The 72089-nt window shown below is 37.8% G+C and overlaps 1 pseudogene; it reads left to right on the top strand.

Annotated features, from left to right (window-relative positions):
• The first annotated feature begins 42325 nt into the window (after positions 1-42325).
• Positions 42326-43584, top strand: LOC118662767 (annotated as a pseudogene).
• Positions 43585-72089: the final 28505 nt, after the last annotated feature.

Below are 72089 nucleotides of genomic sequence, written 5' to 3'. Positions count from 1 at the left end.
TGTAAGGCAGATTCATCAATCAATGCATCCAACACATCAACAAACTAGAATAAAAATCAATCAACACAGAAAAAAACATGCAACAAAATCCAGCATCTAGAATGAGAAAAAGTACAAAACCTCTCGGCACACTAGGGATAGAGGGAAATTTTCTCAACTTAATGAAGATAATGAGAAACTGAATGTAATCCCCCTAATAACAGGAATAGGATAAGAATCTCTTCTCCGACCTCTCCCATCCAACATGGTGCTAGAATACTCCTAAAAGCCCATAAACCCATATAACCATGAGGCGGGAAATCTTAATTGAGGCATATTCTAAAATATATCTGAATAGCACTCAAGACTCTCAAGATCATAAAAAAAAAAGAATGCCTAAGAAATTAACGCCAAGAGTATCCTAAGGTGACATGACTACTTAATTCAATGTGGGATCCTAGATGGGGTCCTGGAACAAGAACAGGTCATTAAATAGAATCTAAGCAAATCTGAATGGAGTCTGGACTTCAGTTATAATGATGTATCTTTGTTGATTTATTTAATTGTAACAAATGTTCTATACTAATATAAGGTGTTAATGATAGGGGAGAATGGGTGGGAGAATAAAGGAAATCTGTATTATCTTGACAAATTTTCTGTTAATCCAACATCATTATAAAACTAAATATATATATTTTAAAAATGAAATAAGAATAAGTATCTATAAATGTACACTTATATGTATATGATTCTTTCATGATAAGAACTTTCTAATGTGATATATTTTCTATATTCTTTCCACCCTCTTACCCTTACCCCCTCCCTCATTCTGTTTTAATCTTTTGACTTCCACTGTATCTGAAATTCAAAACTTCTTGGGATCTTTGCCTCATTCTCTTCTCTTGCCCGTAGAATAAAACAAAAACATGTCTAATGTCATGACTTTCTCTCACCACTAATAACACTGCTTATGTATCTCCTTATCTTAGAGCCCTTCTATGAAATAAATTAAATCACACCTATCACTTTAATTCCCCTTTTCCTTGTATTTGTAGAGTAAGAAATTAGAAGTTAGTAATATACATATAATCTTTTTTTTTTTTTTAGTTACTTCCAGTAAAATATTATGACTCATCAGCTTTAGAAGTTGGAAAGAATAAGTTGTCAATTCTTACCCCAGATTGCTGGCACAAGTAACTAACTGAATGAGTAAGTGATGAAATGTTAGATGGCAAACCTGGAAATTAGTAGTTTCGATTATGGAGAAATCATGAGTATATTTTAAATAAATTCATTTAGATATTTAAAGTGGACATGTCAAATAAATACTTGAGCATGCAGCTATAGAGATACAAAATATCATATTTGAAGCCACAGTGATAGAATGAGATGATCTGTGGTTGGAGAGTAGTTTAAGTTTTAAAGAAAATGAAAGACCTAAGATCAAACTTCAGTAGAACAAATGATGAAATGTCCTATAGAGGAGGAGACACCAAAAATAACTGAGATGTAGGAGGTGAAAATTAATTTTTCCAGGAGGCTGTGATTATCTTTGTTGATATATCAGAGAAGTTAAAATAAAAAGAAAAGAGATCTGTCCAGCTGGTATGGTTCAGTGGTTGAGCCTCAACCCATGAACCAGGCGGTCATGGTTGGATTCCCTGTCAGGGCACACGCCAGAGTTTTGGGTTCAATCCCCAGTAGGGGGGATGCAGGAGAGAGCTGATCAATAATTCTCTCTCATCATTGACATTTTTATCTCTCTCCCTCTCCTTTCCTCTCTCTGAAATCAGTACCAAAAAAATAAATAAATAAATAAATAAACAATAGACAGAAAATAAAAGAGATCTGAAAAGTGCCACTGACAATGGGAACTTTCATGTGATCTTACAAGAATAGCTTGATGCATGGAATAGTGGAGGCTACACTCCCACAAACTGATAAGTGGAGTTACAAGTGATTAGGGGGAAAAAGCCAATATGTAGAGCAAATTACTTTGTAAAACTTGGCTATTTAAAGCTTTAATTGAGAGCAATGGAATCCAGAGGGAATATATTTATTTTTGAAATGCAAGAATCAAGAGTATGTTCTCCATGTTGATTGGGGAGATCTAACAAAGAGGAAGAAGTCTAGAAACAGGAAAGGAGGAATTTTGGAGAAAGTACTAAGTGTGAACATGAGTGGCTTGAAACTTTCTTATTCATTCACATCTTCAAATCTGCAACCTTGAGTGGAGTGTTTTCCTCCACTTCCTCATTCTCAGTGTTCAGATTCAGTTCTTCCCTCTTAAGAAAATGTGAGATGCTCTTTTTCCCTAGCTATACCTTTGGGTCTCAGGATATTTAAAGGAGAGATTCTGGGTATGCAATCTATTTTCAGATCCAGTCTCTCCCGAGACCAGGTTTGTATAGGTGCTAATCCTAGGAGAGGAAATAGGAAAGCAAATTGTGGCCACTTTTAATTTGTGTTTTTCAGTATGACTTTCTCATTAATAGAAGCTACTTTCTATTCTGCCATTGCAATTCCTACATCCTGCATCTCAATTGTTTCAGAACTTGAATTGCACTTCCAGGCAGCAGTGATTAATCAACTTAAAACCACACGTCAGATTGTCCCTTCCTTACATCTGTTTATTGTCTACCAGATGAGAATACTAGTCTGGGAAATGATGAGTAAGATGGTCTCTAAAATAGTTCTAGCTATAACATTGCATGATTATTAATTTCAGCCATACAGTGTTTATGACTTGCATCTCTATTCAAAGTATAAAATACTTTGGCATAATCATATGTATAAATAAAACTAAAGAGTAAAGTGGAGTATTTATGTTCAGATCAAACTCTAATTAACTACTATTGACTGTTTTCTTTTATTATTATTTTTTTGATGTAGTGACCACAAATTTAAGCAAAGACATTTATTAGTGAGAGTTGGCTCAATAATATGTTTGTTCCTCTATCTTCATTCTCCAGTCTTCTGTACTGTGGTCCTTGTCCAGGAGCCTAATGAATACAGACTGTGTCCATGGGCTCCTTTGCCTTCTGTCTTCTATTTGGGTTCAGCCAATGATCAGCACAAGCAGGAACTAGAGGGAAGGAGGAGAGTGTGGTTGGGGTACACAAAATTATTTCTTTGGTTCATTTCTGTTGGGTTGCCTTCACTTTTGCCAGATATCTTTCTCTACTACTCTTCTTAGTTCTAGTAAGTGACTCCTTCCCTCAGACCTCACATCTGTTTACTCACCTGCTATTGCAACTACTTGCAGGATGGTATACTATTCGTTGTGTGTTTCTTGTACTTGGTCACCAGGCTCACACCTGACATAAAAGTTCTTTTTAAATACTGTCTTCAAACTACTCAATTTGATGGTTGCCATATGGCTGGGCAAAAGTAGCTTTACAGTTGTGACTATGTGAAACACAGTTTATTCTTGTATTATTATTTATTAACTAGAGGCCCGGTGCACAAAAAATTGTGCACTCGGGGGTGGGGGGAGGGGGGTCCCTCAGCCGGGCCTGTGCCTTCTCGCAGTCTGGGACCCCTTGGGAGATAATGACCTGCTGGCTTAGGCCTGCTCCCGGGTGGCAGAGGGCAGGCCCAATCCCTAGGTGCAGCCACTGGTCGGGCTCAAAGCAGGGCCGATTGGGGAGTTGGGGCGCCGCCCCATGTCATACACAGAACAGGGCGATCAGGAGGTTGTGATGCCACCCTCAGTCACGCTCAGGGTAGGGCCGATTGGGGGGTTGGGGCACCGCCCCCTGTCACACTCAAGGCAGGGTCGATGGGGAGTTGAGGCGCCACCCCCTGTCACGCACAGAGCAGGGCCAATCAGGGGGTTGGGGCACTTCCCCCTGTCACTCACAGAGCAGGGCCCATCAGGGGGGTTGGGGCTCTGTACCCTGTCACGCACAGAGCAGGGCCCATCAGGGGGTTGGGGCACTTCCCCCTGTCACTCACAGAGCAGGGCCCATCAGGGGGGTTGGGGCTCTGTACCCTGTCACGAACAGAGCAGGGCCCATCAGGGGGTTGGGGCACAGCCCTCTATCACCCACAGAGCAGGGCCATCAGGGGTTGGGGAGCCGCCACTCTCACACTTAGGGCAGGGCCGATGGGGAGGTTATGGCTCTACCCCGTCACACACAGAGCAGGGCCGATCAGGGGGTTGGGGCGCCGCACCCTGTCACACACAGAGCTGCAGGGCGATCAGGGGGTTGGGGAGCTCCCCCCTATCAGGCACAGAGCAGGGCTGATCAGGGGGTTGGGGCGCCTTCCCTTGTCACGAACAGAGCAGGGTGGATAGGGAGCTTGTGGCCCCGCCCCCTGTCACACTGATCCCAGTGCCGGGAGGCATATTACCCTTTTACTATATAGGGTAGAGGCCTGGTGCACGGGTGGGTGCCGGCTGGTTTGCCCTGAAGGGTGTCCTGGATCAGGGTGGGGGTCCCCACTGGGGTGCCTGGCCAGCCTGGGTGAGGGGATGATGGCTGTTTGCAGCTGGTCACACACCCTTCAAGGTGGGGGTCCCCACTGGGGTGCCTGGCCAGTCTGGGTGAGGGGCTGAGGGCTGTTTTCAGGCTGGGGGTGACTGAAGCTCCCAACCGCTCCTTTTTTTCTTTCTTTTTCTTTTTTTATTCTGGGCCAGCTTTAGCTCTGAGGCTTGGCTCCAGCTCTTAGGTCTCCACTGCTAAAAGTAGGTTTCTGGCCTTTGCTTACAATGTTGCAATCCTGCTGGCTGAAGCCCGGCACGTTTCTGGGGTTTTGTTTAGCTTCTATATTTGTTACATAGTTGCTTAGAGTTGCAGCTCAGAGGCCTGCAGCGGCAGGCGGGGAACGTTGGTTTCCTCCATCACTGAAGCAAGCAAGCCTCATGTTAGTTTCAAGCTGCCTGGCTGCCGGCCGCCATCTTGGCTGGCAGTTAATTTGCATATCGCCCTGATTAGCCAATGGGAAGGGTAGCTGTCGTACGCCAATTACCATGTTTCTCTTTTATTAGATAGGATTATTGTATTATTTTTTATATGAGCAACTGTAAACCTACTTTTGCCCAGCTCTGTATTAGTAAATCATAACATAAAGTTAAGGGCTTGATTTTAGAAAATTTCAGGAAATTTATAGATCATCTTAGTAAACTCTGATTCTTGCTTGTTCGTTTAGTAAGCATTTATGACTATATGTCAAGAATTTTTCAGGGTGTGAGGCATATATACATCATTGAACAAAAAGATTATGGGATATTTGCCCTCATGGAGCTTCTGCTCTAGCCTGTAGTAATACTTGGCCCAGAAACTTTTGTTTTAGTTTTAAATAATGTTACTCTCTTTATATATAAAATGAAAAACATACTGAATTTATTTTTTGTTTTATGTATAATCAGTTCTAAATCTTTACCCAGCCTTTACCATTGAAACACTTTCTCAAATAGCTGTGTTTTTATTCACACACTTCTCTTCTAAGGTTTACTACTTAATACCATGAACAAGTTAGTATATAGCTGCTAGAGCAAGTAGTTCCAAAATGACGTAACATCTAAAATATAATAGAAGTTTACTTTTCCGCCTGCGGCAGCACTGTGAGGTCAACACAACAACAGGCCATGTAATTCATCTTCCACTCAGGGCTTCCAAGTTTACTCTAGAAGTTGTTTTCAATTCAGCCAACCAGAAAGGCAAAGGAGCCCAGAGGAAGTTTCTATCGACCATTCCTGAATATGGCATGTAACACTTCAGCTCATATGTCAATGACAGGCAAGCACTCAGTCACAGGGCCACTGCAAACCCCAAGGGAAATGCGAAAGGATAGCCTAGCTGAGTGTCCAGGAAAAGGAAAGAATTAGAATGTCCACGATCTAGCAGTCTCTATCATGTGGCATATGACATAGAGCAAACGCATACATTTGTGTGATATATTTACATATACTCATCAAACATATATGTATGGAATATTGATTTGGAGTAATTCTCATTAAGTATACTATGACTGATATAACTTAGAAAAATGAATATACTTTAATATCTCTTATGATTATCTATTTATGAAGCTTGTGCTGTGGAATGTCATTATTAATCAAACTACGTGAAGCTAGAAGTAATATACTAAGTACATGGTGCATATAGATCTCAGGACTTTGGGAAAGTTGACTGACCTTTTTGACACCTACTTTGAGTGGAGCTAGGAGCATAAGAACAATAATGCCATGTTCCTTGAGCTTCCTTATTTAAACAAATTTTCTTGATTTTGATATCAACTTTATGTTCTGGGTGACCTATATTATGGTCAGGCTCACATGACCTGATTGCAAAGACATAAATTCCCTAACACATAGGAATTCATTGTGATAAGGTACCAGAGAAATGAACTAGCACTTGAAACAGCCTTGTAATCAAGCTGAGACCTCCAAGGTCTTTGCAAATATGACAGCAGGACTCTGCTTTGTTCTCAGGGGCAGACTTTCATAGCACTTCATTCTGCAGGGATGAAATTGAAATATTTAAGCACCAGTAAGACACAGCTGTAATCAATCGGGCTAAAAGCTCCAGGATGTTACACTTTGGTTCCTGGATAAATAGGAGAGTAGGCAGGGCGGCTGGTGGCAAGAGATAGATGCACAGGTGCCTCAGAGAAGCAGCTATTTACCACCCAGCTCATTGCAGTATTTAAATGGCAACACAGCCCTGCCAGTGGGTGTCCGCTGAGTAGCAGCCCTGCATTAGACACTGGACCACTCCTGTGATGTGGCTATTTTCAGTTTCTCTTCCCTGTCTATCTGAAAACACTTCCAGGGTTTCTCCTGACTGAGCTTTCCCCCCCTCAGCACATTTTGTGCGCACAGCTTCTAGAACCTCCGCTCCCATGGTTTTTCTCTATGCCTATTATATATGCCTTTGTGTGCTTTTTGTCCAAGCTTCCTACAGAACATCAAATTGATCTAAGTAGTCACAATCAAAATAGGGCATGTTGCCTTGGCTGGTATTGCTCAGAGGTTAGATGCTGGCCTTCACACTGAAGGTCTCATGTTTGATTCCCAGTTTGATTCCCAGTTTCAGGTTCACTCCCCACCCCCGGTGTGGGCACGTGTGGGAGGCAACCAATCAATGTGTCTCTCTTACACCAATGTCTGTCTGCCTGTCTCTCTCTCTCTCTCTCTGAAAAGCAATGGAAAAAATACTCTCAGGTGAGGATTAACAACAACAACAACAAAAATGGGGCCTCTCTTTGGTAAGAGTTCCATATCACTTTATTTAGGCTAATGACAACTGCCCTTTGTTTATCATAGTCCACTGCGGCCCAAGCCTACTGGTCCCATGATTGAAAAAGAAAATGCATAACCCATGGATGCAGACAATAGTGTGGTGAAGACCCGGGGGTGGAGTAGGGGTAGAGTAAAGGGGGTCAATGGGGGGAAAAGGGGAATATTTGAAATACTTTCCACAATAAAGATAAATGTAAAAAAAAGAAAAACAAAAACCCACTTATGCAGAACAGAAAAATGGTGGCAGAGTAGGAGGATGCTGCATGGTCATGCTCCCAGGAACAAGCTGGAATTACAACTGAAATACGAGAAGGCTTCCTGAATAATCAACGGAAAACTCACAGGAGAGAACCCTGATACCCAAAGACCGAAGGTGGAGCCGGCATAGAGACTGGTAGGAGGGGCAGAGACATGACCCACAGAGGGGAACTGAAGTCCCAGAGAGATATCTCAGCCGGTGGTGGAGAGGGGGGAGGTGCCACTGAGAATTCTGGGATCTAATCCCAGAGCTGGGCTCCCCAGCAGAGAGCACCAAACTGAGGAAGGTATCCACATAACATCAAGCTGTGGAAAGCAGTGGGGTGCTGTCGGCCAGGGAGTGGCAGCTGGGAGTTCAGGCACCCTCTTAAAGGGCCAAGGCACAAACATTTGAAAGGGCGAGGGCTACGCCTTCCATCTTGCCCCGAATCCTCCATTTTGGGCAGCAGCCATGTGCTCAGCAAGGAGCTTCTTTCCGGAAGCCCAAACCTCTGCTAGCCACACCTAGGATTTCTTTAAACTAACCAATGATAATCAAGGGAAGTGCATGCCATAGATATGACCACATCCCGTGTAATAAGACACCGACTTATGCCTGGCCAATCGGCAGGGCCCACAGTCCTCTCTCCTCCCCTTACTACAACCCCCCTATAAAACCCCTCTCCCCACAAAGCTCGGTCTCTCTCTCTCTCGTCTTGCCACTGCGGCAGTAAGGAGGCTGGGTGAGCCAAGCCCGGGACACGGCTGGCTCCCTGGTGCGGTTTCTTGGGGATCCTGAAATCTGGGCATAACACGTTCCCTGTGGAGCCCAGGTGAAGTGGACTGGAACTGTGAGAGCAGAAGCCAGCACTGGGGACACGGGGGACAGAGCTCAGAAGGCAGATACCCCAAGTCTCCTTGGCTCAGTCATTCCCTCACACAGCCACATAGACATCTGCCTTGCCTGGGGGGAAGACAGTTGACACACCCTATTGGAGAACACCTTGCCCTGAGGCTGCTTAAGAGATTAAAAGTAACAATTCCAAGGAGTAGCAGCTGCTTGTGTAGCCCTCCCCCATCCAAGGAACAGCAGCCTACTGATCACCACACCCTCTGTCTGAGGAACAGCAGTTGTGTGTGAAGCCTCCCCACACCAGCCAGAGGAGCCACCACAGCAGTGAACAGCACCCACCACAGGAGATGCTACCAACTGAAGAGCCCGGCCCACCTCTTCACTCAGCCCGCAGGCTCACTGTAGCGTGCTATGGTTAAATACTCGTGGGTTGATTGATTACTCGCGGGGTGTGATTAAGTAATTAAGCTGAGGAGCCACTCGGAGCCGCCAGGTGCCCACCCTTGAGGTTTTAGCAGAACCAGCTGGGCCAGAGCCTCTGCTCCTCCCCAGGGATGAAGCTGGCAGTGTGGGCTCCTCACAGTCCTCCCAAGGCCCGGTCCTCCCCACTTTGTGCCGCCAGGCTGCTGTGGCTTCCATGACCCGGGCAGTTCAGCAAAAAGCATTTTATCAAGTGTCCTCTAATTCCTTTCCTTAAATTATTAACATAGACAGAAATGACTTTGGAAAGAGATGGGGGGAAAAATCAAAAACAAAGCAAGAACATCACCTTCCGATGATCAGTATGAAACTGCTAACATGTTAATGATTCACTTGGGAACCAACTGAAAAAAATTTAAATTTACTGTGAATATGACCAGTCTTCACTGCTTTTCATTCAGTGAAGATAAATTCATCTTTGTCTACAATGTCCAACATTTCTGGAAAGCTAACAGAAGAAGAGACATTAAGACAAACCCCACAGGATCAGTGAAATGAATTTATCCTTGATGGCTTTATGCCTACATCTTCAGACTGTCACTAATGGGACAATTACACTCTAATGACCTTCCACTTAGTGGGAGCCAAAAATATGATTCAGTTTTGTATAAATTAAAACAAATGAAATGGCTTTCAATTTAGCACTGTTGACATCTCTCTTCATAAAACCATTTTCAGAGAAAAAATTTGAGGATTCTGTAGGGAAAAAAGTATATTCAAACTTAATGTATCATCTGTTGAATTGCAAAAGTCATAAGTTCCAAGGAGAAAAATCCGTGCAAGACTCACTTTAGAAAAATGTTAATTATATCATAAAGAGGAGGATTATACGATTACTTTTCTGTTACTAATTGGTAGTTTATATTGGAAGACAGACTTATTTAATTACAAATATTTTCTCTTTTAAAAAATAAAATACCTTTATGTTTGTATTTTGACCTTAAGTGGTAAATATTTATGTTAGGTTTTTACAACCTAGACACCTAGATATTACTAGTAACATATTTTTTAAAAAATATGTTTTTTATTGATTTCAGAGAGAGGATGGGAGAGGGAGAGATAGGAACATCAATCATCTGTCTCCTGCATGCCCCCCCTACAGGGGATCCAACCCGCAACCTGCTGGTGCATGGGAGCATGCTCAACCACTGAGCACACTGGCCAGACAACCGTAATCTTATAATCTTAATAAGAAATGACATTTTGAAGAATTCCAGAAAGAGATTATCATTTTGATGAAACTTCCAGGAAGAGAAAAGCCTCTCAGTGATTCATAAGTAACATGAGGAAAAGCTTTCAATATTTACTGAGTTTCTACTATTCAATTTACATATGAGGTGATGAGACTTTCATTCTTTGCTGAATGCTGACCCTATTTATTTAAGCATTCATAATGATTTTTTTTTTTAGTATTTGCTAACGAGGAGGTTCCCCCACCCTCTTTTCATGAAGTTATCATTTGGTTTCTTACATTTGAGGCTCGTCTCTCTTTTCACAGCTTCTCAACAGCCCTCTTTTTTCCCCCTGGACTTGTCCTTCTCTGAGTGCTGTTCACAGCTCACATTGCCTTAGAGTCTCAGATTTTTGTTTCACATTCTTGTGTCAAGAGAATTGTAGACATAGAAGAGAAATTTACCAACAATTTGTCTGGATATCTGCCTAAGACTATACAGACTATACCAGCCGTGGGCAAACTACGGCCCGTGGGCCGGATCCAGCCCGTTTGAAATGAATAAAACTAAAAAAAAAAAAAAAAGACCGTACCCTTTTATGTAATGATGTTTACTTTGAATTTATATTAGTTCTCACAAACATTCCATCCATGCTTTTGTTCCAGCCCTCCTGTCCAGTTTAAGAACCCATTGTGGCCCTCAAGTCAAAAAGTTTGCCCACCCCTGGACTATACTATACTATACTATACTATACTATACTATACTGTACTATACTACTGTCTCTCTGTTAAGCTTAATTATGGAATGGACACACTTTCAGTAAAAATGTTTAGCTTTACAATAAAGCCTTTTTTCTGCTAATAAATGTAGTTTTTAAAAAAAGACAGAATGCAAGTTGCTCAGTAAAAATGTCACCAACTTTTAAACAATTAATATGTTCTCTATGTTTTTGTTCACACATGTAGGATACAAAGCCAAGTCATCATCATCTTTAGCCTTTAGATTAAAGAAAGATAGATAATATCAATAGATATTCTGGAGTATAATCGTGTTGAATACATTTTTTCAAAATTCCACATCAATCATATAATTTCATTGTGTTGTTTTTCCTTTAGTTACCTATGTATGTGTTATTTCAAATAGATATAAAAGAGTTGAACATGATGTCACCCTATGAAATTATTCTGATAAGTAGGACTAACAGCAGTAGTTATTACAATTTCTAGTTAACATAAAGTAACAGCAGTTGACATGCTTTTCTCATAAGTAATTTGATTTTCAGAAAGTGTAGTTATACAAAAGCAACAATGTGTAAGTATTTACTTAATTTTTATTGACTTTTAAAAATTATATGAAAACCAAAACTAAAATAGGAAATACAAAAAATATGTATATTAATAAGCTAAGGAATATATGCAACATTAAAACTTAAAGAGATTTTAAAAATATAATTATTTAAAGAAATTACTAATAACATTGAAATAATAGTATCTAACAAAAAATTACATAATTGATTTCAGAATTAAATTATTTTATGAATCAAATTGAATTATGCCATACTTACTATCATTCAGTAAATAGATATTAATCTTATGATGGTTGTTATACACATATTTCCATATATTTAGAAATACCATTTCTGTATAACTTTAGTGAACAATATACAACATGCTGTCTTTACCTGGAGAAAAATGGTTACTATTTGTGCAATTATTTTTTCTGATTTCTAAATAATTTTCAAAACTACTAGTAAAGCCTTGATTTCAAATTATTTTGTATGTATCATCTTCCTATAAAAATATATTTACATAAAAGTGCATGTGAATATATACTAAGAGATTTTCTGAAGTAAAGTATACTGGTAGGCAATATCAAATTAACTCTATTTGGGAAATCATTACACTATTTAAATAAGAAATTTTGATGTTTGAAAATTTTAGATATAAGACTTTATGATAAATTTTATTATGTGAATTTAAATATATATGATATTTAATTAACTGTATTCTGAGTTTGAGATCAGCGTTCACAAGAATGAAAGTAGAGAGGAAGATTCAGAAAATTATTGAATTAAAAACTGATTTTTTTCCCTTTCTGTTAGACCTTATTCTTTTACTAAGTAACATAATCAAGAATTAACTTATACTTTATTTTATATACTCTACACTTTACCTAATCAAAATAAAAGTCCAATCCTGGCTGATGTGGCTCAGTTGGTTGGGTATCGTTCCTTGCACTGAAAGGTTGCTGGTTCCATCCCTGGTCAGGGCACATGCCTATGTTTCAGGCTTGATTTCCTGTAGGGGACATGCAAGAGGCAGCTGATTGATGTTTACTCTTACATTGATCTTTCTCTTTCCCTCTCTCCCTTCCTCTCTCTCTCTAAAAAAATTTTTTTAAAAAATCAAAATTTTTTTTAAAAGTCCAGGAAATACATGACATAGGCTTTATACTGACATGATATATGAATTTGGTAAGGAGGGATTCTAACCTTGAGATGATTACACTGAAAAAAATCTTTCTGAAAGATGTTATTTGCATCTTGTATTGATGCTTCTAAGACTTAAATGGAAGGGTATTCTAGCACATTGTCTACTAAATGGAGAGAGTTTAACCAAAAGCTAATGCAATGTCATTTTCATTGCAAAATAATGAAGGTTTGAATACTAACTCCTGAGTTCACTGAAAGTGTTAACAGAAATTAAGATTTTTTAAAATCAACATATTTTAAATCAATATTATGTGGTAAAATAGGTATTTAAAATCTATGTAGATCTGTTTTTAATAATACTTGAAACTGAGATGAGTTTCTGGAGGGCTATTTTATTATTGAGAGCATACTTAATAACCTCTATTAGAAAAGCCTGCTGCCTGGGAGGCATTATCACTGTCTCATTTACTGCTATCTGTTTTAATTATAATTTGGAGAAACCTAATCAAGCGTTTGCCTAACAAAACAAACCACTTAGACCAGACTCCATTTCTCCCTCTGAACAATTCGCTGTCCTTCCAGAAGCTGCAAATAGATCTTTAATCCTTAAATAGAGTTTATGCAGGAAGGTCAATCTTTATCGACCTAGCCTGATCCTTCAGCCAGTCCTCTTATTTACCAAATAGTCTCCCTAAATTAGTCGAGATGGGGCTTAAACATTCTTTGAACTATCCGTAGTCAGTGTTTTTAAGTGAAATAAAGTCTGGGTAGTATGTTACAGGGAAAAATCAATTTGGTTTAATTGTATTTTACTTTCCTTACATTAATTGGATCTAATCAAGAATTTTTGTTTTGCAGACATTTTTCAGACCATAGTCAATAAGAATCCAACTACCTTGGACTTAAATACAAAATCTGTATGATTTTTTTTTCCCCCCAGAGTGAGATTATGGTCAAAATCAATCTAAAAAGTCTATTTTTTATTATCACCTTTTTTTTTTTTCTCTGAATACAGTTTTGTTCCCTTTAGGCCCAATTTCAACTAGTATTTAGTTTGGGAATTGGCTTTCTTACATGTCTAGGTTGGTTTTGCTGTAATGAATACAGGAATGAAGCTTTAGAAACAATATTTGACTTATGCCATTACATTAAGATGTGTTGAAGAGGACCCTTTGTGGATTTCATGATAATTTCTCATTCTGCCATTACTGCTGGAACTCACTGTGACCCATGGGTCAAACATAAATGCTCGGTGTACTCTATTGTTAGTGTTCAGCAGCTTACTTAAGGGAATACTTTTTATTTCTCAAATTGTATCCCAGGACAGAAAGCCCATAGCCGGTCCTGGATACGGAGATTTCAGTAAGCTCTAGGGTTACTGTCTGATGTGGAGCCTCACCTCTGTGTGTCTAATCAAAGAATGACTCACAGCGACAGCCTGGAAGTTGCAGAGGTCACTTCGTTTGGGAAATGATGAAATATTCCACCCTGACTCATTTGGGTCATAATAGAATTCTCCTTTTCCGTGTAATTGGAGAGCTTCATAATGGCCCAAGGGGTCCATTGCATCTACAGAGCACAAAACTATTTTATACCTGAGGATCTTGCCCCCAGTACTGCAGTGGTATTTGGGATTCCCACGACACAGAAAACACTGGAAACAAGTTGTTCATGAGTAAACCTTTGACCATGTTGATGAAAGTGTGGCCAGAGTTTTAGCCTCCTGTGGGATGAAATGTTTCCTCCATCTTGCAGTTCTGGCAATTGCAAATAATTTATATCACACCACTTAGAGGAAACAGACAATAAATTCTGAGGCTAAGTCAGGAGATGGAGATATTTGGGAGTACTTGGAGCAGAAAATGAAAATTGGAAAAGGAATGATGAATCTTCTGAAGATGATTTGCAATGTATCTTTTTATTTTTTTCACTCTTACGAATAAGAATTTGTTACTAAAAGCCTACTAATGATGATGTGAAACTGAAGAAAGAGAATATTTTTCTGAAAACTCACAGGGCATGGTTTCAAGAGGAGCTGAAGGTGAAATATTCTGTTAAAGATGAAATAAAACAGAGAACAAAGATCAGTCATCAGATAAAAAAAAAAAAGAGAAGCAAAGGAGGACATTTCCTTGTCTCCACATTCAACATAACTAACACAAATAAAAGTTTGGGTGTTAGGAATTCTATTTCCAAGTTTAATTTGCTATCTAACATGTTCTGTGTATGTGAATCAAATTTTTCTATGTACCATACAACAAAAGTTCATGCTAATTCAAGGAAAGAACAGTATATTTTAGGAAGTGTGATGTGCCTGGTTGGTGTGGCTTAATGCTTGGGCACTGACCTATGAACCAGGAGGTCACAGTTTGATTCCAGGTCAGGGCACATGCCTGGGTTGCAGGCTTGATCTCCAGTAGGGGGCATGTAGGAGGCAGCTGATCAATGGTTCTCTCACATCATTGATGTCTGTATCTCTTTCTCCTTCTTCCTGCCTCTCTGAAACCAATAAAAAAAATATTCCTTAAAAAAGTGTAATGTGTCAAATCTTATGTGTAAATTGTGGTTAACATGAGGGTTACTGAGAGCAGGGATATCTGAAAAGAGATTTAAAGGATAGTCTTCAATAAAACTTTTATAAGTTTTGAAAATTCTGTTGTAATGTTTAGTGGACAGAGACTATTTTTTTTTTTTAAATATATTTTATTGATTTTTCACAGAGAGGAAGGGAAAGAGATAGAAAGTTAGAAACATCGATGAGAGAGAAACATCGATCAGCTGCCTCCTGCACATCTCCCACTGGGGATGTGCCCGCAACCCAGGTACATGCCCTTGACCGGAATCGAACCCGGGACCTTTCAGTCCGCAGGCCGACGCTCTATCCACTGAGCCAAACCGGTTTCGGCGACAGAGACTATTTTTTATGTTCATTTTCCTGCAACCGTCATTTACCATAAGAAAAGTAAGCGGTCACTGATTTAGCCCACTAGAAAAAGTTGAGCAGTATTGTTTGAAGAACAAGTCAGAGACAGGAATCTGGTGTGTGTCACCAGTTCTCAGAATGATCCAGAAATGGTGACATAGACCTCTAAGGTGGTATATGGTGAGGCTGACTTTGAAGGATTGGTTGAATGTATAAGAAATAGATAAAAATATAAAGGACATATAAAATCACTCAAACTCCCCACACAATAAGCTCCACTAAAGTATACAACTATAGCTATTTGACCCTCCTGAAGATTTCAGAATTGTTTTGTAGAGAAATGAGAGCCATAAAGATCAAAATTCAGGGACAAGAATCACAGCAAAGAACCAGGTAGAGACAAAATACTGAAACAGATTTCTGCAATGTAGAGTTCAGTTCGAAGTCAGCACACTGAATGATGAGCCTCTTTGTTCCTGATGCTTCCTTTGGTTCCAGCATCTCCAGCCGCAATATTGGACTATCCTCCCCGTGGAAAACGACCAGCCTGAGAGAAAAACCTGCCAGCAACTGAGGATTCGTGGTCCTCCAATGAACTGGTCAAGCCCATCCCCTAAACAAGGATTGAAAAAAGACCCAGGAGAAAATACATTATTTTAAAATTGTAAGAGACCTGAGAAAAAAGAGAAATCTTAAAAACTTCTACATCAAAATACAGGCCATCACAAATGATTGTGAATTAGGTACTTCACTACTATGCAATAACACCATTGGAAGCATGAGGACATGGGAGCAATTTATTCATCTTCGAAGGAACAAATGTTTCATTTTCTCATTTTATACCCAAATCACTATTTATATGTCAGAATAGAATAAAGCCATTTTTAAGCTGAGATGTTCTAAGAAATAACCTCTTATGCTCACACCATCTGAAAGCCAATGGGAGTTAAGTTAGGTGTGGCAGAATTGAATGAAAGAATACATAAGAAGGAATAAGACATAATGTTCTGGATTGTCTTGCCCATGGAAAGATGCTACGTCTCCCTGCACATGGAGGGTTTGTCATGTGACCTGCTCATGGCATGTGGGCAAAAGAGAAGTGTATCACTTCTACTGGAAATGTTTCAAGCTACTTTCAGTGCAATCTATTTGTGTTAAAGTTTAATTGGGATAAAACATGCAACTTCTGCTCTTAAATAACTTTCATTACTGTAAAAATGATCAGGATTGCTTTATTAAATCAAAACATTTTATAAACTTCTATAATTCTGTAGCAAAAGCGTTTTTAGGAGGCATTAAGGATATGGAAGGCAATTAGCCTAAGTGGAGATTTTAGTATTATTTTGACTTAGCCCTTCTTCTGCCTCTACTTTGCCCTCTTTGAAACCAGGGATTAATGGAGAGGCGTTCTATTTTACTTCAGCTTCACAAAGAAAATTCAGTTATAGAGTCTTATTAAATTGTAGGGGTCCTTTTGAAATATAATTCTTGATTCAAACAAGGACTAATTTTATTTTAGGTTATTTTGGATATTCACATGAACGCCAGAAGTAGATACCTTTTCATTTGTTATGCTGTGCCTATTTTCTGACTCAGAGAACAGTTCTTTTATAATGAGCCAAACTTTGATACTGGTTGTAGGCAGCTAAAAATTAAACTGTATTATGATTCTTACTAATAACACATTTAATTGCACATCAAATAAGTTCTTTTACTTATATTTTATTTTTAGATGTAAAGTAGTTATAATTTCTTTTGATTTTTCTTTCCTTAAGTGGAAAACTGAGATACCTATTCATGACTAAAAAATAATACCTAAACTGTAAGAGGGTAATTATAAGATAGAGGAGGGGAAATCAGAGTGTAGTTATAGTATTTTACTGAGAAGAATGTTGGCAGTCAGATGAGAAGTTTCCTAAACTTCTAAGGCTTTTCCATGAGATTTGTTATGTCCCTTCCCATTCAATTTTATCAAGACCTTTTTGTAAAGCATTGTAGCTTTTCCTTTTCCCTACCTTCCCCTAATTTACCACCCCCCTTACATTGACATCCTCAAATGCAAACCATTTGGATGCCAATCATTTAAAAATATTTTAATTAAAAAATTTTGATTTCAGCTTTAAAAATTCCTAAGTATTATATTCAGACATTTGTCTGTAGAGATCTTAAATTCCCAAGAGATTTTTTAATAAAGGTATTTTAAATTCACTAGATAACATTGGAAATAATTTTCAAATGTCAATTCTAAAATGCTTGATTTGTTTGTCTTTTTAGAACTGACCCTTTCTGCAATTTTGTTAGCAATATTTAATAAGTAATGATATCCTGAGTATGATGTGTGAAGTGAAATTTTGGAGACTGCCTCTTCCCACATTTTAATGGGGGTGGATTTTAACATGTTTGCTATACTCAAAAGCAGCAAACAAGTTTTCCCACTGCAAATGTTCTTTTGCTTATAAATATGTTTTCTTAGAGTAAAGCTATAAATATTTTTCTTCTCAAGCACATGCCAATTAGAATTAGTTAAATATCACTATATACTAAAGTTGTAAATATGTTTGGACAGTATTGAAATACTATAGAATGTATTGGTAAGGAATGGTATGAACTGAAAACCACTTAAAAACCTATCAAATTTATAGCTGGGAAAACATATTTATGTGCATACATGTCATGTAATAGATACAAGTATACATACATGTGTGACACATCAGAATATGGTTGATGCAACTGTGAACCAATAAAATATGAGGTATATGTTCAAGAATGTTTATAAGACATTTGGCATGATATAACAGGAAAAGAAATTTTAAAATTTATATATATATATATATATATATATATATATATATATATCTGTGATTATATGAGCAAAGTGGGTATCAAACTGTGTAATCAATAAAACAATGAAACTAAAGCTTTCACCGCTACAAAACATGCTAGTCAGTTTTTCCCCACCTAACTATCTTCCTAGAGATTGTATGACTTTGCCACAATTCTAACTTACAACCTCCTGAAAATAAAACACACAAAAAAATAGGTGCATAACTTTTTACCTAGAAACTGCTTAGCTTATTTAATTTGCAACATCTCATTTCTGTTCACATCCCTGCATTTCGTGGCATTGTATAGGCTACTAAGTATATGTCATGAGTCCCACCTGGTTTGGCTCATTGGATGAGGGTCAGCCTGAGGACTGAAGGGTCCCAAGTTCCATTCTGGTCCTGGGTTGCGGGCTCGATCCCCAGTAGGGGGCGTGCAGGAGGCAGTCGATCAATGATTCTCTCTCATCATTGATGTTTCTGTCTACCTCTCCCTTCCTCTCTGAAATAAATAAAAATATATTTTATATATATGTGTATATAAATATATATATGTCACAAAAGTGAAAAAATATTATGAAAGTTAATTCCTTTTCCTACAGATAAGAACTGTGCAAAGGAAATAAGAAAATGACCTTAATCGAACCAACATAAAATAAAAATATTTTATTTGAGTGGAATAAAAATTTTGAAGGTCAAAGAAAGTGATAAGCCACAAATTATTTGAAGAGGTAATGGACTGAAAAGCAAGAGGCCATGACCTGAAGCTGAAGCTAAGGAAAGATAGGACACCAAGGGAGTCCATGAAAAATGTCCTCAGGCCGAGGGTGATTAGTGTGTGGAACAACAAGCAATTAGAGAACATCATTATGAAATCTGAGCACTGCTCCTCATGTGGATGGATATTACTGGGCAGCAGAGTCTTTAATCCCCAACTCTCATGTGCAAGCAGAAAGGCCTAAGGAAGAGGCATTTACATTTAGAAATATAATACACTCTTCAAGTAAGTGAAGGAGTTAATCTTAAAATAAGAGGACATGTGAGTGTATTGTACAGAAGAGTAACTATAGAACAGCCGTGGGCAAACTACGGCCGCGGGCTGAATCCGGCCCGTTTGAAATGAATAAAACTATTGAAATAAAAGACCGTACCCTTTATGTAATGATGTTTACTTTGAATTTATATTAGTTCACACAAACACTCCATCCATGCTTTTGTTCCGGCCCTCCGGTCCAGTTTAAGAACCCATTGTGGCCCTCGAGTCAAAAAGTTTGCCCACCCCTGCTATAGAATATTAAAGTATCATTGTGATCAATAACCACTTGGTGATAACAGCACTAATGCAGATCAGTACGTCTATAGTAGAGGTTAAACAAAGAATGTCATGAGGAATGCTGCATGGCCTTGGCATCCAGAGCAACTCTAGCATCTCCCTATGAGACTTACACTTTCAACATTAATTATCAATCATGTAAATTCAGATGATTTGACTGTATTAAAATGAAATAAGTATTTCACACATTATTTTAAAGCAATATGTTAGCTTTAAACACAGCTAAAATTTCCAGGAAAAAACACAGTCTTAGGAAACCAAATATAAGAGAAACTTTAAAGATCATTTGGAATTTAAAGCATTAAACCTGTGTCCAGTATAAGACTTCTCTAGGGGTTCTTGGGCAGCCATGATTGTAAAACATGATTAATAGATGTACCAAGCATGTGGGTTTCTCATGACAGCAATTAAACCATTCTGCATAAGAAGGTCTTTGAAGGGTACTTTCTAAATTATAAAATTCTGAGGTTCTCTCCTCATATTCCCTATTGCTATGTAAAGATCCAAAAGTTGGACAGTGAAGAAGCTAATAGGGAAAATAATGTTTGATTTGAAATATGGTGCTGGAGGAAGGCTCTGTGAATATCCTGGACCACCAGAAAGAGGAACAGGTGAGTCCTTGAGCAAATTATACTGAAACATCACTGGAGACAAAACAAAAAACTGAAGCTGTCCTATTTCAGTTACATCCTGAGAAGGCAGGGTTCTCTGGGAAAGACAATAATGCTAGGAAAAACAGAAGTCAGCAGGAAAAGAGGAAAACCAAATCTGAGATGCATTGACTCTATAAAAGAAGACATGGGCTGAGTCTACAGGAGCAGAGCAGTAATGTTGAGGACAGGACATATTGACATAACTCATTTGTGAGTCACCAGGAGTCAGAGCTGACACAATGGCATGTGCCACACACAAAAAGTTCTCACAAAGATACTAAAATAAAAAACTGACTGTTAAATCATTTGGAGAGGGTTGCTGCTTCCCCTAGTTCCTGGAATGTCGTGAATCCTGGAAAACCATGGGAAGCACAGAAACTTGCTCATAACACTAATGTATGACAACGTAACCTGTGAGACTCACTTCCATACAATAGAGTTGCACAGGCATGATTAGGCTCACCTGGCCAGATGCCCAGGATAAATATAGGTGTTAGGTAAGAGTAAACACTAACCTTTGCTGTATTTATCAAGTATGATTTGAAAGATAATTTTATAGAACTATGAAAAAAAGTTAGGAAAATAACAAAAATCCTTTATGAGATAACTTTGCAGAAACCACATACAAACTACTGCAAATAGAATGGTTGAAATGGAGGAAGGGGGATGGTGCCTGGGGTCATAACCTGAGCTAATTGAAAGACAGCATCATATCATTTTGATGAAGAGAATACTCCTTTCATGCTAAGTAATCACTCTAACCTAGACATACAGGAAAGATTTCCAAACTATGGGAAATAGTCTATTAGATTCAACTCTTCTAATAAAATGTTTCTTCAAAAATTACTTTTATCAAATGTATGCTCATGAATTTAATGTAATTAATGCATATTTACTATGATCCAGGTTCTCAGCTGAGCACGGGAAATTTTAAAGAGCATTTGGAATTTAAAGCATTAACCGTGTGTCAGGCATAAGACTTCTCTAGGGGTTCTTGGGATTATCCTCACTGATAATCACAAGGGAGTAATGATGAGTGTCCATAAGTAGGCTGACTGGGTTTTAAATAGTGGCAATTGCTGACAGAAAGGACAACCAGTGACCATTAAATTATTGTTGATCTTGTTTATTTATGGTTTTATTACTAATTTGTTGGAAGAGTTAGTCAATTTAGTTTAAAATTGGTGGACTCCATTTTCTAAATTGCATTTTATTTTATTTTGTCCAACACCATTTATCCCCTCTATGCCCTCTCCCACCTCTACTCAACACCCACCTACCCCTGCTATCACTGCACTGTTGTCCATAGGACTCTATTTTAAGAGGAATAATGGCAAGCTGCAGATTTAATAGTAAGGATTATAAGCATCATAGATTAAAATGATCATCTGAGGAAGTGAGCATAATCTATATATATAAAAGGCTAATATGCTAAGTGACCCACTGTCCCAGTAATGACATCACATAGCAACACCTGTCTTCTTCTCCCAAGTGACCAGCCTCTTTGCAGTTTTTTCTGACCAGGAACACAACTTGCTTTATAGCCAGGTGGAAACATTTTACACTGTAACCAAATGTCTGTGAAGTGTTTTCCTGTGCCTCATCTCATTTGATCCTCACAGAAGTCCTGGAGTAAGTAGATAGGAGACTCGGTGGAATCCTATTTTCTTTTCATTAGCCAGAAAAACAGAGATTTAGAAAGCTTAGAAACTTGACACAACTGAAAAGAAGAAATGGTGGACCTTGAAAATGGCTTCAGGTTTTCTCACTGCGCAGAATATAGTCAAACACTGCTGCAGTTAAATATTTTACCCTTTGTTCTCCCTGCGTGATCTACAATAATAATGTGATTCATGTTGATATTTATTGCTGGGTTGCTGACAATTACCTGAAAGAGAAGTTGGGGTGCTTCACTGGGCTGAAAAATGTTTAGCTAAATCAGAAAGCACATCTAATTAGGCAAGTTTATTCTATATCTATAAAAGGCTAAGTTTACTTGCTCATGCATAATACTTATAAAGCTCTCACTGGCACCAATCACATGTGTGTGTTTCCATCTGTCATTATCGATCATGAATTTGGTTGACACTTCTATTATAGAGAAAGGGTGAATAGCAATATTAAAATATTTCTTCTAAATAATTTCCTTTCAATGTGCGTGAATTCGTGTATGAAGCCACTAGTCCTATCTAATAATAGACAAACATGGTAATTGACCATACCTTCACTATGCCTCCCATCGGCTAATCAGCACAATATGCAAATTAACCACCAACAAAGATGGCGGCTAACTTGCATACTGCAGGCAAGGCGGGACAGCACGAGCTGGCCCCAGCTGCCATCCAGGCCCCTGTGTGCGACCCCAGAAGCTGCCTGTCTGCCGCCCAGGACCCGGATCTGGGTCCCAGGCCGCAGGCCGGCGCCCTTGTGCAGCCATAGAAGCCACAGGCTGGCACCCATGTGCAGCCGCAGAAGCCTCCAGCCACACAGTCTGGGGACAGCAGATGGATGTTAAGCATGAGTGGAACAAGGTGAGAAGCAGCGGCTGGAGAGGAGGAAGCAGGTCAACAACTAGCAGAACCACAGGGCACCCAGCCTCCTGCAGCAGACTCTAAATCTGAGGCAGCTTCTTGCTCCTATTCTGGGCATCTCTGTGGTTCCTGTGCGGAAAGGGGATCCTAGAGAGGTGGCCAAGCCCTGCAGGTGGGGAGAGGTGGCTATTGGCACCAGACTGTGGGGCATCTGGAAAATTAGCTCCTGGCAAGAGAGCTCTGGCTGCTAAGCACTAGGAGGGATTCCTCCTTATCTGCCTACAAATGCATTCACTCACAAATACACACTCAGACACTCTCCCCCCACACACACACTCACTCTCACACACACAACATACACTTTTACACACAACAGTCACACACAAAACTCTCACACATTCTCACATACACACACACACACACACACTCACTCTCTCTCACACACCAAACTCTATCCTCTCTCACTCACACACATACTGTCACACACAACACTCTCCCTCTCTCACACACAATGAACACACACACAATAAATACTCTCACACACAATCTCACTCACACACACACACACACACATACACACACCACTCTCTCTCCTTCTCATACACAACATACACTCTCTCCTACAATACTCACACAACAAACTCTCACACAAACAACAAGCACTCACACACAACACTCTCACACACACAGCATACACTCTCACCTACACAACACACACTTGTACATACACACTCATACACACACTCACAACACATTCTTTCTTTTTCTCTCTCATCCCCCCCCCGCCCCCACACACACTAACACACACTTAGAGTTGTTGAGTCCTGTCTGGCCACCTCAGGAATGTCTCTCACCCTCCTCCTAATCACCCAAAGTTCAGACCACACTGCCTTCTACTTATTCCACTGGCAGATCATCCAGGTCTAACAAGCTCCTGCTGCCAGCCTCACCCATCCAGGCTGAGTTCAAGTTTAATCATTTAATCCCTGTGGGGGCCAATTAATATTAATCCCACACCCAGCCTGTTCCCATCGCTGAGCACCAGCAGCCTGGCCCAGGTCATGGCTGGTGCAGAGGAGCTCAGACTCACAGGGAAGAAAACCGCACAGAGCACATGCCTCCTAATCGTCAGCCAGGAACCTGCATCAGGAAATTCCAAGCAACTGGCATCAGTCTTCCAGCCACTGGGGTAGACAAGTAAAAACAATAGGTTAGGGAGGCAGACTGAAAAAAATGAATCTTAGAGAATGACAAGTACTACATAAAGACCAAATATGTGGGGGGCTGGGAATTCTATATAATAAAACCCTAATATGCAAATCAACCAAACAGCGGAATGACCTGCACAAGGACCTATCGCTATGATGCACACTGACCACCAGGGGGCAGATGCTCAATGCAAGAGCTGCCCCCAGCCCACAGGCCCCAGGCCAGCCAAGGTGGGTCCCTGCCGGTCACCCCACAGATCGGCCCTGATCTCTGGCCAGGCCTAGGGACCCTACCTGTGCACAAATTTCATGCACCAGGCCTCTAGTTATTTATAAAAGAGAAACTAATGTGGAGCACAATCATAGCCTTTGGATAACTCCATGTGGGCGAGTCAGAGTGGATATTTTGTGATGCTTATGTAGGAACAGAAAAATAAATTACCTTCCATCTTCTAAGTTCTTCTAGCTGGACTGATTGAAACAGTTTAATGGAAGTAAACTTGACCGGAACAAAAACATTACTGAAAGTATTTAAGTAAAATCAAAGGAATTGTATACTGGTGTTAGGACTGGAGTCTGTTTTTAAAAAGGCTTTATATTGAAGTGACTAAGAGTGTAGGTTTTAGAGTCAGATAGACCTTGGATCAAATGCCAAACTTACTACATATTAGCTCTCTCATCTTGGGAAATTTACTAATCTCTCTAAGCTTCAGTTCAATCATCTGTGTAGTACAGATAACAATGTATCCTTGAGGAGTTGTTTGGATGGCTAAATAAGGTGAGATACCCAGAGAATTTAAAGTAGTGTTTGGCATGTGGGAAATTTTTATTCTATCCCTTTTTTTTTTTTAATATATTTTATTGATTTTTTACAGAGAGGAAGGGAGAGAAATAGAGAGTTAGAAACATCGATGAGAGAGAATCATCGATCAGCTGCCTCCTGTACATCTCCCACTGGGGATATGCCCGCAACCCAGGTACATGCCCTTGACCTGAATCGAACCTGGGACCTCTCAGTCCGCAGGCCGACGCTCTATCCACTGAGCCAAACCGGTTTCGGCTCTATCCCTTTTAATATTAATATTATGACTACACATAAATGTGTGGATTATCTGAATTTTAAACCCTCATTATTATTTGTAATTTATAGCTACATACTTAATATTTGCTAAGGATAACATTAAAGCATAAAACTTTAGTAGAACTACTGCAAAATATTAGAAAGAGATTGTCCCAAAGAAGAAAAATCATAAAAACCCAAAACATTGTGTTATATGTTTCTAAAAATTTTTGTCCCAAGATCTGTGATTGTTAAGTAATGATTAAATGAACAATTCCTTTTATCTCTCATATATTATGGAGAAGAACTGACATTGGAAAATGTCAAGTGCAATTAAAGTATAAACCCATAAGACCTAGACAAAGGTAAATTTGATATATGAATGAAACTAAGTGATATGGAAGAAATATTATCACCATTTGTACCATAAAGTGCATTCAATTTAAGGTTATAAATTTACAAGGAAATCATGACTATTGTGGATTCCTCAAACAAGTCTGTAAATCATCAGCATACCTTGTAAACATGGAGAGTAATGTCGACCTGAAGTTATTTAGTGAATACGAACCTTTCACTGTCCTATAACTATGGCTGTATCACTCAGATTTCATTTGAGAAGCGGAGTCGCTAAGAAAAGGGACCTATCAAATGATTAGAGCTTAAGCAATTGTGAAAACTAGTTATACAGTCTATGTTGGCCTGTAATTCTGCATCTGATGCTGGGGATTGATGTCAACATTTTTTTCAAGTGGGAGGCCTTCATTATACATCCCTATTCCCCTCAAAGTAATTTTTCATGCTAATTGATTTGTCTCTAGGTGATTATATATACATTTAATCAAGATCTGGTATTTCCTGACAATAAAGTTTCTTTCCTTGTAATATCTACGCAGCGATCCATCCTCCCCTTTCAGTGGCTGATAATTTTATGTCATCTGTCTAAATCAGTAATGCTTCTCTATTAGATTTTTAATTTTAAAATATTATTTTCTATAAAAATAGCCTGCTGTTGTATTTAGATTCAGGAGGTTCATAAGCAAATAGTGTCTTTGTTTGTTTGTTTGTTTTAATTTGACAACTTTTTTTGTTTGGTTGTGTGTCTTCTCTATTTTCCCAAATGACAGTCTTAATAATCTTCCTTCCAAAATGTCTTTCAAATCTAATATTTAACTAGTCAGGAACAATTAATCCTTTTTCAAATTTCAGAGACAAATCCCAAATTTCATTTTTTTTATTCCCTATGGCTATATTTTCCACTAAAAACATGTCAAGCGATTCTCAGTACATCCAAATACCTCAGTTGCTAAGCAACTGCTAATGAATTTTCCACCAAAAAAGCTTCAGACCCTGTCTCTGAGATATCAAATACTTGCACAGCCCTTGATGGCTTTGCAAATGTTCCTCTACTGTTGCATGAAATAGTTACTGCAATAATAAAAGGTCACTACTGGTAACAGCATACTGTTGAAAAAAAAAGGAAATAAATAGTATTTAGTTTGCTGGTCCTGAGTCATGGTCTCATTGTTGTACCTTTTTTTTTTTTCTCAGAACATATAGATTATTTAATATTTACAAATGTATTTAGTAAAAAATTAATATACCTAAATGACTTTGAATTTCCAAAAATCATGAGTAAAATTTTGACTTTCTATCATCTTTACTTAATAATTTAATGCAAATAATTTAAATGTAATGATTTTATGTTCACTGTAATTGCCGTCATTAAAAATGAACAATATACCTAATTAAAGAAAACTTAGGGAGATTCTGAATTATCCAGAAGTACTGTATGGGTTAGTTATTTCTCTGAAGTAGAGTATGTATGCACAAATTCTGGAAATGGATAAAAGAACTTTCCATTGCTTTTGTTTTCTCATCAGTTGGGAGGGTAGTTGGGGTAGGTGTTGGATGTTAAAAAGGAGAAGTTCTGAAATAGTTGGCTTGAAAGCTGAGGCAGGAATAAATGATAGAAATGTAATATTGCTGGGCTTCTTTGAGAACCCTCCTAATGTTGATATTCATGAATTAATTATGATTGCATGAGTTTTTCTCTCCAGCTCCATGTGCAGAAGCAGAGTAATACATTTTCGATTTTTCCTGGGTTATGTATCTGGAACGGGATGAATGTGAGGGAGAGAAAGCAGCCCTCGCTGAAGAAGGCTGCATGGGAAGAAGTGATTATCTTAAAGAGCCAGGTGAAGAACAGCCAAGCATCTTTCTTTTTTAAAAAATATATTTTTATTGATTTCAGAGAGGAAGGGAGAGGGCGAGGGAAATAAAAACATCAATGATGAGAGAGAATCCTCGATCGGCTGACTCCTGCACGCCCCCTACTGGAGGCTGAGCTTGCAACTGGGGTTGTGCTCTGACCATGGCCTGGTTCACAGGTCGATGCTCAACCACTGCGCACACTGGCCAAGCCAAACACCTTTCTTAACCTCTCATCTTTCTGTTGTTATCTGCACATCTCTTTCTTTTCCCTCACAGCAAAATTTCTCAAACAAGTTTTCTTTAGTCTTTTGTTCATTTCCTCATCTTCTGTCATTCCTCTCCATAAAGAAATTTTACTATTTTTCATTCAGATAGTGTTTGTTACTCTGATAAGTTAACTAGAACTATCTGTCTTTTCACTAAAACATAACATCTATTTTCTCCTAGGTGAGAAAAGATAATCTCAGAGGCTAGTGTAAATCACCATGCAAAGTACTTGTAATTATAACACTACATGGAACAGGCTCAGGGATAGAATTCTCAGTCTGAGTAGACATCACCATCACCGTTACAGTAGATAAATAGTGATCAGAATTCTTCAAGGGGCATCATTCTTCCTAAATCCCAAAGTAGAAGACGGGGTGAAATCTGACTGTAAATTCAAGATTTTATAGAAAAAAATGAACTACATGGACTAAAAAATAAATAATTAGAAAGTATAATTTTGGTTATCTATTTTGGACTAATGTCATTGTGCTACTGTTTATGTTCTGATAGGCATGTGAAGAAATCTACATTCTTCCTAATGTAGTTCTAACTTTACTAGCCTATGTTTGTTATATAAGCTGAAGTGAAATATGGCTAGATTGAGATCTTCTCACTGATTTCACAGAAATACTTCCACTAAGTAACTTTGCTTCTCATAGCAGGGTAACTATTTGCATGTGTTCAATAAAAATCCGCCCTCTTTTTTTTTTTTTTTTTTGGTCCATATCTAATTAAATCAATTGTACATCAAAAGCCATGTCATGATATATTTAAACAGAAACTTCATTTGCAAAGCTAACAATTATGCAACATTATTATAAATATTTTGTGGGACCAGTGTCCATAATGCCCTCCCAGGAAACTATTATAGTGTCTCTTCTATGGCTTAAAGTTTTAACAATGAGAAAAGTCACTTTCTGGCATGGCAGAGACCTTAGAAAATATGGGGAATGCAAAGAGAAGACAATTCACCCTCAATAAAATTTCTGTAGGCAAAACCTGTTGACGATGAATTTCTTGGTTTTTGATTCCTGAGCCTTGGGAGATACAAATAAATATTAAAAATGCAACCTTGGCATCCATTAGTAATATCTAATGTGAAATTTTTACATAATTCACTAAGTACTTGCATTAGGATTATGTATTTAATATCATTGGGTTTATTCTCTGACAGTTTATCTGATTGGAATTAATGGTAGAGATCAGTGCCATGACTAGACTTCTCCTAACCAGATTAGTCTCTCTGAAGAGACCACATTCCAGGGAGAAAGAAAGACAACCATAAAGGACCCAATTCAAAAAAGACTCTGACATGATCTAGAAGCACATTTCACTAGAAATGTTGCCAAAAAGAATAGAAAAAGGGTGATGTAATCAGGGAATAGAAAATAAAATGTAATAAAACAAATAAATGGTAACATGCATAAAGGAAGGATTATGACTGGCAATAAATGAGAATTATCATGTTTTTATACCTGAGGAAAAATTAGACTGATTTAAATTGTAACTGGAACAGAACGAATCAAAGAGGCGAGAGATAAAGCTGAAGATTTGTGTAGAGGCCAGGTTATGCAGAGTTTTGTAAGCTATAAGAAACATTTTAAGCAGCTGATTTTTATTTCAAATTGATGACTTGATTTGCTGTGTAAACTGGATGGGAAGGGACAAAAGAGATCAGAATGGGTCCATTGCAGCAGTCCAGGTGAAGGTGTGGGAGTGGAGAGAGACTGGCAATGGCGTGTTAGATTGGAGTAGTCCATTGGGAAAGTGGTGTGGAGGGAGAATAGTGATTAGATTCAGGATAAATTTTAGAGTGAAATCACAAAACTTTCTAATGTACTGCGGTGGAGATGGAGACGTGATGAGAATTTGGGGAACAATAGATGAGTTCCATGTTGACTTCTAAGGCTTTTACTTTAGTAAGCAGATTGGCTGGTGGTTCTACAAAGATCACAAAATGATAAAGATATGATGATAAGCAACATACCATTCATAGCTATCTTTATTATTTCTTTGTATTTTCTTTTTATGTAATGCTGCTCCTCAAAACATTTTTGTCAGAGGAGATGGGCTAGGTGTTCTCAGGTGAGAAGGAGGCTTTAAGCTTTGATGTGTGGAGTGGACAAAGCACAGTGGAGCACAATATGTGTTATCCAGTTTATAATTTTAAATATTTAGATTGGATAAAAATTATGAATATATATAATGTATGCAAAGTTATATTGGTATATTTGCAGAGATATTGACCTTTTAATTTCCTTGGCTGTTGTGATTCTGCTACACAAACACACAAAAAATATGTTAGACCCACTCTGGCAAGATAACTAATTTGGACTAATTCAAAGGAGTATAACCTAATAGGTCTGAGTTTTTGTGGTAGAAGCAGCAAAAAGTATTAAGTGAATCTATATTAGAAGTAAATAGGATCTGGAATATGTAAATCAGCCATTTATAAATAGAATGTCATAATCATTTAAGAGACGCAAAGATGGACCCACTAATAGGATATTGTTAAAATTGAATATCCATTTCTGATTAAACAAGAAATCTTAATTTTCTATAAATAGGAAGATATATTCTCAACTTGCTGAAAATTATCTACCAGAAATTGCTGTAAACAAAATACTTAATGATATAATGTTAGAAGAAATTCCATTAAAGTCAAGAATAATTATGATACCCGCTATCACTATAATTATCCAACACACTAGTAGCATACTGGAATAAATCATCCTTCTAATCAACAAAACCCATGCAGGCAACAAAATAGGCAGAATTCATTATACAATACTGTCTGAAAACATTCAGGTTAAAGAAATACAGAGAGCTTCTTAAATAGATGGAATGAAGGGGCTTTCTGATTCATTCATAACAGGCTTACTTGAAACATGTATAGCACTTACTAGACATAGCTCTTATATTTTGGGGCATATATTAACACTTTTTTAACCCTCTCATAAACCTTATGAAATTCTTACCATTGTTATCCCTGTTTCATAGATTAGTAAACTGAGATATGGAAATATTAATTAAACTGTCCAAGATTAAAAAAACTGATAAAGATATAAATACAGGCGATTTGGCACAAAAGCCTATACATATTAACCACTAAGCTTTCTCACTGGGTTAATATATTTGGTTTAACCCATCGTCCCATCATTAGCAACTCCTGGTACCACTGCTTAATCCTTTCATGCTTTTGAGATTACAATATGTTTTATGATTACCATAATGCAACATAAAAAAATCTCCCAAAATATCTCTTGCTATATTAGTGTAGATATATATATTTTAAAGAATATCAATATAATAATGGTCAATCAATAAGAAAAATGTAGAAAACAATCTCCTGCAGATGTAGAATTTAAGACCTTTGTCTTTTCAGCCTTCTTCAATATAAACTCTCTAATTATCCCACCTCCATTAGTTTATAGTATTTCTTGTTGATATCATTAAACTAAAGCAAATGGTCAGACTCAAGGAATCTGTATATTCTTTATGTGATCACATTTTAGTTTATAAATAATACTATTAAATTAGAATTATCATCAGGAAAATGATACTTCAGAATAGCAATGCCTTGAATATTGTGTCTTTTCTAATGGAGCAAATGATTACCTTTATCAGTGTGTATGGCCTGAAAAGTGATTATTGTTATATCTGAAAGGAATATTCCCAAAACAAGCATTGCAAATAATGAACTCTATAGTTAAAGTCAATTGCATTAAGTTTTACGACTGAGTTTCTATAGTGGTGTTTTCAGACTAACATCGTTTTTTAAATATATCTTTAGCACAAGTGCATTTCTTGATATTAGTTTTTTTTAAGTATACAGCAAAGTTCTATGTTGATGAGCACAAGACTTTTCAAAGACAGTGAAAATATATAAAATAATTCAGCTAAAATCACAAATATTATTTTCTTAATAATAAGTACCACACCTTTTACTGGAATTTCTGCCTTTATTGTCTCATGGTGTGGGAAAGCATAATGCAGAAGGAGAAAGAACCGTAGTGACAACAATGAGGAGAGAGATGCATATTGAGTGATATGCATATTGAGTGGTGTTTAAAGATATCCTGTTCTAAAACATTAGAAGGACTATTAATGTTGGAATATATTTACACATAAGGGATGCAAATGAGGGAACTATGAAGTGATGGCATTGTATAAATCAGGGGTCCTCAAACTTTTTAAACAGGGGGACAGTTCACTGTTCCTCAGACCATTGGAGGGCCGGACTATAGTTTAAAAAAAAACTATGAACAAATTCCTATGCACACTACACGTATCTTATTTTGAAGTAAAAAAGCGGGAACAAATACAATATTTAAAATGAAGAACAAGTAAAGTTAAGTTAACAAACTTACCATATTTCAATGGGAACTATGGGCCTGCTTTTGGCTAACGAGATGGTCAATGTCCGGTTCCATATTTGTCACTGCTAGTCGTAACAAGTGATGCATGTGTGCATCAGTTAGTCTAGATCTGGCTGGAGATTTCAGATGTTTCATTCTGAGACTGAGAGGAGGAGTGGAGAGAAGGAGGGGAGTCAGAGAGTGCGGCGCACATTCCACACATGCGCACTGCGGGCCTGACAAGTCGGCTGCTAAGCAACAGGCAGCAGCGGCAAAAACACCCTGCGGGCTGGATAAATGTTTTCGGCGGCCGCATGTGGCCCGCGGGCCATAGTTTGAGGACCCCTGGTATAAGTGGTATCATTAAATAACATTAGATTGCAGAGAAATAGTCTTCTAGGACCATATATATTGTGCCAATTGGATTCTCAATATGATTGGACCTGTGGCTCAGGTTCATATTCTTCTATGTATCTCATAATATCTGGGACACCTGGGCCATTAGTGCAGCGATGTTACTATAATTATTTTATGTGTTTTACTGTTGAAGACATTCAACGTCAAATAGTGTAAACACCCAGGTTATGGAATAAAGCAACTAACCCTGAATTTAAAATAAATGTTTTTCTGACTTGAAGTCTGTACCTTTTCCACTGTACCACGATTGGCCTGTGTCTTATTCACATTCATATTGACAGTTCTAGCATAATATCTAATACTTGTTGGAGCCTGATCCATTTAATTTATAAACTGCTATACCACTTGAATAAGAAGAACATTACTTTTAAGACAAAAATATTTATTTTTTATTTCTCACTGTGCAAGGACTAATTCAATTGATTAATCAATATTTCGCAGTGAATGACTGAGCTAACATTTTAGCCAAAGCTCAGCAGGACTTTCATTACATCCTCACAAATACTCCAAGGCTCATACATTTTTAGTCTGCTTTTATTTAGAATGCTTTCCATAAAAATAATCTAAACTCATTTTTAATGAAATTAAAAACTCTTGCATTTATAATACTTCGATGGCTACTCAATTACAGTGTCAGCGGACAGATGTGAAACTGAACTGTATTTAGAGAAATGGCACCACTCTGAAATAAACGAGTTCAGGTGAGTAATTACATTCTAGCTCTAAGACTTAGAATTTCTAACACATCATCTGCCTGTTCCAACAATGTGAAAAGAAGAGTTAGGTCTTGTGGAGTGTTAATTATAACCCTTAATAACTGACTGTAAACTCTCACTAGATACATATTACTTCATTATAAAGTGCACTCTGGAAACATGACATTTTTAGGCAACTATAATGTGAGATTTGTTTGTAAAATATGTTCTCCCTAGATATAAATCTATAATTAAATTATTTTAAAATACTGCATTTAGGCCCATATTGTCCACTATCCCTAGATAGGTACCTGTTAAGACACTAATGAAAATTTCAGTGATGTTGACTTCAAAACCCCTTCTATTCCCACTTATTAAATATTGGCATTCGATTCCTGTACATTATTTTCCATACAGTCCATTATGGACAGCTATACCTTCAGACTTTAGTTATTACAGAGCGCAGCACCAATAATTCTTTTGACTACTCAGAGAAGCCTTGCGTGGTTCTAAAAAAATATGTCCGGGAAGGTGGGAGGTGGCATGAAAGCTGGTAGGTGCCTGGCTTTGCCAGTTTTTCTCCTGGTGTTCAAGGCGCACGGACGTCTGCCTCAGTGTGATCTTTCCAGGGGTCTCTGTCAGACTCTGGCTCCGTAGTCTGGCTTCTCTTTCTGAACAACCCAGGTGAGTTCTGATCTGTGTGTTACTACTTGAAGACACTTACAACTTTAGAATCAGATCTATGGCCACAGACAATAGTGTGGTGAAGGCCTGGGAGGAGTGGGTGCAGGGTGGAGGGGGTCAATGGGAAAAAAACAAAAGGGACATTTGTAATACTTTCAACAATAAAGATAAATTAACACACACACACACACACACACACACACACACACGCACGCACACACGGAAACTAGATCCAAGACAAGCTTCTATATTAACTCTCCAGGGCATTTCTCAAACATTTATTGGGTTGTTACTGTTTTATCTGACACTGTACTAAATATTTTAACTGCACTATTTCAATTAATACCCTCAACAGTCGATTAGTAAAATACAGAGATTATCCTTATTAGCAGAGGAAAAAAAACAAGGTTCAAGGAGACTTTGTAACTTGATCTAGAACATTTCATATGTGAAGGCCGTGACCACTGAACAGTACTGTCTTCTAGGAGGAGGCTTATTTCTTTTTGACAGGTTTATATCCCTTACTCACTGTTATATTTCACCTGGATTAAACTATACATGCAATTATAAGAGTTGCAATTTCATCATTCCATGATCTTTTATTTGTTTTAGATATAAAATGTTCAGAACTAGCGAACTAAGTTGTCTAAACTTGAGACTATAAAAGCTTTAACATATAGACTGTTCATTTTATCATAGCAGCAATTAAGTGGGTTGAAAAAGTACAAAAAATTATTTAGTCCTTTATCACAGGTTAAGAGCATTATCCTTGTTGTACCAGTTTGACTAACATGCAGCTGATAAGCTATTTAAATATGAAATGTGTTTTAGCTGATAAAATGCCAGTAAAACCAAAAATGTGAACGAACTCCATGTAGAAGCCAGGTTAATTAGGAAATGATTCTCTGCGTACCATCTGACATATAGTGGAATTAGTGATTTTAACACTTACACATTGATACAATGCCAAGGGCCATGAAGAGGGAGAGTTTTTTCTGATGACCGGAGAACAGCAGTGTTCTGGGCACTGGGATGTTGATGAGGTCAGGATCTCTTCTATATTTGAATCATCTCCAAAACACCATTTAATAGTAGATTTTATAATTGCTCAATACCTCACAAATCCTGAAATTTGGCATTTGACAGGTATTTTTATTTTTGTGCTAGAAACATTATCCTTATATGAAGCTAAATCTGTACCCATAAAAAAAAAGAACCGTTGTGAGAATTGACTATTTATAAGTATTTGAAAGTGCTTTGTAAATGTCAGGGCACTTCATCATGCTCACTTTTACTGAATTTAAATTAGGTATATAAATGCATATGCATACATATCATGTATGTTTAAGTACCTACATGAATGTGTGGTTAAGTATTGTAAATAACCCTAATTTTTAAAAAATAATATTAGACAAATACATATATATTCTATGTAAATGTATCCCTATAAATATTGTTCACTAACATGTAAAAAGAGTGCCTATGAACCCTTCTTCTTCTTCACTCTTCATTCCAGTGTTATTTACTCTATTTTCTATATCACTTCTTCCTTATTTTACTAGTCTATGCTCAACTTTTATTTCTATAATATATCATTCCAAACCTTACTAGTAGAATTCTTCTAAAGCTCCCATCTTAATTCTTGGCACCTCACTCCTTGCAGTAAGCCTTGCTCTTATGTCATTGGGAAACCTGAAAGATTCTAGGTTCCTTTGCTATGTTATGGGCTATATTTAACTTATGCAATGATTAAAATTATTCCCAATGAATTTTTACATTTTCTTCATTCCATCTATAGGGCTATCATTATGGTCAAATGGTCTCAGAGCCTATTTTTTTTAAAGTACAGTCTTGAAAAGTCAAGGAATAACAATGTCATAATTATAATAAAGGTTTGTCATACCAGCTTACTAGGAATTGAAGAAAAATCTGCACCTGGTCACTAAGAAAACAATTCTTACTAGAAAAAAAAAGATAGAAATGAGTGAGTCACCTCTTGAAATAATTACCCAAGTTTGTGTAAAACTCCATTCTATTCCCCAAGATATAAAAATAGTGGATAGTAATGGGATATGAGTGATAAAATATTATCAAAACTATGATTAATTAAAACTTTTCCAAAAACTTAAACAAAAGTGAATTATTCTTATATGGATGAGTTCAAGTGAGAAAAAAATTAAGAAAGTTAATTTATTAGTATGGCAGAAACAAGTGTTTGATCTCATACAATATGAAAAAATAAAGTAAAAATGGATTAAAGACTTAGATAGAAAACCTAACTTCATAACTCTTAGAAGAAAACTTAGGGGAAATTTTTCATTACATTGGTCTGAGGAAGAAATTTTTGGATATGACACCAAAATTACAGACAATGAAACAAAGATAGATGTGTGGACTTGCATCAAATTAAAAAATTCCTGCACAGCAAAGGAAATGATCAACAGAGATAAAGATAACCTATGGAATGAGAGAAAATATTTGCAAATCAGATATATGAAAATGGGTTAATATCCAAAATATATAAGAAACTCATCAACTCAGTGCTAAAAACCAATAACCCAATTAGAAAAAAATTGGCAAAGAACCAGAATACATATTTCTCAAAAAAACACACATAAAAATAGCCAACAGATACATGAAAAGGTGCTCAACATCATTAATCATCAGGGGAATGAAAATCTAAACAACCATGAGATATGACCTCACACCTGTTAGAAAGGCTATTATCAAAAAGATCCTATATAATAAAAGCCTAATATGCTGTGTCCAGTCGTCCGGTGGGCCGTTCAACCAATCAAAGCGTAATATGCTAATGATATGCCAAGGCCACTCAACCACTCGCTATGATATGTACTGACCACCAGGGGGAAGATGCTATGACTGGAAGGTGAGCTTGCTACTGGGGTCTGGCCCATCGGGACTGAGCGAGATGGGCTGGACACACCCTGGAGCCCTCCTGTGATCCCTCCCCAGCCAGCCAACCTCCCATATCCCTCCCTGGCCTGATCATGCACCAGTGGGGTCACTCAGCCTGGCCTGCACCCTCTCGCAATCCAGGATCCTCGGGGGCTGTTGGAGAGCTGGTTTCGGCCCGATCCCACAGGCCAGGCCAACGGACCCCACTGGTGCATGAATTTGTGCACCGGGCCTCTAGTAATAAATAAGCATTGGTGAGAATGTTGAGAAAAGGAAACCCATGTACTTTGTTGTGGTAACATAAATTGGTACAGCCATCATGGAAAACAGTATGGAGGTTCCCCCAAAAATGTAAAATAGAACTACCATATGATCCAGCAATACCACTTCTCAGTATATAGCCAAAGGCAATGAACTCACTATCTCAATGAGATATCTGCATTCCCATATTTATACATGTTCATAATTCCCAATAGCCAATCATGGAAACAACATAAGTGCCCATGGATGCATGAATGACCTCCAGATGCAGATAAAAGGTTTAAGATTTGGAAGGGAGCAGTCCTTCAGTAAGTAGATACTTTCATAAATCCATCTTGGAAAAGGAGTCACACTAAACTCTCTGATATTTCAATTCCCAAGAATCTTTCTGAGGGGACCAGGGAAGAAGAGGTCACTTGCCTACCAATGTGGTAAAAATAAAACAAGACAAAATAACACACACAAAAAAAACACCCTAAAAAACAACAACAACCAGCAATTGAAAAACAGGATGGCATATGTCTGTTCCAGGAGAGCAAGGACTGTGCTTGTTTTCCCAACATTCTTTTTTCATTTCCTTGCAGTGTTTTTGACACTTGGGGGACCCTCTATGCACATGCAGTAAATGAACATTAATTATATGAATAGAACTTTGTGTAGCAATCCACAGGCAAACAATGTTAACAGGAGAACTAATATTTAGTCTATTTAGAGATGCAAGATTTTAAATATATAAGAATAAACATGAAACTAACATAATTTTTATATTGGAAACCTAGGTATATCTCACTGGTTTTGTTACAGTTAATGCCATAAATATGGTAGTACATGGATCCATGAAGCCCTATCATGTGTAGAGTAAGGTCTTGACTATTAGCCTAGAATGCACGAACTCAGTGCCTTCTAACTATGAGATGCATAGACCGTAAGTACTTCCAGGGGTATGAACTGAACATGAAAGTCTATACTTTCTATATGACAAAGTTATAGCTACAATGCTTATCAAAACTTAATCTGGATTTTATGTGGATACATATACATGCACACACTGTATAAATGTGCAATATGTATTTCCAAACCTGGAGAAACATGACTCTCCCTGTCAAATTGGTACTGGCCACATCCTATGTTAAGCAGAGATGAACTGACAAGAGGTACCTAAGAACGGATTTCAGCAATACTTGTAAGGCAGTTGAAGTCTATTTAATTTATGCTGCTTACATGTAAAAGGTAACCCATTGCCTGCTTCTCTGCAAAGATGATTCCAAAAAGGTCACTTCAAAGGAATAAAATTCATCAAACATCCCCCTCCTCACCTCTGTGCATAATACTGCATAAGCCTTCAGTTTGGATGCCCTGCCCCCTTTTTAGTGAGCACCACTACAAACCATCTGTAACATGAAATCTCAAGATGGCCTGAAATTTTGCTTCATTTGGATGGTTTCAAATTTTACTGGCAATAACATGATCAAAATGAATGGCTTTAATTTTTTAGTATAAAGCAACCATTCCCCAAAGTCTGATTTTACTCAGTGTGTATGTATATGTGTTTCTAGGTATCCTTATTGACAAAGCCAATCTCCATCGGACCAAGAACACCATCATGAAATCAAATGTCTTCTCCTTTCAAAATTGGTGGGAAATTTCTAACAAATGCTGATTGCTGCAGGAGGCTTCAACAACTCTGCTGCAGGTATCATTTCTGATTTGGTAACAGTTAATCTTTTTGACATTTATATAAATGAGGGTTCAATGTGCTAAATTACTGTCCCAGCAAGAGGTGCAGGTCTGAAAGAACAAACACTCAGAATCTTGAGAATCAATTAATCAGAAAAGGTAAATTATTAGAGATCAATTAACCTATTATGTATTTACTTCCCTGACAAATTACAGGTATAAAATAGATATTTTGCATTCTAATTCAAGGATTGTAAAATATAAAGGATAAATAAAATTGCAGTGAGTTGACTCAACCCCAAGACTGCCTATAATTAGCTATGACTTCTTAACACATGTGGCTGACAACATCACAAAAATCCAACAAATATGAGAACCTTGGAGTCACTATGTCCTTTGGGAAAGGAGATCTATATTATTTGCGTTTTAGCTGATATAAAGAGAGTGGCTATATTTTCTGAGGTAGTTTAAACACTTCTTAGGTTTATTGTACTCTTTAAGAATAAGCAAGAAGAGCCCAGCCAGCATGGCTCAGTGGTTGAGCATCGACCTATGAACCAGGAGGTCACCGTTGAGTCCTGGTCAGGCATAGGCCCGGGTTGCAGGCTCGATCCCCAGTAGGGGGCGTGCAGGAGGCAGCTGATCGATGATTCTCTATCATCATTCATGTTTCTATCTTTCCCTTTCTCTTCCTCTCTAAAATCAATAAAACTATTTTTTTTTTTTTTTTAAAAAAAGAAGAGCTTAAGAAGTTATATTTGTGAAACTGAAGATCACATTTCCTCTGGAATTCTTGGAACCAAGTTTCCCAACTTGTTTTGCATTTTGACTGCTGACCAAATACAAGTATTTTGTATTTGTGAGAGCCTCTTTCAGATTATATGAATCTGGTTGATATATTTGGGTATGTTGTACTGTATTGTACTGATCATTCAGAGAGTGCTTAAGTGAAATGGGCAATTCTCGCTAGGTTTTATAATAGAACCTTTTAATCTCATTTTTTGTGCAAGAACATGCTTCCTTTGTATGTCATGGGGCTTTGGAAGCCTGCTCTTCTGTGGTTGTCTTACGAACTCAAAAGCAGACTTCTTGGCCATAGAATGAAGAATTGAAAGTTAATGTAGGGAATAACATCTACCCCAAGGCAGACTATCAGAATCTAGGACCATAGTGATAGAAATTATCCACTGCTATGTAATGATGTAAGTGCCTTGTATGTACAGTAAAATACCATTAGCCTACTAAATGACACACTATTATTTGGCTTGAATGGAGTTCATCTCAATAGCTGAGCTATGGTGAGAATATTGGTTCTGATTCCTGGGACACTGTTCTTTTTCTTGGAGTACTGACACCAGTTAATATTTTTACAGCCAAGCTCACTGACAGAGAAAAATTTTCGCAGTGCTTTCTGAAGCTATAAGGCAAAGTATTTCATGTGAACTTAGTTGATATTCCTTAAAACAGTGACCCAGAAATTGTGATGAAAGGATGCCAGCTTTTTTAATGTCAGAAATGTCCCTTTGAGACAAAGCATGATATGTTTCTTCCATGACTAACGGTAGAACCTCAAGTGACATTGAAAAAGCAGTATTATGCTACTCGAAATAAGCCAGTCAGAGAAAGACAAGTATCACATGGTTTTATCTACATGTGGAATCTAATGAACAAACAAACAAAAAAACCCTGATGAACAAAATAGATTCAGAGACCTGGAAGCATGGAACACACTGTCAAATCTTAGAGGGAAGGCAGGGGTGGATGGGTGGGTGGGTAGGTGGAAGGAGATCAACCAAAGAACTTGTATACAACATGTATAACCCATAGACACAGACAATAGTGTGGTGAAGGCCTGGGGTAGAGGGCAGGGCAGGCTAGAAGGGGTCATTGGAGAAAAAAAGTACATATGTAATTCTTTCAACAATAAATATTTTTAAAAAACATAAAAGAAAAATGACTATTCTGACTAAATAATATGTCTCTAACATTGAGTCTGTAATTATTTTTACAGTTTAAAAGGATGGTTTAAATATCAACAAAATGAAAGACTTTCTGATGAAATTGCTTTACATAATTAATTTTAAAAACTATTTGTTTTACTTTATTTTCAGTGCAAAAACCCAGTTTACAAAGTAATAATAGATTACTTTCTAATTTAATATCATAACTGCTTTCTTTTTAACCAGTGTGAACCATTTTAATTAACTCTTTAATAGCAGTATTTGCAAAGGAGTTATTAAATTAATAGCATAATTAGGGGTTGTTTTATTTTTTTATACCACTTATTTCATCTATTCTTTGAACACATGAAGGTGATTTAAAATGTCTCTCACATTAATAGAAAAATTGGTTCACTACCATGGTAGAATATTGTTGGAAATATACAATGCTTAGTACCTTCTTCTATATTTTTCTTTAAACTCCTTTGCCTCTTCGAGGACCACACCCAACTTCTTCCTTAGAAGGTAGGGTCTAGTGGATATCTTCCACCTCTGGTTTGAACACTCTCCCAATAGAGGCTCGTATCTTCACATGCTTTCTCCCCAAGGTTAGATTTATGGCCTTCTTCATACCCCATGACCTAATGTCCACATGCATATTCTTGAATGAAGGAAGCTCTTCAGTATTTCCATGTTGATTGAGTTTTACTGAAGAAAGACAACAAATCAGATAGTCCCTCTCTAAACACAGAGCTAGCAAATTCACTGTAGCCTTTAGTTCCCACAAATCTTATTAAGTTTTTTAGACAACCTCCCTTCCTTTCTCCACAGGGTAGAATTAAAATGTATGAACTCTTTTCACATGTTCTTCACCTCACTGAAAATTACATCAATCGTGACTTGATTCTCCTCTCAACGGTTCTCAAAATGCACATTCGTTTTCACCCACTCGTTACCTTTGCCCTCCTGATACCAAGGAATCCATGCCTCTCCTTTTTAGGTTCTAGGATGATTCATCCTGGTTATTATCTACTTATAATCCATTCTCTTAATCATGATTTAACCCAACATAAAAATAAATTAAAACCCTCTTTTGTCATTTATTCTCCTTTGGCTCTTTCTCTAGCTCTCATGTCCACCTTTTTGCTATAATCTTGGACAGATGTTTCTGGGCATGGTTTTGCCATTTTGTTCCTTCTCTGTGCTCTGAAATTTCCTTAGTGTTAACCAAGGGTCCAAATAACAAGTAGAGCATAAAATCCTAGCTATTCTAGAATTATTAGTGATGGATGTTCTCAGAGTAAACAGGGAGGCGAGACTGCTAAAGTAGAGTAGCTGAGCAATTATTAATATTATTTGGGGCAATAAATTGAGAAACATGTCGGTGACTATTTAATGACTGCCTGTGTAGCCTCACAATGTAAATTACAATCTTCTTAAAAATCGACACTATGTTAGATTTATGTGTTCCTTTACTCAATAAATATAAAAGATTAGTCAATATTTTATTGTGGATGAGGGAATGTGTTTACATAAATGCACATATAAATACTGAGTCCCTAATTACAGTCCCCCACAGACTTCAGAGAAGCTCAGAATTGTCACTATAAGAGCACACTTTTCTTACCAGCATATCTAGTTTAGAGGACTTTTGCTGGCACAAGGCAGGATCATATTTCAAATGCATTGCATCACCTAAGGAATGTTAATGGGAACTATATATTTTTAAATTCTTTTTAATGCATAAATAATTTTCTTCTTTCAAAATAGCCCTGAACTTTAGAAAAGTCAGATCTCATAATCTATACATGAAAGAACTGACACCTAAAAATGTTAAATAACATTGCAGGTGATATGAACCCTATGTTCTATTCAGGTACAAACCAGAACGTTTTCAACTTTGACTATTGCTTTCCTTCTACCTCATCAAACAGCTCCCTGCCAGGTGGTTTACTTCTTCCAGCCAATATGCCCAGATTAGAAGCTTCAGAAGACAGGCTGAGAACATTTAAATAGCAAGGCAAAGGTGCAGCGATGAGGTAGCAGCAGGTGATGACAGTCAGCTGGAGCTACGGAAGATCAAGCAAGATGAGCAGGACTTAAAGAGAAGGAACATTACCAAGCTCTCCCCTGACTCATCCTCCAGAAAGCTGGCCAAAGGGGTCATTCTCATCCTACATGAAACGGGCAATACTGTGAAGACCTCAGATCCAGACCTGTGTTTCCAGGCAACCCAGGCAGCCAGGAAAATGCTGTTCCAGGGAAAGAACGCTCCTCTAAGGCTGGTTGTTGAAGCAGGGCTCATTTTCAGGCACGTGGGCTTCCTGAAGTCATTACTTCACCCCTTGCAGTTGGAGGCAGCCTGGACTCTGACCAACATCCCTGCAAAGACTTGAGAGCAGATCCGAGCCATTGTGGAAGGGAGGCACCAACCAGCCCTTCATTGAGCTGCCTGTGTGGGAATAGGCAGTGTGGGCTTGGGGTAATACAGCAGGTGACAGCCCCCAGTTCAGTGACATCATTATCCTGAGCAAAGCCATCCCACTCATCTACTGGCCTTGGTTTCATCAACCAGACTAGTTACATTTCTGAGGAACATCAAGTGGACCTTGCCCACTCTATGTAGAAACAAGAACCTGTACCTTGAGAAAAAGAAAACTTGAGGTTAATGCTGCTCATTCTCTTCTACCTCTTCAAGCATCATGGCATCTAGGTTCTCTGGACACCTGCTGGGCCCTCTCCTACCTCACAGATGGCTGCAATGAGCGAATGGCCAAGTGGCTGACACGGGTATCTGGCCCAGACTGGACAAGCTCATGACTAGTATGGAACTCAATGTCTGACCTCCTTGCTCCACACTGTGGGGACATTTTCACTGGAATGGATCCCCAGACCCAGGTGGCCATCAAAGTAGGCATGCTGAGCATGCTACCCCAGTCCTAAAGCACCCCATGCCCTCCATCCAGAGAGACAGCCTGAGTCCTGAACCACATGGCCACGGGGACCTGCCAGCCCCTGATTGCTGCATTCCTTGGTGACTCTGCTTTAAAAAAATGGAGAATTTAAAACCCAGAAAGAGGCTCTCTATATGGTGGCTAACTTCACAATGGAGTACTGTGGACCAGTTGACCCCCTGTGTCCACACTGGAGTCTTAGAGCCATCAGGGAATCTGATTACCATCCAAGACACCAAGATTGTTTTCCTCATCCTTGACCTCATCTCATAACTTCCAGAAGCTTTCTGAGAGGGAAAACCCATGTATAGCTCAAGAGAGGGGCAGTACCTGGCAGTTCCTCACTGGTTGAACTGAACCATTTGTCCTAACACTTTTGTTTAACAAAATCATATTTTCACATGAATTATGGAGTTACAGAATTTGTGATCCTGTATTCTTCATGACATGTGTGTTGTTGTTTGTTCTCAAAAGACTTGGAGCAACTTTGAGATTCTATGAAAAGCCACTGAGCATTATGTAATAACTTAAAGACATGTTGTTCTCCTGTGTCCATTAGGTCATTTAACATATCCGCAGATGCTCATTAAATAACTGTTGGGGGAGGTTGGGGGTTAATGGGGGGAATGAGGACACATTTGTAATACCTTAACTAATAATAATAAAAATAAATAAATAAATAAATAAATAAATAAATAAATAAATAAATATCTGTTGGTGGGATGAACTGTTGTTTTATATCTCATTCATAAGCGAAATCTTGTTAAATGACATTCTGGAAGTTATTGCTAAAAAAATTGAGAAGACGAATATCTGTCTTATCAAGCAAATGCTTACTTGATGTCTAAATATTTTTCTATGTAATCTATGAAATAGAAAAAATTTTAAATATACATACAATATAAAAGATCTAACATTGTCTGCAGAGTATTTTCTAAAACTTTAATAACTCAAAAGTTGTAATGTGCTTTGCTAAATATTTTAACTTTCTACTAGATAAATTTTGCATGAAGAGAAGATAAAAAGTGAATTATCACTATTTTCAAAATATAGAACCTGAAAGTAATTTAATGATTACCCCAGTCTTATGCCATGACACCATTGACTGCTTCATTTTGATCTTTATATTAAAAACTAATCATGTCTATGTATTTTTATTAGAATATTTTCAATTAATTAGACATTAGATTAAACAGATTGAAAATTAGTTCAATGTCAGTTTAATAATAAAGGTAAGGATACATTTGTTTCTTCTGATCTTTCTCAATGAATTACTACATGAAGTAGGTTACTACTTGAGATTGCTTGTTTCACCTTTGTTATGCTCCTAATTCACCCCTTATGAATATTCTTACTTCATGTAATAAATTTTACATTTTGGTGAGCTCATTGATAATTTTTTCTAAGCTACTGTAACTTAAATTTTGTTAGACATTGTATTCATGCATGAACAAGTAAATATGCAAAATTTGTCCATAGATTTTACATATCTTCTTTGATAAGCATATCAATTTACTAGAGAGCATATATATAGATGGGGCAGAGTGAAGCCTGCCATAAGCCTGTTTATGCAGTTAAAACACAGATATATGAAACCGATGCAGCAAGAAACCCCCTTATATGGTAGCAAGCATGCATATCACATATGAGGGGAGATATGCTTCCTCTCTCGCCTGGAACTTTGAAAGACAGCAAATCCTCTGCTACACTCTTCTAAATGCTAAGTGGGTGCTTCTCTTTGCAATGTTTCTTTAGCCACAGAGATTAGAGCAGTTCTTCTGAAGGAACTGGAAAGGAATCAGGGAACTGTCTGCCCTTGGTCCCTTGCATCTAGCTCATGCATGCACCGCGCTGCTGCAGACTGACCGTTTCATTAGCACACCAGAGTGAAAGCAACTGAGCCAAGGGCAGCTGTCATGCTTGCCCATCCAGGACCGCTGAGCATGTGCTGACCTGACTCAATTTAAGATTCCAAACCATATGTTATACTCAAGTCTTGTAACCTCCCACAGCTGGATATAATGAATACATGTTTAATTCAACATAGATCAGAGTCCTCAGAAGGATGCAAAGTAGTATAACTCCCAAGTCCGTACATTTTCCTTCTACAGTTTCCAAAGGCTGTTTGCATATTCCTAGGAATTCACTAGTTTCATTAGATTCTATTGCCACTTGGTGAATTGGTTGACGAAGCAGTGGTTAAATTGTTATTGTTTCTAGTAGATTTTGAAACTTGTCTACCTTATCAAAGGATTCATTTGTTGAACCAAATACTGGCTAGGATACCTCTTCTAAGAATTTTCATTTTATTCCTAAAATTTTTATTAAGTAAAATTTTTTAAAATTTTATCACAGAAGATGTTCAATAGAACTATGAGAAACACTGTAGCCAAATTTTAAATTTTGCCGATCAGTTATCTATCAATCTTAAACTTAAACTCAGGTTATGTTATCTGCTTTATAACAAACTAGTGCCCCAGTGCATGGATTTGCACACATTGAAAGGAAATTAATTAGAAGAAATATTTTAATATCGCTATTTGTGTCTTGTTAATGAAAATAGGATTCTACCGAGTCTCCTATCTACCTACTCCAGGACTTCTGTGAGAATCAAATGAGATGAGGCACCTGAAAACACTTCACAAACATTTGGTTAAACTGTAAAATTTTTGCACCTGGCTATAAAGCAAGTCGGGTTCCTGGGCTGAAGAAACTCCAAGGAGGCTAGTCTCTAGGGAGAGGAAGGTGGGCGTTGCTAGTGACATCATTACCCGGCGCCTACAGCCACCGTTTTCAGGCTGGGCTGGGCTGTGGGCCGCATTTTTCACTATGGGGTCTTGGCAGCAGTTGGCTGTGATTTGGTGGGGTGTCACTCCAGGACGGTGGTGCGGCCTGTGTCCCTCCACCAGGTCCATGGTGCCATTTATTTTTAAATGGCCAGTGTGCATCATGGCAGCTCCTGTGTTGAGCATCTGCCCCCTGATGGTCAGTGTGCATCATAGCTACCGGCCGGACAGAGGGACACTTAGCCTTTTATATATATATAGATTATAGCTACCTGATAGTTTACTTAAAATGTTGACATTTTATTCATGATAAAGATGATCACTAAGTTAGATATTTAAAAGTTACATTAAAATATCGTTTCCCTCGACTACTGAGTTTTGGTGTGCCCCCTACTCGCCTCACCTATTCCCAGCTCTTTAGTAAACAGCTCTTTCCAATGTAGAAACAATCGATTTCTATTTAAATGGGAGCCTGATTGCTGTGAGGAAAGTGCTTGATTTAGGTTGCAGGTGGTGAAATCAGTATTTGATGAAATCTGTGTTTAAATGGGAATGAGCAGAGTAATTGGCACTTAATTAACATCAGTGATAAGATGAAGTAGGAAGCTTATCTCTGAGTGTATAGAATCTATGGATTTTTTTATGAATTTCACTACGGTGTGTTTGTTTCCAATCCAAGTACCCTTGAATAGAGCTTTATAATATATTTAATTTCCATTGACATATTGGTTTATGAGTCATATTCAAATATTGGATTTATTCAAATCAATTACATACTACATATTACTCAGATACATTTGATAAAAGCAGTGATTTATCTTTCATATTACAGCATTACTTATCTTGATTAGGTGCACTGTCTAAATTTCCAGAATATTATTAATAGTGGAAATAATGCCTTTATCATTTATTGTTAAGTATTATATAGCAGTTTTCTTAAAAACAGTTTATAATTGCTGTTATTTTTAATTATGTAACAAAGTGTATCAACGTATTTAGTATTCACCATTCTTTTTTCTTTCTTTTTTTTTTTAAATCCTCACTCAAGGATATTTTTTCATTGATTTTTTAGAGAGAGTGGAAGAGAAAGGGGAAGACAAAGAGAAATATGGATGTGAGAGAAACACATCAATTGGTTGCCTCCTGCATGAGCCCTGACCAGGGCCCAGATACATGCCCTTGACCGGAATCAAACCCGGGACCCTTCGGTCCCGCAGGCTGACATTCTATCCACTAAGCCAAACTGGCTAGGGTGGCATTCACCATTCTTCCTTTATTTCATCAAGTTCAGTTCCTGTGGATTCTTTCCCTCCCTCTCACGTGGTATTTATCCTAAGTTCCATGGTATTGCTCTCCTAGGGTTTCAGGAATGCATGTTCCTTCTCCTTTGCTACTAATTTGTAATTTTTATAGCAAACTCCATCTCCTCTTGCCCCTAACCTTCCACCCCACCCCAACCCTGTGGCTCCCAAACCAGGTTTTAGTTCCTGAATGTTGAAAATGTCTACTCTTCTTGAAATCTAAATAATACATGTTGGCATTGAACATCCTTTCCTCACCAGTTCATGCCTCCTTCCTTGCATGAAATACAGTCCCTATCTCAAGCCCACTAAATCCAGTGCCAAGAATGGACAGTTGCACTCTGATTTGGGGGTGCTTAAAATGTATTTAGCATATGAGAGCTCATATTTTAGAACATGTAATTTTATTACAGGAAGTGGATATTTTATTAAGATTTTCTGTTTTATTTGCTAAATTAGAGAATAGTCTGTAAATCAGACACATACATCTCACTCCACCAAGTCAGAATCCCAGGAGGTAAACAATCTCCAGGCTATTGCCTTTATAGCACTCATCTCTGTAGCCAGTGGGGACATAAATGTACCTAGAAAAAATGAATTTGCAGCAGCATGAAGACATCCAAAAATCTGCTAAATGTCCCAACATTAATGACCATAGCGGCACCTGATCTTTTTTTTTTTAATTTATTGTTTAAAATATTACATAAGTCTCCCTTTTTCCCCCATGGCACCTGATCTTTGATTATCCTAAGTAGAAAATGGTAAGATGCTGGAGATTTACCTGTAACAATCATCCTTCATACATATGTTAAACAATTTGCCATTTTAAAACTGTGAATCTATAGTAAATAATGAAGACGTTGGTGTGTGTGAACTATATGAGCAAGTCTGTATTTCTGATTTAATCCTTCATTTTCCAGGGAATTGTCCATTGTACTTAAGTTTCTTTTAAGCAAATGGTAATTTTGCTCACATGAGAAGTGAATCATGACACCAGAGTAGTTAATGTTGTCGTGACAAGAACAGAGAATTTTGAAAAAGTCATCAGCATGAAATTGATAGCTGTGTAATTGTTACCATTTTAGAACATACTATGGGTTTTTTAAATATTTCTGTGACCTTTAATTTGTTGAATATATTATTAAGTAAAATGTTCCAAAATATTGTTTTCCCTACTAATTACTTTTGAGACAGTAAAAGTATATATAGTGTAATAGGTTCTTATTTCTGTTCTGGTGAGATCTCATCCACCACCAAGCACCTCTCCCTGCTCTCCCCTCTTAAAAGTGAAAACTTTTGGTTCTAGGAACCAGTGAGCAGCTAAGAAACATGTGACTGTCTTTTCCTCTGCCCCGCACATTCTCAGATCACAGTCACTGTCTGTTGTTTGACAGAAGGAGAAGTCATGTCAATGGTTTGATGCAGACAACATTCCCACTGCTATCACTAACTCTGCTTTCTTGACCTTTCAGGATAAGGAACACACCAGTCCCCAGACTCCCAAGAACAACAGGAAAAGGTGAGAAGCTTTATTTTTCTTTATGACGGTTTTTCATAATTGACTTGGATTTTAACATGATGGGTTTTAAAGCTTCATCAAGGCAAGAGATTCTCTGTATCAAAGAACGACTGAAACATGAATATGCTACACATGTAGTGCTTCAATATCAAGATGGTTGCCAAGCAACCGAGAACCATCAATGACAGTTTTTACAAATCTCCGGGGACCAATGCTCTTCTCATGCCATAGTGACAGGATGGTTCAACTTTGTTCTTTTTATTTTGTGTGTGTTATGTAAGGCAGAAAGAGCAGCAGCAGATACTTCACATCAGGGAGTAGAATGTATGTTATTTGGGATAGAGTATAAGTCTTACATCTGGAAATAAAATTGTAATTAGTAAAGTAATTATTTCAAGGCTGAAATGAGCAACAAAATGTATACTTACCTTTGCTCTCATGTGCATCTTAGAACCAAAACTTTCTAAAATGAATAAGAATCGGACTAGCCATGCTATTGAACAAAATCTACCGAGTGAAAATTATTAGTGTGACTAAAATTGTTCAATTACAAGCCTCTGGTGGAGAATGATAGTGTCTTACGTTAGCAGTTGTGACAGAGGTCCTCTTAGGGAAAAGAGTGTTTGCTGGGAAGTATAATTTGATAATGGCTTTGGGTTACATTTGAGCATCAGTTCTTTTTGTTTCTTCTGTGGTTTGTACCAGTGAGAGGAGACAGTTTTCTATGTAACTGAGGGCCCCATAGACACTGCTATAAGAAGTGAAGCTTCTTTAAGACCATTAACGAAGCTTTGTGTAAAAACCCAAAATGCTTGGTGTGATTTTTTTATAGCCCTTAGTGAAGTTGATTAAAAACTGAGATTCGCATTGCACTAGTGGAGTTAAAGACCAGGGAAGGACATCCCCCAAAATCAAGAAGCAGAGGAGGCAGAGCACCACACAGTTCTAGCATAACTGCAGGACAGCATAGAGGAAGCCTCTGATACAGGTTCCCAAGCACCTCCTTTTATAGAAAGATACACCTCAGTTTTAAAAAATGGACTTTATTCCTCTCATCTCCTTTTGCTCGGAACAATAGTGTGCTTACTCTATTGTTTGGAGGATATTTCTTTAATTGAACTATTAAGAGATATTATCCTGAAGCTATTGGATTTTAATGTGTTAGCCTGAGAGTAGAATGTCAGACCCTTCGTTGTTCTTGACAGTTTTGGTGATGAGGATGGGATGCCGAGAGGAACATGGATTTCTGGAAAAGGAAAAATGTGTATGCCCTCCAAACAAATACAATATCAGTTTCAATATGGAAATTGAACAAATGAAAGTCATATGAACTTAGTCTCTTGTTAACTAGACAGCTGAGCTTCTTTGTTCTATAGCTAAATATTTCTCTTTCAAAACCAAAACAAAAATCCAAGTGCTCAGAGCTGTCGTACAACAAAGGTCTTCAAACTCTCTGTTAGTTCATAATATAGCCAATTAGGTTGTCAAAATACCGGTGATGGATCAGTAGACATTCAGTAATTATAAAATAATGAAAAGAAGGTGTAGGCTTTCAGGTGACATTTATCCCGATGGCTGCTGTGCTGGCAGAGCTCAGGATCACCACCAGCCTGGCATCACTCGCTGTGGGTAGCTTTCCCATCGCACGGAGCTGAGTGCCCTCCCAGTGCTCACATATGCTGCTGTTTAAGAATTGATCACTCTGCTTTCAATGACTCTCCTAAAACAGTTAGCTTCTGAAAGGCAGGAACTTCATGATATTACATTATATTTTGCCGCAGATTCACACAAAGCTTAGCACACAGTAAGTGACTCTTTTCTTTTTTTCTGTAGAAATAAGTAAATACGTATATTAGAAAGAATGTATTCTAATCCACCTTGAAAAACCTCAGTTGCCAATGTGGTTGAACTACTGTTCCCTGACAGCCTATTAAATCGGTATTAGATGGGTTCCTATCTCTAGGCAAATATCTCATATATATGTTAATACAGAATAACAGCTGCATCCAGGAATATATTAACAGGAAGCTTGACTTTGTGAGAATCAGTGTAATAAAAGTTCAATTGGTTTGTCTGGGTTTGCCTCTATGAAACACACACACACACACACACACACACACACACACACACACAAAAAAAAAACCCCAACTGTTTTTCTGTCAGTAAAAATGATGTTCAGCAAGTCTTTGCAGGCCACATGGCTGAGCCTTTTCTTGTTGCATTTTGAAGTAGGAAGCTTCCTCCTTGTCACCTTTCACTTGACATTTTACAGGAACTAGAAACACAAGTCAGGTAGGAAAACACTGTGACATATTGTTTTCCCCTCCAGCTGACCACCAGTAATCTTAAAAGTCAACAATGTCAGATTTCAATTTTGTTGTTCACTGAATTACCACACTGCAGATTGAAAAACCAATCTCTACTTTTGTTGTTCTAAATCTTTGCTATGTGATGATTAAAAGAAAAAAAAAATAACACTTGACTTGCTTGACAGATGATTTTATTTTACCTGTGCTAAATATAACACTTTACGCTTACTCATTCCGGCAGATGCAACAGTCGCCTGCCTAACACAATATTAGTATAGTATATATAAACTAAGAAGGAAATCAACTCTTGACTGGCCTTCAGCATTTATTCAGCATTTTGGGGGGCTGTTGGGGGATAGGTGCCTACTATGTGAAATGAATTATATGAGCTATGGATTACTTACAAAACTGAATGCTACAAAAGTCTGTTCTTAAGGATTTCAGTGGACCCCAGAATTGGGGAAATATTCCCTTTATTGTTGTTCATGGCAAAAGAATAAGTTCTTCCCCAAAACATGTTGATTTTTACTGTGGGAACTTATTTCTCTGTAGAACAAAATACTCAATGTCTTTCTTCACACATTAAATTTGCAAGCTTTATTTTAATCATATATTTGATCAAGTCTTTACTAATATCAATAGCAGTGACTTAGTAAATCATTATAAACATTTACACATTTTGCCCAATTAACTAAAATGCATAATTAGATTTGGATGTGATGCAATGCCTTTTTAATTCAATGAAGCAAAGATGATGAATTCTCTAGAGCAAGATCGTGGTGGCTTGCCCCACACCCAGAACTTTTGCCTTTAATTCATTATAGCCACCAGGTAGCAATAGGATCCTGATCAAGAGCCCTCAATGGAAACACCAAGGAAACCAAGACTCATTTATGAAAAACAGAATTCTTGTGTTGAAATTGGTATGTAATTGTAGGAGTAGCTAGATTAACAAAGTTGAGAACAAAACTAATAAACTGCTTCACAAAATATTTGGTATCAAAATAGAAAAATATTCTGAATATAAATGTTCATTCATTTAGGTGATCAGCAAACATGTTGAACACTGGATAGGTTTTCAGGCACCTTCCTGAAAAGATGAGCTAGAGATGGTCCTGTTCTCCTAGAGCTCATGTTTCAGAGAGTGTGTGTAGGGGGGAGGGGCATTAATTTACATTTACTAAAATAATTCATAAGTGTATCCTGTTACAGCATAGCAGTGAGGGGCTCTAATCTCAGAGGGTGATATTTAATAGGAGACCTGAGTGAAGAGAAAGAGACAACCAGAAAAGGGTTATGGAAGACCATCCCACCAAAAACCTTTTATGGTTCAAGAAGCAACAGGCCTTGTACTCAAAAATAATTTAATATTTATTAAGAGATCTGCTTGATTTCCAAAAATTGGATCATTTTTTCCATTAGGAGACAGCCCCTAACTAATCCTAGCCTGTAGAGAGTTTATTTACAAAGGTGACCAAAAGCAATCTTAGTATTGATAATAGAGGGTACGAAAAGGATTTATTCAGCATTGGGTATGATGTTCCTGGTTGTCCTTGCATCTTGGAAATGTATAACTGGCGGACTATCCTGTCCCCCATCACTTCAATGTCCATGTGTGTCAACAGGGGATCCTGTCAGGAATGATGAGCCTCCCCTTTACTTAAAATAGCCAAATTTTTTCATATCTGCTACCCTGTTGCTCAACCAGACACATGACATGGGAACTATAGCAGTTACCACACACCAGCTTCTCTCTGAATTGTTTCCCTTTTCTCTTTGAGAGCACGTGGCTGGTATGAAAAGGTGTTTCTCCAGCACTGGCATTAAGGAATCTCCATACTGAAACCCTATTTCTTTGCCCTGCAACTATCAAGCATTTCTTACTAATGGGTACGGACCATGTTGTGTTTTGTTTTGTTTTGTTTTTTTCACTAAAAAAGCAGCATCAAGTGCTAAATGCTTCATGTTTGATTAAATATAAACTTTTAAAAGCTATTTTACTACTAGATGACAGCACTGAAATAAGAACATTTAATCAGCATTGAAACTAAAACAAAAAATACAAAGGAAAGGAAAATGAAAGTCCATGTTAATGTATGAAACAAAAGCTTTACAATCAACATGGGATACATTGACAAAAAGGCTGTGACATGCACAACTTGTGCATTGCCTTGTTATCTGTGTGCATGTATGCTTCCATGGTTTCAGCATCCACGAGAGTTAAAACATAAACATTTTTATGTCACTACAGAGCACCCTGTGCCTTGGAGATGTCAAAGAGGGAATAATATTATGTTAAGAGCTATCCGACAGGGCATCTGAAGGCACAGGTGTGTGTCCTAGGTGTGCCATTTATCCCTGAATTGGTTGTAGGCATCAACATCAGGGGAGGGGGAGTGTATACATATATATTTTTCCTAAACAATTTATATATGGGTCAAATTGAACATTTTTATTCCCAAGATCTTATAAAGAAAAAGTGTCCTAATGGAACCAACCACCCAAACTCTTAGTTTTCTACCCTTAGTTCTAGTTTCAGGTGTTAGACTCTAAGTACTTGGTACCATCTCCAGGACTGAGGCTTTGGTGGTTATTCAAAATGGAAAAATATAGTTTAGTTGGTTCTAAGACAGACATAAGCAAGGTTGTTCATGGCCACAAATGTCTCTCTGTGTCATCAAAGTTCCATCCACATACGCTGGCATCCCCTCCCCGACCCAGTCCAATTTTCAGAAGCACCTCATGGTTACATCTCCAAGTTGTTTTATAATAGAAACAGGTGTATAATTTCTCATTGACTTATTTACTCCCCAAATCCTCATTTCAGAAACATGACACTAATTAGGCTCAACAGTTTTCTTTAGCCTGAGGAGATGAAGTTTAATAAAACTGAGAACAAAACAATTTGCTACAACTTCTAAATAATTTGTATTGGGCTATACCCATTCCTTTTCTACCACAATTAAAATTCTGATTCAAACTCTAATATATTATTCCTTTATTATTTATTAGAGTAAGATAACAGAAACAACACTTTTAAAAGTTCCCAATATATCATTTATGAGTTTGGGTTACAAGCAATTTAAAATTAATGTGGTCAACTTAAAAAGAAATACCAGCTGTGGGCAGCTGGTATTTATTGAAATAATAATAGCTACCTTACTAAATAGAGGAAGCTGCCCAGATAGGTCACAGAAAGACAAGGAATAAGGGAATGATTCTAGATTCACATTTGGCACAAAGGACAATTTCTCAAGAAAGATAGGTGATTTATTTCTTCAGGATGACACTACCCAAATGAGTTAGCTTTCGATTCTTGAATCATTCAGCTGATAATATATACATCCCAGAAAGATAATCTGATTGATATTTTTTTCCAAAATTAATGCCAATGTGGAAAACAAGTATCCATAAAGAAAAATCCAGGTGTTCACCAAGATGAAAATGAAAGATCAACATTCTGTCTGCTGCTCAGCCAGAATCAATGCCTTCGCTGTTCCTTTCAAGCATCCCAATATGATCAAAACTTTTAAAATAGTTTTATCCTAAACATTAAGGATTAAACCTTAATGTCTAGTCACCTCCCTTTTATAAATATTTTAAATTTTAATTATGTGCATTTAAAAATTATGAGGTGAAAAAAGAAAGCGATTTATGAATACTCAATTTAAGTAGAATGCAATACTAACAATAGTAGATGGGTTCAACAGGCATTATTGACGTCCCAGTTTAAGAGGAGCAGGATTCAAGAATCTATGCCCCATTGTCAAAAGCAGTGGAGGGTGTGAGTTGATTACCTACTTACAAGGGGGTTAGTCTGCCACAGGTCCCTGGATGCTGGCAGAAGGCATGAGAAAGAAAGGATGGTACAATACTCACAGCGCTAGCAATCGCCAGAATATCAGCATTGCACTACATCCCCAACTTTCAATTCTGATACAGTGAAACAGTGCAGGCCAGAAGATGCCTGCACACATAGTGAATCTTATTCCAGGACAAGAACCCTGAGCTGAGAGAACCCAAAACTTTTATAATTAGAATCAGCATGCCTGACCTCCTGGAGAGAAATAGTATATTGATGGTACTGGACAGCAAAGAAGCTTGCTCTTTACTCCAGAGAGACAGGATCTCCAGTTTTCAGGGCTGTTGGCTGCACAGGTATCCTTGTAAATTTAATCCAGAACAAAGGGAGTCAGCATCTCAGTTTTGCAAGATGGGCAAAAACATATGACACCTTAAGATCTCCTAACATCCATTCTCCCAAACTTTCCCAGTCTCGAAAGTGTGACCCGCTTCTCTATTCACAAGGTATAGCTGAGTTAAGTAAACCCGACACAGAGTTGCAATTTTCTGTTGATTGTCTAAGTCACCACTCATATCTGTCTCCCTGATATTCAGCAAAAATCTTGGCCCTTGCAAATATTTTAATAAGATAATTTAAAATGAGTGATAGATTAATATTTGGCCAAAAATGTATAAACATGCATTCTCCACAAGAAGAAAAAATAATTCTTAAAAAGGAAATCAAGATTATTAGTGAGAAATTTAAACCCTAAATTGTGCATATTCTCAATAGAAGTAATTTTAGTCGGAAGTCTTCAGTGATAAAAGACAGCCAATGCTTTCAATCTCTTTTGAGTACAAATATATCAGCATAGCTGTGTTCAAAGATGCATAAGTCTTCAAAGGCAAAATTCAACTTCAAAGCCACATCCAATGTATGCACAGAGGATGTCTTTAAAAGATTTTTAAGTCTTGGGTGAGTTTCATGATATAAAATCCGTCTGTTACAGCTAATGAGTAAAAAAGACAAAGTCTTAGAAGACCACATGTGCTTTGAAATGACACATGAGGGTGTCATGATACAATACTAATATGGTACAAAATAAAACAATATTTGCAAAATTGGATTGGATAAATAATATTGAACAATTTGATGAGGATCAGGAACATCATTTCTTTCTTTCCTTTTTATTCTTTAAAATACCCCAACAGAAATAACAAGGCAACTGTAAGACAGTTTCTCTACTATAAGATTTATTAGTAGAGAATCTTAGTAGTGGTACCTGATTTGTTCAATCCATAGAAAGAGCTAAGGATAGTGAGTTCTGAGCTATATTAAAGGAACAGTCAAAGAGTTCTTAACCAAACTTAGGTCTTAATTTGTGATAAATTTCCTGAGAGGTGAAAAGGATATACCTGCAGGGGAAACCTTTCCCCACACACTTGTCCTTGGATCAGTAAGAAGCACTCAGGTCTGGACTCTGCCAATAGTTGATATCATGGCTCTTTCAGAGACTTTGCCAGTTGGTCCTCAGTCCATTAGACATATCCTTGCCTTGAACCTCAGAGCCTCAGATTTAGTAACTCCTACCATTCTCGTCTCTTTCAATCCAAGGACTATCCCTCAAAGCATATCCAGCTGTGTCCCAGTATTCCTCTAGGCCAGTGGTTCTCAACCTTCTGGCCCTTTAAATACAGTTCCTCATGTTGTGACCCCCAACTATAAAATTATTTTCATTGCTACTTCATAACTGTAATTTTGCTTCTATTATGAATCGTAATGTAAATATCTGATATGCAGGATGGTCTTAGGTGACCCCTGTGAAAGGGTCGTTCAACCCCCCCCCCCCCCCCCCCCCACTGCTCTAGGCTATCCCTCCTAGGGTATAGAGAACCAATATGCTGGTGTTTGACGAAGCTGTGCCTTAGAGCCAGGTATAAGAGTAAACTTCATTTTCTCTTTGCCCTGTCATTAGAGTGCAATGGATCTGAATGGGTCCGCCAGGTCTTCTCTAGTGATTTGTTTTCAAGCTTCAGAGAATCTAATCCTGAGTATTGGCAGTGGGTGCACAATACAGCTTTGCTTTTTGTTCTGGTAAAAGTAAGTGTCATTTTATCACAGTTCTGTTGTCTACTGAGATTACCAGCAGCGTAATGATAAGAAGTACAATACAAAGACTGAAAATGACTGGTTGATGGAATATTATCCCCATTCCTTGTTGAGGGATTAAAGACTTGGTCTCATCAGTTTCTTTCTGTAAACCCTCCAGTACAGTGGGAAGCTTTCATCCCACCCAGAGTCACTGTAATCATCACTGCTGTCATGCAGTCAGGTGCATCGGCCACCTTACTCACCAAGGCATTTGATTTAGTGGGAACTTAATCAAAATAAACATGATAACTGTGAACCACAATGCCAGCACATCCCACAAATTACAACACCTCACTTCCAGTTAGCAAGGATCATTGTGTTCACGTCCAAAGGCAAAACCTAATCAACCCCAGAATCCCATCCTTTAGGGTTGAATTTCTTGGAGAATTCCTGGCACTTGGTGTCATATCCATCGGCATCAAGTCAGAAAAACAGACTCTTACATCAGTTAGGTGGAATGGACTTCATATATGGGATTTTTGAACCGGTATTGGAGGTTTGGAAAGGCACAAAGGGAATCCTGATATTAAAAGAGGCAGAGGAAGAAAGGAGCTGCAACATTTACAAATGAAGGAACCAGAGAGGAGAGGCTTGGGCTATGACAACCTGGGAGCTTTAGGATGAGAGACCCAAGAGTATTAGAGCTCAGACCTCTCGGGGGAGACACAGCCCAGATGCTTCTGGCATCTTGGAAGTTCAAAGATGATACTAGGTGGAGCTGAGACTCAGACCTCTAAGGAGGGAAGTACGTACACCTCTGGTGATGGCACCTCTGAGAGGAAACCATGAGGGCAATTCTTGTAGAGTGAGGGGAAACCTGGACACTGGAACTACTTGCTACTAATCAATGGGTGATCTTGGGCAGGGGGTGGAGGAGGGAGTTGCCTGGAAAATTATGCTGAGAGACAGTAAGCAAGACAGTAAGGGATGAGTCCCTTCCCTAACCCCTGCCTCCTGCGCCCCTTTAACATCCTCTGTCGGCACATCTGGCTGGCAACCAATATCATGTACAAACGTACAGAATCTAGGAAAGTAACTGTCTGAAAGTGGGCATCTTTTAAAGAGAAGATAATTTATAGTCCACATGGAAGAAGAAACATTCAATGATGTATCCCATAACCAGTTTTTGCTCTTCATGATTGATACCAAAGAAATTTGACAGTGTGAAACAGAGCAGAAAAAAACCACTGTAGATTTTTTTAAATCATGTTATCAAGTTGTCACATGAGCCTCATGTATTTAAACCAGTGAAGAAGTAGGCAATGATAAAATCAGTTATAACTGACTTCATCTTTCCCAACGTTTATGCTTATATTTTGACATCAAACATTATTTTTATGTATATTTTACTTTTTGTGAATAGATCTACATACATAAAGTGTATTATGCAAATGGACTAGTTACCGCTTTCATATTCACAGCTCAGGACATTTTGAAACGTTTCAATTAATTTGGAAATCTCTTCCACTCTATCAGATTTGTTTACATTTTTTTCTTGAAATTACTCCTCAATAAAGAAGACAGTCATAAAGTTAAAGATAATTTTTTAACCAGAAAATACTGCCTGCCCCCCCAGACTCTCTTCAATGAAATTCCATATATTACACAGAAAAATAACACTGGCGTGATGGGGAGAACTAAAATGCATTGCAATCATCTCAAACAGCAATAACCAATAACATATTAAATGTTATTTCTGAGTCTTAGAATTTTTACTATTTTAAATTCTATGAGTTGTTCTCATATGCTTATTGAGGGAAGGGTCACATTGTAGTTACTGTGTAAAAAATGAGCTAAAATTCTAAAGAATTATGTTATATTGCTTGGTCTGCTCCTATTGACCTTTTCTATCAGCAGGCATCAGCAAAAATCTGAGACAGAAAGCTGGGGAGAGTGTGAGGGAGAAACAAATGAGCCATGTGTGTCAGTTAATATTATGTGAAAAGTACTGTCCTAAGAGTTTAAAAGAATACAAAAAATGTGAATGCATGCATAACGTATGCAACATGGTGAGCCATAAACCATTATTTAATATGAGTAGCAATTAGTCAAGTTAATATGACATAATAGCCAAGATAAGAAAATAATCTAAATGTCCATCAATAAATGGATGATAAAGAAGATGTTATCTAGCCCTGGCCTATGTGGATCAGTGGTTAGAGCGTAGGCCCACCCACCACCAAAAGGTGGAGAGTTCTATTCCCAATCAAGGGCATGTGCCTGGACTGCAGGTTCAATCCCCAACCCCGATCAGGGTGCACATGGGAGGCAACCAATGTATGTGTCAATCTCACACTGATCTCTCTCTCTCTCTCTCTCTCTCTCTCTCTCTCTCTCTCTCTCTCCCCCCCCTTCTTCCCTCCTTTCCACTCTCTCTAAAAAAAAAAAAAAAATCAATGGAAAAATATCCTTGGGTGAGGATTAACAACAGCAAGCACACACACACAATGCAATAGTGTCCGGCCGTGAGAAAGAACAAAATACTGCCATTTGCAACAACATGGGTGGATCTTAGGGCATTACACTAAGAGGATTAAATCAGTCACAGAAAGACAAAAAGTGTCTGATCTCATTTATGTGATATCATAAGTCTTAAAAAAACACACTTAAAAACATCTTTTAATTTTAAAAACATCTAACTCATGAAAACAGAGTATAGAACGTGGTTGCCAGAAGCTGAGGGCTGGGGAAAATGAGGAGAAGTTGGTCAAAGAATACAAAAGTCCAAGAAGACGAATGCATTCTGGAGATCGAATGCAGAGCATAATGATTATACGGAACAATGCTGTACGGTACTGTGCTTGCAGTTTGCTAGGAAAGTAGCTCTTCAGTGTTCTCACACACACAATTGTCATTACGTGGCCGGATGGATGTGTTAGCTAAACCTAAAGCGGCAATCATATCTCATTATGTAAGTGTGCCAGATCAACACTTTGTACACCTTAAACGTATACAATGTTATATAAAATGTTATATGTCAAAGATAGCTCTCTAAAGATGGAAAATATGCATTATCTCATTCATTTGCATGAATGCCTATGTTTGGAGATTCTAGATAACAATTGCTACTATTTATCAAGCAAGTTCGTTCTTTAAAAAAATCAGGATAGCAAAGAATTTGTACGTTTGTTATTTCCCCACTCCTCATAGTTTTTTTTAAAAAAGTCATTTGGGAAGTATATTATTTCACAAATTTAAATAATGTTTGTCTATTTTCCAGGCATAGATAAAGGGAAATTTTGGTATTTTTGGGGGGACTCTGAAAAGGCATTTAAGTAAGAGGTCTATGGGGAAGGTTTCTCTCCCCTTCAAAATGCGCCTGCTCCTCAGCACTGGAAGCAAGATTACAGCCAAGGACATTTCACCTGGGGGCTTTGAACGGGTGCCGGGAGCTAAGCTCCATGGACTTTCTGAGCTGTGAATCACCTCTGATCACCAGGTCACAGATCTTCCCAATTGATTAGGGAGCATATTTCCTTTGTGTGAGGATTCTCGGCTGCCCCAGAGTGACAATTGTAGTGTATAAACTGAGAGTCTCTACCCATGGGATTTCCTATAAGGAATTATCCTGGACCCAAAACTGAGTTATTTCTTTGCACTCAGAGTAGTGACTGGATAATCTTACATAGGGACCCAGAATCCAATGAAGGACTTAGTGCTACACATAAACGATTTTAATAGAAATACCATCCTATATAACAAAGAGCTAATATGCTAATTAGACCAGAAGGTTGAATGACCTTCTGGAATGACCAGTGGGTGGGGGCGGTGGCGGGGCCGCAAGGCAGCTGGGGTGCGAGGCAGCCAGGGCCGCAAGGGCCGAGCCCCTTGCACGAATTTTGTGCATCAGGCCTCTAGTTATGTAATAATAAGAAAAATTCTTATTTCCTTTAGCTTATTTTGGTTTCTGTGATTTTGAATTGTAATATACACAATATACCAGATATTCTGGAGAGTCTGCTGTTGGAAGAGATTTAAGAAAAATAAAATGTTCATCTAATTTTCATAAGAATAAGGAACCTATTAGAAACTAGGATATAGAAAACTGTAAACATGTTATGCAGAACTGAAAATTTTTCTTGAAATGGGATTTGAATATAAGTAAACCAAATATAAGAGTTGCTTTAATAAAAGACACTACAGCCTTCTAAATTGTGAACCTACTGTATTTAATTATGATTGGTTTCACTTACAGAAGTGTATGTTTCCCAGAATAGAATAGGCCTGCATGCGCGCATGCACACACACACACACACACATGCACGCAATACTTAAAATCATCCCACTGTATATCTCTTCCTCACGTACACATATAGGCTTTTTTAAAATTTTATTGATTTTTTACATAGAGGAAGGGAGAGGGATAGAGAGTTAGAAACATCAATGAGAGAGAAACATCGATCAGCTGCCTCCTGCACACCCCTACTGGGGATTTGCCCGCAACCAAAGTACATGCCCTTCACTGGAATCGAACCTGGGACCCTTCAGTCCATAGGCCGATGCTCTATCCACTGAGCCAAACTGGTCAGGGCCACATACAGGCTTTTAAAATAACATATAAATACATATATACATACATAAAAGAGATAATTCACAAAACTAATTGACTTTACTTGTTATGGTCCTATAAAAATTGCAATAAGCAAACACACCCATAGATGTCAGAGGAACGGGCACCTGAAAAAAATCAGCAATGTAAGGTCAGAGCTATAGCTGGGATGCACTTGGGAAAATGGAGGAACAGAGTGACAGAAGCCAGATGTCAAGGCAGTTTCTATTATAAAGGAAGAAACCGGCTACAATGGAGCAAGATTCAGCACTGAAACTTGTGGAGCACAGGGCACTCTGGTGTTATGACAACCTGGCTACTGCTATTTGAACCCTTCCCAGCCCTGCCTCCCCAGAAGTGTGTGTGCACCTTGGGAGGAAGAGGGGAGACAGGCCTGAAAGCACTGTCTCACTAAATTGACTGACACCTTCCACCTTCCAATACAAAAATTGAGTCTCCTCAATTCACTGTAGCTCTGGTCAGTCTCAGCACTGAGAAAGTCTTGGGAGGCATAATGGTCAGTGGGGATTTGAACCTATATTTTATATATTTTATGCTCAGACCTGTGGAATCAAAGAATAGCCTGGAATGGAGAATTAAGCAGCAGTCAGGAATAGCCTACTCTGTTTCCAAAGCTCACCTGGGACTTCCGGAAGGACTAATACGAAGAACCTTGAAAATTGCAGTTACTCAGTGCAATGTGTTTATTAGTTTTAATTGGACTGCATTAGTTCCTGGAGACTAGTAAAGCCTGAGTATTTATGAAGACATTTATAATAGTGCAGAAACCCATGAGTTCAGTCTAAAGTTTAATGACTTCCCCTCAGAAATTAACATCTCTGACTGACTTTGTAAAATCAGAAAGCATTCTGGCAACATAAATGGAGAATTCTTGAATGTGTTATCAGTGTCACTTTGGTGTGTATGTTTTAGCAGTTCGGTAGTCTACTTTTGTTATGTCAAAAAAGAAGCAAGGTTAGGAAGTTATATACAAACTAGAGGCCTGGTGCATGAATATTCATGCACTGGAGGGGCGGTCCCTCAGCCCGGCCTGCCCCCTCTCACAGTCCAGGAGCCCTCAGCAGTGGGAAGTGACCTGGCAATCAGGGGAAGGCAATGCCCCATCACATCTCTGCTGCTGCCACTGCCGGCAGCACAAGCCTCGGCCGGCCCTGGTTACCTGAGCTTCGGGCAGCCCTGGGCGGCTGGGCAGCTGACATTTGAGGCTTGCCTGTGCCTCGGGCAGCCCTGGGCAGCTGGGAAGCCACCATTCGAGGCTTGCTTGTGCCTCAGGCCAGCCCTGGGTGGTTGGGGGGCTGAGGGGACTAGGGGACTCCAGAGGCAGGTGCGTGGCAAGGCTGGGCCCGCCCCCAGGTGGGGCTGAGGGAACTGGGCGCTGCCATCTTTTGGCTGTGGGCGCTGCCACCTTTGAGGGCATGGCAGTCAATTAGTATATTCCCTTCTTATTGGCTGTGGGTGCCACCATCTTTGAGTGTAGGGGCAATCAATTAGCATATTCCCTCTTTATTAGATAGGATTTATGCAAATGATAGGTGGGATCTTCCAGGGACAGTTAGTTGTCTTACTCAAGACTCAGTTAATGGGCTTATAAACGAATGATCCTTTGTATTTTGAGAAAAATGCCACTTAATTCCTAGAACTTTCAAATGAATAAATTATGAAATGTTATCATTTTAATTAGCAAAAATATGAATATGGTCATAAGAACATAATATGGGCATTTAAAAAGTCTCTAATAAATCAGCCATGTTTTTCCTTTCTTCTTTTCTAAGATCTCAAAAGTAATGAATTATAGAAACTTTTGAACAAGTGTTTATAGTTTATAAGGAGATTGAAAAAGTTTGTGGAAAGATGTTAACTAAACAAAAACACAACTTTCATACAAATGTTCACACACACACACACACACGCACACACACAGACACTCATTCCTTTCTATCTGTGCATTTTGGTCAGGAAAGAGGGCTAAGAATAAAACTTTCAAGAACAAATTTAAATAGAAGAAAGATTTTTTAATTTTTTTTGTAAGATAAATTTTCTTTAAAAATACTAAATATGTAACCAGGGACATGTTGATGCTTTTCTCTTTTCCTTCCTACCAAATAATAATAAAATAATAATAACAACAACAACAACAATAATAATAATAATTCCAATTTAGGGAAAATAATTGACTGTTTTGAAGAGTGATGTGTCAATCAAGCAGGCTCTGCGTCACAGCCATTTGTCTGCTAGGAGATTGACAGGTAATTAGAAGTCAAGGGAACAATTATCCAGGTAAGCTGACTTACCAAGTAAAATCTTGACTTTGACTAAACTTTTTATTGATTTCAGAGAGGAAGGGAGAGGGAGATAGAGATAGAAACATCAATGATGAGAGAGAATCATTGACTGGCTGCCTCTTACCCACCCCAACTGGGGATTAAGCCTACAACCTAGGCATGTCCCCTGTCAGGGAATTGAACCATGACCTCCTGGTTAATAGATCAGTCCTCAACCACTGAGCCACACCAACCTGGCTGACATTGCACTAAACTTTTAAAATGTGTTTTTGTGGAGAAAAATGAAGTTATCCCAAGAGCCCACCAAGAGTCAGAATGTAACTGGGGGAAAAAGTTTTAATTACTTCTTTTCAAATTTGATAGCTTAGATACATACTTAAATAGCAGGTATTATTTAAAAGTATGTTATAGTTTTCTCCTGGTATAGCTTGGTGATCATTATTTTTATATGTGGAAAAAAGCAATTATAATAAAAGAAAATTTAGTTATCCTTGTGGGGGATTTCATGGTTACTGGTTTCACATGAATATATCTCTAGATAGTGTTAAATTGTTAAAATAAAATGATGCTAACAAGCTATAATATTCTCCTACATGTTTTATAAAAGGGAAAGAACTTTAGAGGAACAGAACGGTCACCATTTCAATGGTATTACTTATACATTCATGGCCATCAATGCATGTTAAAAGCTGAATTGTGACATTTACTGTAGAACTGCATTGGAATATGAGCAGTTAAGCTATAACGGCTTAGAAACAACCATCGTGATTCCCTATGAAACAGAGGTTAAAGAAATGTAAAAGAAACTGTGTCTCGTTTTCTCCTATGGAAAATGCCTTTAAAAATCTTTAATATGGCCTGGCCAGCATGGATCAGTGGTTGAGTGTCGACCTATGAACCAGGAGGTCATGGTTTAATTCCCAGTCAGGGCACATGACATAGTTGTAGGCTCAATCCCCAGTGTGAGGTATAGAGGAGGCATCTGACCAATGATTTTCTCTCTCCCTTTCCCTTCCTCTCTGAAATCAGTAAAAAAAATGTATTTTAAAAAATCTTTGGTATGCTTTGCAATTTATTGTGTCCTTTAAACACAATATTTTAAAATTTGGAGTATGTCCCATGGTCAGAAATCTCTGACTCATCTGGGATCCAGTAGCATGCCAGGAGCTATTTTTTTTTTTTTTTCAAAAGATGTGCAATTGTCTATTGCAGATGGCATGCTCTGGATCAAAAAACTCTTGTGGTCGCCCTAACCAGTTTGGCTCAGTGGATAGAGCGTCGGCCTGCAGACTGAAAGGTCCCAGGTTTGATTCCGGTCAAGGGCATGTACATTGGTTGTGGGCACATCCCAGTAGGGGGTGTGCAGGAGGCAGCTGATCAATGTTTCTCTCCCATCGATGTTTCTAACTCTCTATCCCTCTCCCTTCCTCTCTGCAAAAAATCAATAAAATATATTTAAAAAAAAAAACTCTTGTGGTCAATGCTATGATTGTTCCATTAGGTCTTATCACATATGGCCTCTCTTCCCATCACTGGTGGCATTAATAACACAGAGACCATCATACAGTCCAAGGTGTCTAGACCTGCTGTGGAGCACTTCTGGGTCTCTGCTGCACCGAATGCCAGCCGCCTGTCCTGTCACCCACCGTGTGGTTTGAGGCAAACTTCTAAGTGGGAACCATGCTGTCTCTAGAACTCAAAGAAGCCTAGCAAGCAGTGTACTTTCTGGAGTGTGTCCTTTCATCCTTTAGTGTGGGAGATTCAAGACACAATGATTTGTCTTTCACTCTGCTTGGTTCAAATGGTCAGGTTAACTATAAATGTCACCACTTTTTTTTTTTTTTTTTTTTAAGCAGAAGTTGTGGGTTCATACTGCTTTTATAGACTTCTTGACACATTCCCTTCTTAAATTAAAATACCAAAATAATAAAAGTATATTTAAAATAAAGTTGAAAAACCCATACTAAATTCTCTATAAAATTATAATACACATTTCTGCCTCTATTTAGATTGCTATGTTTCACCACTTCAACCTTCCTGAAGTCAGTGTATAACTGATAAAGTTAATGTGTATTAGTTCTCATTGACATGATAGAAAAAGCGAAGAGAATTTTGAAGATGACCAAAATACTTTATATAGGAAACTGAGTATAAACTCCCAAACCTGAGGGATATTAAAATATTTTTATTTTAAGGTTAGACAATTAAAAAATGAGATATATAATCTGCAATAAATAAGATTTTGTATTAAATTGTGATGATACATTCTGCAAAAAAACCTAGAAGACATTGTTTCAAATTGTATCTTCTATGAGTTAGGGTAAACTTGATTCCATTATATAGATTCTAAAAATTATCACCAAGACAAAATATTTGGGTAATCTGGAGTAAATTCAATAATATATTAAATTCATTGATTGTTAATGCAAATTCTAACATTTTAATTTAAAAAATGCACTGAAAAAGATCAAGACTTTAGCAAGTCCGGTCTATGGGGCTTATGCCACAATTAAACAGAAATGTTATGAGAGTTATTTCATTTTACAAAATGAATCGTTCCATATTGCAGTTAAGAAAAATGATTAGAGCTTTTTGATTCAGTTGGCAAAAAGATGTTGAAAGTGTTTCAAATTTATTCAACTGCTTTCTGGAACCTCATAGCTACTTCCTATAATTGCCGACTAGATTTTCATAGCAACATCAGAAAATAGTAACAACTTTCATGTTAAATCACCCAGACTTCTTTAGTTCTAACCCTGTTGAATTTCCTATTGAACTTCAAATTTTTTACTGATCGCTCAATATCAATAATAATTTTGCTGCCTTCTTTTTAAGATAAAATTACTCTTGTATTTCAGCAGACTGGTTACCTCCTCTCCTCTTCTTCTTTCTTCTAAAATGCCCGTGGATATATATTATGGTGATAATTAATTAATGAAAATCCTTGTTTCATGAGACACTGTTATTGTTCATTCTCTTTCTTTCAACATTCTATAATCTTTATATATAAGAGCCTAAGTGATTGTTAAGATGGAACAACCAGAACGACGGGTTGACTAGTTGCTATGACATGCACTGACCTCCAGGGGGCAGACGCTCAACACAGGAGCTGCCCCCTGGTGGTCAGTGTGCTCCCACAGGGGGAGCATCACTCAGCCAGAAGCCAGGCTCATGACTGGTGAGCACAGCTGCAGCGGCAGGAGTCTATCCAAACTCCGTGGCAGCACTACCAAGTGGTGGCAGCAGGCACAGTGGGCTGGGATAAGCGTGAGCAGCATGGCCCCCGGCCCCAGTTTGGGCTCCTCCCTGGCCACTTGCTGCTTGGTGCACTGCTACATTCCCTGAGGGGTCCTGGATTGTGAGAAGAATGTCAACTGCTGGTTTAGGCCCGATCCCTGCAGGGAATGAGCCTAAACTTGCAGTCCAACATTCCCTAAGGGGTCCCAAATTGCAAGAGGGCACAGGCCAGGCTGAGGGACACCCTCCCTGGCCCCCCAGTGCACAAATTTTGTGCACTGGGCTTCTGGTATACAATAAGTACAAATACAGCTATACTGTGCATATGCTAACTCCCAGTTCAGAATCAATTATACTTCACATATATATGCTTATTAATCATTTCTTATTATCTCTATGATATGTATTTTTTATAAAAATATGCACTGTGATTAAACAGTCCCTGAAAGTTTATTTTGGGCGAGCAAGACTACTAAATTTAAAAGTTGGAATAACCTGAATTATTCAAAACTATGGAAACTTAAAGACCCTTAAGGCTTTAATATTTTTTTTTTTAGAATTTATTTGGGAAGACACACTATGCACGTTAAAGCAATTAAACATGAAGGCCATTAGAATGGCATGGCTCTGAGGCATTGGCAGCCAAGGGAAGCAAACCAAAGCCTAAGACAGCATCCAGCCACTCAAACCCAAGAAAGTGAAAATGAAGAACGACCAATCACAAACAGTCAACTAAGCTTTCCCAAATAAGACAACTGCTTAAGCTACAGCCAATCAAATAATTTCCTTGTTTTGCTTCAGCCTCTTTTCAATAAAAAAAAAAAAAAAAAAAAAAAGTGCCCCATGAGCTCCAGTTGGTGAAGGACTCCTAACCACTTCAGGTTTAGTGCTGTGTGATTCAATGTTTATGAAAAACAACAACAACAAACTTGTAACATGTTCATGTACCTCAGTTTACCTTTTAACAGTTTAAATTAAATCAGTTTAAAATTAAAATATGTCCTGGGGTTAAAAGCAAAGTGATATAGATTATATGTGGCATTATTTTATTATTTTCATAGAGGTCCAGTTAGGATACTAAGTGGTTAAGTTAGGATACCAAGAAGGTACAAATTGAATTGGACATATTGGGCAACAAATGGAGAGGTGTCAAGACCAGGACAAAAGGACCACATGTTATAAGTCAGACTGGGTCAACATGTCACAGAGGGGAGAACCAAGGGACCTCACCCCAGGCATGGTTAGCTGCTCTTTGAACACAGCTGGATTAAACAGATCCTGCCAAAATGAAATCATTAGGGGATTTTTAAGCACAATAATGTATGAAAAAGACATTTCCATCCTTATTTCACACTAACTCATTTCATAACAGCATACTTTTGCTTCCCAAAGAATTCATTTGATTTTTCTTTGCTTTTGTGAAGATTTTACTTTTATAATTACAAAGGGACCTGTTACTAAATTTGTCATTCCTCTTTCACCTAAATTCCATTACAATTCTACCTAATGTATTATTAATTAAGAGTATTAGCACAACAAATTACAACATAACAACAAATTGGAAAAACATTCATAAACTCAGAGAGTGAGCTTTAGTTTTCCAAAAAATTATAAAAATATTCCACACATAGTATTAAGCTTCTTACTAAGTGGTAAGTTAAAATACAAATTGTCTTTTAAGTCAGTTAAAAATATTTTTTAAAGTTCCTTGTGTGGTCTTTTAGTATGACAATGGCTGTTACTAGCAAAAATAGTCCTATCTGTGTTATGGGTTGGCGTAGGTAAACACATTAAATTTTTTCAAGAATTTACATTGGCTATTATTAGAAAACATAAAGTTTCAATGTGTTGAACTACTGGGGCTGACCGGCAGACCCTGAGTGACGGATGAATGATTACACTGACCCACATTTCTGTGAAAGAGAGGGCTAAGGGACTGCTTGGCTTGAGAAACTAAACAGCCCTGTTCACCTGCTTCCTTAGGCTTTTATTGTAACAACAGCTTGAACTAAAATTAACTCTTAGATACTGTCAGCAGGGTAAGCATCCTTGAGAAGACACATGCATCTGCAGTGTCCTTTAAGCAAGGACATCTAAAGATTAAAGATTCCGGTAAAACACCCAGGGGCTCAGGCTTGTTTGGAAAAGTCAAGGCAGGGGTTGCCGCCTTCAGCCAGCTCCCCCTCAAGGCCCCCGACCATTCGGAGATTCCTCCTTAGAAACTTTACAACCAAGTCCCGTGCTTCCCCACATTGAACAATTCCCTCATCTCCTCTGATATTATTATGCTGCATCCTCTCTTAGATTCTGAAGAGTAACAGCAATGGTACACAAAATATTCTGTATACTTGTGTGTGAATATACTGGAGTATTTAATTTTTCTGTTGTTTATATAGTAACATAAATCACATTTGTGAGAGCCATTTATAAATAGTTGTCTTAATTTTACTAATTTTTGTTCACATCTATACACAGAATCTCACAAACATAATTTTGTTAATTTCAGGACTAAGTCAATATTTATTATAATGTATATGTTTCTCATTAGGCAGTGAATGTATTTTCACCTAAATGGTTGTTGTTGTTTTTTGCTTATTAACTGGTCACTTAAAAGAAAAGAAAGGAATGTTATTATAGTTATTTATATTCTGACAAAACCAATTTTTTTCTTCATTATATTAGCAACATAAAAAGTAAACTTCTCAAAATGTGCTTGGTATTAAAAGGGGTGTGTAAAAATATCATGTGCCCATAGGAAGTATTAAGAGTTAAGGTGGATCAGAACCAAATAGTATATGTCCTTGGAGTGTAATATAATTAATTATATAGGACAGGAATAATTACAGGGATTTTGTCAGGGGACTACTATAGTGGAAATGGTGTTTTGGGAAGATTAATTTAATCCATAGCGAAAATAGTTTAGAGGTTGGAGAGTATAAAGAAAAGTCAGTTAATAACCTACTATCATTATACAGGATTAAAATAAAAATTCAGATAGCCATGGAATTGGGATGAGATCTTTCAAAGAGAAAAAAACATAGGATTAGATGAAATAATCATACATTGGAGATGAAAAAGAGCAAGAGATATTAAAAATAAAATTCGACTTTGTTTTTTCCATATTAAAAAAATTTCTAATGCAGTCAACTTGGGGCTGGTGCAGTTGGCCAGCGTCCCTGCCAGGGACCTCGGTTCCCATCTGCTTGCGGCGGGGAGGGGGGGCAAGAGGGAAGGGCGGTTGAACAAGGAGCACTGGGACAAGTTATGGAGAAAGGAAAATAATTACACAAGCTTTTCTTCAGATTTCCCCCTGGTTCATTAGAACAGGTCCCATGAGCACTGATTACTGATGACCATGATGACCATGTCAGCACCTTCCCTTGACTCTTGGCATCTGTCAGGTGGGACAAGAACCAGCAGGCCACTGAGATTTTGGGTACTTATCCCTCTGACTCTCCAGGTGGACCACTATCTGGCAGTGATGAATTCTGCCCACAGAGGCCACAGCTCACATCACGTGGCTCTTCCCTACACTTCCATGGGGGTAGGGAGTGGTCATGCTGCCTTCCTTGCCCCTATTGGCTTCTTTTGTTGGTTCCCCTTAACCCAGCCTACGTGATTGCAAATAGTTCCTCAATTCTTCTATTATTCCTGCAGAAACCCAGAATAATATAGGAGAAAACAAATAATTTTTATTAAAAACTAATTTCTGAATAAAATTGGGGGGAGGGGATATGTCCATAGATATTGTGTAGGAAACTAGCAAATAAAAATTGAGTTGGTTAATATAAACTAAATACTTGGATATGCAAAAAAATATCTGACCTAAGAAACATTTTAAACAGCCAATAAATTATTATTATGTGAAGGTGAATGACAGGTGTTTATGATTTTTAAGGATTGAGATATAAAAGGGGTCAGAAAATACATCCATGAGTTCATCTTTTAAAAAACACTTAAAGGTATATCCCCATCAAATGGACATATTACAGGCTTTAAAATCAGTTAAAATGGGTGTAATTGAAAGTAACTTCAGAAAAACATGATTTTTAAGCTGAGTAAAATGTCAAAATTTTTCTGGAAAAATATTATTCATATAATATTGCAAAATAGTAATCAATATTTCAAGTTCAAAATTATAACAACATGATGGAGAAATTAAAGGAAGTTTGCTTTTAAAGAATTTTTACAAGTATTTATTACACCACTTATTACAGTTTCATTCTTGTATTGATAATTATTAAATTAAAAAAACATTTTGAAAAGTAAAAGATAACCACAAGTAAAATTTAAAACAAAATATATACCCTTCAAGACACTGAAGAAAACAGTAAACAAAAAACAAGTTATGTAAAGAAAGTGTGTATATCAAAGGGGGAAAAAAAGGAAACAAATAAATTGCAGGTGGCAGAACTGAGCCAAATATTTTTATAACACTTGTAAATAAAATAAAACCTTCTATTCAAACAACAAACAAATAAGAAACTCTGACTGTGATGGGGTCAAAGAAAAAAACCATAGATCAGTGGTTCTCAACCTGTGGGTCGCAACCCCTTTGGGGGTAGAACGACCCTTTCACAGGGGTCGCCTAAGACCATCGGAAAATACATATATTTTTTGTGATTCATCACTATGCTTTAATTATGTTCAATTTGTAACAATGAAAATAATCCTGCATATCAGATATTTACATTATGATTCATAACAGTAACAAAATTACAGTTACGAAGTAGCAACGAAAATAATTTTATGGTTGGGGGTCACCACAACATGAGGAATGTATTAAAGGGTCGCGGCATTAGGAAGGTTGAGAACCACTGCCATAGATCATACAACTTC

Source organism: Myotis myotis, unplaced genomic scaffold, assembly GCF_014108235.1.
Source record: "Myotis myotis isolate mMyoMyo1 unplaced genomic scaffold, mMyoMyo1.p scaffold_m19_p_9, whole genome shotgun sequence".
In the NCBI taxonomy this organism is placed as follows: Eukaryota; Metazoa; Chordata; class Mammalia; order Chiroptera; family Vespertilionidae; genus Myotis; species Myotis myotis.
The sequence above is the reverse complement of the archived record's forward strand: the minus strand, read 5'-3'. Positions and strand labels throughout refer to the sequence as shown.